The 60,642-nt window shown below is 39.6% G+C and overlaps 1 protein-coding gene and 1 pseudogene across 3 annotated transcripts; both read right to left on the bottom strand.

Annotated features, from left to right (window-relative positions):
- Positions 1-3,754: 3,754 nt before the first annotated feature.
- Positions 3,755-10,721, bottom strand: LOC122448904 (annotated as a pseudogene).
- Positions 10,722-22,043: 11,322 nt separating this feature from the next.
- LOC122448269 (dihydrodiol dehydrogenase 3-like) lies at positions 22,044-41,945 on the bottom strand. Of its 3 annotated transcripts, none has more exons than XM_043479462.1 (12): positions 41,902-41,931; positions 41,580-41,760; positions 40,519-41,348; positions 38,562-38,757; positions 36,056-36,223; positions 35,128-35,244; positions 33,728-33,805; positions 33,187-33,309; positions 29,939-30,048; positions 28,878-29,043; positions 24,063-24,145; positions 22,044-22,185 (listed from the first exon to the last, which is right to left on the bottom strand). In XM_043479462.1, exons 4-12 carry the CDS (start codon positions 38,643-38,645, stop codon positions 22,143-22,145), a joined length of 972 nt encoding a protein of 323 aa, XP_043335397.1. In that variant the 5' UTR covers positions 38,646-38,757; positions 40,519-41,348; positions 41,580-41,760; positions 41,902-41,931; the 3' UTR covers positions 22,044-22,142. The 3 variants fall into 3 exon arrangements, with proteins under 3 accessions (XP_043335397.1, XP_043335396.1, XP_043335398.1); XM_043479461.1 differs by having other exon boundaries at positions 41,151-41,348; XM_043479463.1 differs by lacking the exon at positions 41,580-41,760 and having other exon boundaries at positions 41,151-41,348; positions 41,902-41,945.
- Positions 41,946-60,642: the final 18,697 nt, after the last annotated feature.

Here is a 60,642-nt window from a genome sequence, read left to right as displayed (position 1 = left end):
GGAGAGACTAGAGATTTCTTCAAGGAAATTAGAGATACCAAGGGAATATTTAATGCAAAGATGGTCACAAGAAAGGAAAGAAATGGTATGGACCTAAGAGAAGCAGAAGATATTAAGAAGAAGTGGCAAGAATACACAGAAGAATATACAGAAAAGATCTTCACGACCCAGATAATCACTATGGTGTGATCACTCACCTAGAGCCAGACATCCTGGAATGCAAAGTCAAGTAAAACTTAGGAAGCATCACTACAAACAAAGCTAGTGGAGGTGATGGGATGCCAGTTGAGCTGTTTCAAATCCTAAAAGATGATGCTGTGAAAGTGCTGCACTCAATAAGCCAGCAAATTTGGAAAACTCAGCAGTGGCCACAGGACTGGAAAAGGTCAGTTTTCATTCTAATCCCAAAGAAAGGCAATGCCAAAGAATGTTCAAACTACTGCACAATTGCACCTCATCTCACACACTGGCAAATTAGTGTTCAAAATTCTCCAAGCCAGGCTTCAGCAGTACGTGAACGGTGAAATTCCAGATGTTCAAGGTGGATTTAGAAAAGGCAGAAAAACCAGAGATCAAATTGCCAACATCCATTGGATCATTGAAAAAGCAAGAGAGTTCAGAAAAACATCTATTTCTCCTTTATTGACTATGCAGAAGCCTTTGACTGTGTGGATCACAATAAACTGTGGAAAATTCTGAAAGAGATGGGAATACCAGAAAACCTGACCTGCCTCTTGAGAAATCTGTATGCAGGTCAGGAAGCAACAGTTAGAACTGGACATGGAACAACAAACTGGGAAAGGAGTACATTAAGGCTGTATATTGTCACCCTGCTTATTTAACTTATATGCAGAATACGTCATGAGAAATGCTGGGCTGGATGAAGCACAAGCTGGAATCAAGATTGCTGGGAGAAATATCAATAAGCTCAGATATGCAGATGACACCCCCCTTATGGCAAAAAGAGAAGAGGAACTAAAGAACCTCTTGATGAAAATGAAAGAGGAGAGTGAAAAAGTTGGCTTAAAGCTCAACATTCAGAAAACAGATCATGGCATCTGGTCTCATCGCTTAATGGCAAATAGATGGGGAAACAGTGGAAACAATGACAGACTTTATTTTTGGGGGCTCCAAAATCACTGCAGGTGGTGACTGCAGCCATGACATTAGAAGATGTTTACTCATTGGAAGGAAAGTTATGACCAACCTAGATAGCACATTAAAAAGCTGAGACATTACTTTGCCAACAAAGGTCTGTCTAGTCAAAACTATGGTTTTTCCAGTAGTCATGTATGGATGTGTGAGTTGGACTATAAAGAAAGCTGAATGCTGAAGAATTGATGCTTTTGAACTGTGGCATTGGAGAAGACTCTTGAGAGTCCCTTGGACTGCAAGGAGATCCAAACAGTCAATCCTAAAGGAAATCAGTCCTGAATATTCATTGGAAGGATGATGCTGAAGCTGAAACTCCAATACTTTGGCCACTGATGCAAAGAACTGACATTTGGAAAGACCCTGATGCTGGGAAAGATTGAAGGCAGGAGAAGAAGGGGCTGATAGAGGATGATATGGTTGGATGGCATCACTGACTCAATGGACATGAATTTGAGTAAACTCTGGGAGTTGGTTATGGACAGGGAGGCCTGACATGCTACAGTCCATGGGATCGCAAAGAGTCAGACATGACTGAGCAAAATGAACTGAACTAAACTGAAGCAAGAGAATTGATGTAATTTTCCTTTTGGACAAGTACAAGCCCAACCAGTTTTATAACCACTGTGTGCAATTGCATTGCAGTGTAATCAACACATTGTAGAAAATAAATATGCTTACATGCACTTGGGCACATGCACAAAAGTAAACTAATATATTACATTTTTGTAGGTTTGTTATTCTACAGCATAAGGAGATAAACAATTTATGTCAATATTATAAACTCCCAAGAGGGCAGACATGAGCTCTTCTTCTTTCAAACCAGTGCCATTATGGCTTAATACCTGAAGTTAACAAATATTTCAAGGTGATGGTGAGGAAGGTGACAAGAACAGTACTGTTGTTCAATTTCTTCCAAGCACTAAGAAATATTTTACCTGTGACTTCACTGGGTGAAAAATTATATATTAGATCTAGAAATAAATAGGGTGATTATAATATAAGCCACTTCAACAAGGGTTTTCATTTTGGCAAAGAAGGTTAACTCTCTTTGTCTATATAAAGTCATCATTTTTGAGATAGGTGGTGCTACTGTTTATGATAGCCAGGACATGGAAGCAACCTAGATGCCCATCAGCAGACAAATGGATAAGGGAGCAGTGGTACATATACACCATGGAATATTACTCAGCCATTAAAAAGAATTCATTTGAATCAGTTCTAATGAGATGGATGAAACTGGATCCCATTATACAGAGTGAAGTAAGCCAGAAAGATAAAGATCAATACAGTATACTAACACATATATATGGAATTTAGAAAGATGGTAACAATAACCCTATATGCAAAACAGAAAAAGAGACACAGAAATACAGAACAGACTTTTGGACTCTGTGGGAGAAGGTGAGGGTGGGATGATCTGAGAGAACAGCATCAAAACATGTATATTATCAAGTGTGAAACAGATCATCAGCCCAGGTTGGCTGCATGAGACAAGTGCTCGGGGCTGGTGCAATGGGAAGACCCAGAGGGATGGGGGGAGGGGAGAGGGAAGCGGGAGGGGGGATTGGGATGGGGAATACATGTAAATCCATGGCTGATTCATGTCAATGTATGGCAAAAACCACTACAATATTGTAAAGTAATTAGCCTCCAACTAATAAAAATAAATGGGAAAAAAATAAATAAAAAATAAACTAAAAAAAAATAAGTGGTGCTAAATCACTGGATAATTATTTTTTTTTAATTTTTTTTATTAGTTGGAGGCTAATTACTTCTTAAAATGAGTGGTATTAATTGCTAAAAATTACTGCCTGCTTCTTCATTGTCTGTTACTCTACCCTATTATTTTGTTATTCATTCAACCAATATTCACTAATTACTCAGGGAGAGAATAGTTTCTTAAAATTCCTTCCCTAGGACTCTACTGTTCTATGAGAAGCAGAAAGTACACAGCATAGGTTAGCAAACCATGTTCTATGTTAACGAGGGAGATGTGCCAAGAGAGAGACAGAGCAGGACCCAGAGGGAGGAAGTGTTGTGCTGGGCTGGGCCGCCTTTTTAGATGAAATGACAGAGAAGGTGTCCCGGCGGTGCCATCTGAGTTAAGACTGACATTGGTGAGAGAGGGAACACCCGGCTATCTGGAGGAAGAGCATTCTGGGTAGAGAGAACAGCTCGGGCAGAGGCCCTGAGAAGGGCCTGACACGTGGGGCAGCTCAGAGGCTGCTGGGCTGCACTGAGTCAGAGGGGCCGACGTGGAGGCAGAGACACGGGGGGCCGGTGCTGCTGCCTCTGTAGGCACTATGAGGACTTTGGCCTTTGCTCCAAGTGAGAAGGCAGGCCACCAGATGCCAAGAAGAGGGCTTCCTGATCAGACCTTTGTTTTTTTCCTAGATAATAGCAGTATCTTTATTTTATTCAATTTAAGTTTTATATTCTATTGGAGTATAGTTGATTAACAATGCTGTGTTAGTTTCAGGTGTATAGCAAAGTGAGTCAGTTATATATGTATATATATTCTCCCGGGGAGGAGGAAACTGATGGCGCAGGCAGACAGCAGGATGTAGCCAGGTTTTATTTTTTATTTTTATTTTTTTTGAAAATCTGCATGCTATTTTATTTCCACTAGAAAAATATTATCTATACAAAAGTTGGTCCAGTTTCTTCTCCTTTATCTCTGCCATTCAAATTTAAATGCTTTAATTTTATTCCAGTAAAAATCACATATCTGACATAATAAAATACTTCACAAAAGCCAGGTTTTAGACCAAGGAGTAAGACAAAGAAGAGCGAGGAGACCTGAAAGTACGTGCAAAGGATGTCAACGTGTTGATCGATTCTGGAATTCAGGAAGAATACGGACTGAGGGGCGTGGAGCAACAAGGGTATGAGGGCTTGAAGTAAAGAGAGGTTTTCCATCCGCTTCCCTAGAAGAAGAGGCAACAGAGGATTCTGCCCTTTGTGGACTAGAATAAATGGAATTCCCTCCTTACCCTGCTCTTACAGCGTCTACAGTGGAACTAGCTACTTACTCGCCATGGTCAAAATAGCGTATGTTTCTATTTAGGCCATCCAGACATTCCATGTCCTCTGGGGTCAACTGGAATTCAAAAACCTATCAGAAATGTGAGACGACCAATTCAGTTTCCCAGAGGCAAGTACTGCCACCCACCTCTACACGTCCCCTGCATGCAGATACAGACACACACATTTATGTAGGAATTTGTGTAGTTTTCATGAACCTGGGGTTCATCCCTGGCAAAAGTCACAGAAATTTGTCCATTCAGAGAGTTGAGGTTGGTGATTCAAGTCACCCTCAGAGACTTTGGGTGACTGTGGTGATAGCCAAGGAATTGTAGAGATTTCTGAGCCCAGATCTCATCTCCACAAACTCCATTTTTTTCAGCTGAAGAAATCAAGAGATGATTTATTCACGGCCATACTGTGGAGTAAAAACGAGGGTTGAGACTTAAACTTGACTCAAACCCTCTGTAGACTGTTCTTTCCAAACACTGTGCTTCCTGTCTTGTAGGTTTGGAGGACAGGAGAGTTAAATACAGCAAATATACGCATAGAGAACTTAGGGAGATAAACTCTACCCAAATATACATTGGGAACCTCCCAAACAACCCATCCCAGGGGACAGACAATGTGTCTCTGTCAGCCTCTTTCTGCCCACAATCCTACAGGTACCTGGAAGTTCTCCTTGATCCTCTTCTCACTGAAGCTCTTGGCCAGAGCCACCACACCCCGCTGCAGCTGGTAGCGCAGGGCTACCTGGGCTGGAGTTCGCCGGTGTTTTCAGCAATGGCATTGAGTACCGGATCCTGCAAGAGAACCAGATTTTGTTTTTTCACCCTGGGAAGGAGACAGAGATGCTCTGTTTCTGAAGTTGCACATCCTTTCTACCTGGGTTAGTTTAATCAGGCTAGGGGTGGTTAATCCGCTGGAATCTTCCTCATGACACTCTGGCTGTCTCAATAGCTCCTTTGCCTTTTTTGGTAAAGTCAAAGAAGAAAGACAAGAGAAAGTGAGGTGAGAAGTGAAAATCAGGTTTGTTTTTTTTTTCTTCATCTTTTAAACATTTTTTAGAAACTTAGCAAAATATGGAATAAGTCAAGAAGGCAAAACTGTTGTTCCACGTCAGACCCAATGACCACCATTGTAACAAATAGTCAAGAATTTTATAAGAATTTGTTATTTCAAAAGATGCACTTGACTGTCTCTGTTTTGTACTAAAGTGCTAAAAGGTACACATCTATATTCCTCTTCAAGAGATTAAGAAATTAAAACTTACAGAATTTGTTATTTATCTCATATCAGTCAACTACTAAGTGTCAGAATCATGACTTGGAAACTTTGTTAGTCTTTAAAGCCAAAACTTTTGAATTGGATGAACATTTTAATTAGTAATAATAATTTGTGCTTCCCAGGTGGCATTAGTGGTAAAGAATCCACCTGCCAATGCAGGAGACATAAGAGATGCAGGTTCGATCCCTGGGTCAGCAAGATCCCCTGGAAGAGGAAATAGCAACCCACTCCAGTATTTTTGCCTGGAGAATCCCACGGACAGATGAGCCTGCTGGGCCATAGTCTATAGAGTCGCAAAGAATCAGACACAACTGAAGTGACTTAGCACTCATGCAATAATTGCTTTTTATTCAATAATACTTTATTGAGTCCTCAAAATGTAGGCTAGGTAAAGGGTTTGTAAAGATGGATCATTCCTGCTAACTATCTTTAATTTCCCCCAGACAGTTGAGAGATGGCTCCAGAAGACACAGCATCTAGAATCAGAATACCTTTATAGAAATCATTACTATTTCTTCCTTAAGTCAGACCCCAAGGGAGAGTAGGCAACGAGGAGAATGTCCTTGGACTTGCAGAACTCTAGCAGTTTGCTCTGGTTGAGGTAAGAGTGACATTCCACCTGCAAATTGCCAAGCAGAAGTACTAGCGTGTGGGGTCAGCAGGATCACCATCCCCAAATGTACAAGGAACACACAGAGCTATATTCACAGTGTCGGAATTATTTAGAAATACCAGCAACAAGGGCCAGCACATGACCGTCATCCACAGCTGTGACCATGGTGCATAAGACCTAACAGTTTCCTGCCTAAAAATGCCTTGTGCTTTATCTATTCATCCTTCCTTCCCTCTCCAAGAAAGAACCCTTAGCAGCCAATTTTCTTTCCTTTCTCAAATCGGTAATCTCCAAAGTGGAGGTAAATCTCCCAAAGGACAAAAAATAAACATTTTTAGAACTTCTGTTTTTATTTTTATCTACAAGGAATAAAACACTAAGCCTTACTAATATCTAATATATGGATTGCCTTTAGACATGAGATGTCTAGAAGGAGATGAGATCATGTAGAAATGTAGGTCCTCTGCCAGGAAGAAGTGATGCCAGTTATTAATATTTTTACACTCATGGTTTCCTTCCCTATTCTCCAAGATAAGGAAGTGTATGTGTTGCTCATTAATGTGAGTTTATCTTAACAAATAGACTACTAACTTTTTTTAACTTTTAATTTTTTATGGGAGTAAAAGCTTCATTACATACTTTTACCATTTTACCCATTTTTAAGTCTACAGTTCAAAGGCATTAAGTACATTCATATCATTTGGGAGTGATTTCATACTATGTACCCACTATATTTAAAATGAATAAGCAACAAGTAATTATTCTGTGGCATAGGGAAATCTGTTCAACATTATGTAGCAACTTAATTGGGAAAAACATCAGCAAGGACTGATGCTGAAGCTGAAGCTTCAATACTTTGGCCACCTGATGTGAAGAACTGACTCGTTGGAAAAGACCCTGATGCTGGGAAAGATTGCGAGCAGGAGGAAAAGGGGGTGACAGAGGATGAGATGGTTGGATGGCATCACAGACTCAATGAGCATGATTTTGAGGAAACTCCAGGAGATAGCGAAGGACAAGGAAGTTGGGTGTGTTGCAGTCCATGGGGTCACAAAGAGTCAGGCATGACTGAGCCACTGAAAAACAACAACGGTTGATAAAATAATCCTAAATGGACTAGATACATGTATATGTGTAACTGAATCACTTTGCTGTACTCCTGAAACAAACACAGCATTTTTCATTGACTGTTCTCCAAGATAAAATAAAAACTTCAAAAAAGAATCCCAGTGGTTATCTCATGACAAAGAACTCAAAAGAGCCATTAAAAGATGAATTACTCATTCTCTCTGATGCATGAGTGTCCCAATATTTCTGACCTTTTATGAGAAGGGTCAATCATTTGCTAGCTCTGAATTTCTAGGGCCAACTACCGTAACACCTAGTAGATTATACTTCAATCTGACTCCTAGATGTTTCTTGTAAAATGACATGGGAACAGAAACAAATAAAAGAAATAAAAATAAATGGACATCATCTTTAGCAATATCTTCAGTAACTTAAAATACACTCTGTTCTCTTGGAGCAGCTGATGTCCCAAGGTCAGTGGAAAAGAGGGAAGTGCCATTTGGTGACTTTGTTCAAATGAGGGAAGAGTAAGCTAGTGAGGAGGGAGAAGAGATCGGGGGCAGATTGATGAGGGGATTACCTGGTTGCAGACGGGCTTATACTTGAGCCCCGGCTTATTCAGGATCTTCTCCAGCTGCTTGTGGTTAAAGTTGGACACCCTGATGGACTTGGTCAGCCCTGCGTCCTTACACGTCTCTGGGGCCTGGGGTGGGGGGATGATGAGGGGTAACTGGCTAGAGAAGCATACTAAATGATAGCATGAGTGGAGCTGGGTGAGGGAGAATACAAGATGCAGATTGCAATAAATAAGACAGGAGTTGGCCAATAGGAGGATGATGAGAAATAAGAGAATGAGAACTATTTTTAAAAATAGTTTTTTAATTGGCTAAGAAGATAGAAAAAGAAAAGGATGAAAGCAGCCCAGGCAGGGTTAAGAGAACCAGTATGATCTTTAGCTGATCACCTAGAAAAATCTGGTAAAACACTAGCAGAACAAGTGCTGGGAGAAAGGAGCTTGAGCCAGGCACAGCCTGGGAAACAGGAAGCTGCCATGCTCGCCTCCCAGACCACTGGCTTCCTATTTTCTCTTTGACCTCCTTTCCTATGATTGACATCAAACTCATTGGGCTCCAGCCCCACCAGTTCCTTGATGTTTTTTGAGCATGGTGAGCTTTCTCCTGGGCTTCCCAGGTGGCGTTAGTAGTAAAGTAAAGTAGTAAACCTGCCAATGCAAGACATGCAAGAGAACTGGGTTCGATCCCTGGGTTAGGAAGATCCCCTGGAGAAGGGCACAGCAACCCACTTCAGGATTCTTGCCTGGAGAATCCCATGACAGAGGAGCTTGGCAGGCTACAGTCCATAGGGTCACAGAGTCGGATACGACTGAAGTGACTTAGCACGCACACACAGACTTTCTCCTACCTTAAAATCTTTGCTTTGATTTTCTTTATGCCTACATCAGTCTTCCTCCAGATGATTGCTTAATAAATTTCATCTCCTGAAATTCTTTGGTCAAATGCCACCTTCTCAAAGAGGACTGCAATGTCCCTTCTGTTTTTCTTTTTCTAAACAAATTATTCAATTTATTTATTGGCTGTGCCAGTTCTTAGTTGTAGCATGTGGGATCTTTGGCAATGGCATGCGAACTCTTGGCTTCCCTGGTGGCTCAGATCATAAAGAATATGCCAGCTATGCAGAAGACCCAGGTTCAATTCCTGGGTCAGGAAGATTCCCCTGGAGAAAGGAATGGCAACCTACTCTGGTATTCTTGGGGCTTCCCTACTGTCTAAGATGGTAATGAATCTGCCTGAAATGTGGGAGACCCAGGTTCCATGCCTGGGTTGGATAAATCCCCTGGAGAAGGGAATGGCTATCCATTTCAGGGTTCTTGCCTGGAGAATTCCATGGACAGAGGAGCCTGGAGGGCTATAGTCCATGGAGTTGCAAAGAGTCAGACATGACTGAGAAACTAATACTTCCTGTGAATTCTTAATTGCAGCATGCAGGATCTAGTTCCCTGATGAGATTGAACCTAGGGTCCCTGCATTGGGAGCACTGTCCCATGTCCATTCTGTTTTTAATTGCCTATCTGTGCCCCCAAACAATCCTGGCATTCTTGGTTTCCTGAATCAGCTTCACTTTCCTATAACACTGCATCCCTCCCCTGCCCAGTAGAATCTACCACACTATGGGGCCAGAGATCTTAGTCTTGTCCACAGGTATAGCCTGAGTACATGGAAGTACCCAGGGCTAAGTACATCACAGGCACTCAGTAACTACTTACTAAATCTACACAGATGGAATGTGAAACTGAGATACAGGGACATTCATGGCCTTGTCCACATCTACACAAGGGGCAGAATTGGACCCCGTCCACCTCTCCCCAGTTCCTTGTGAGTGCTCTCTTCCTCAATGTGCAAAGACATGGCCTCTTTGAAGCTGCACTCACCTCCCACGTGGTACAGAGATCCATTGTGTCAAAGGCGATGTTTCCATGGGTGTCCTCTGGGATTGGGTCCTCCCCAGGCTGGAACATAGGAAAGAAGAAGAGGTTATATCAGGCTGTGTCTGGCTTCAGTCAAGCTGTTTGGAGCCTTTAGACCTTGAGACTAATGAAACAATCTAGCCTTATTCTTGAAAGGAAGAGGGAAATGTATTACCTTGAAAAGTACACTTCTAGAAATGTTTTTAACCCCTGAAGATTTAATAAATATTGCTTGTGTAAGGACAACTTGAGATACCCAAGACCCCATCATAGTGAGAGCTCAGAGTGGTGCCATGGCCAAATGGGCTCCTTGGTCCCGATCCTTGTGGGATAAGACTCTTCCGTCCCTGCTCTCCACCTGGAGGTGGTCGTATGAGAAAGGGACTTGTTAGCATGTCAGGGCTGAGTCTCATCCTCATTACATGTTCTGTGCCTTCCCTGGCTTCCACATCAGGATGTTCCCCAGACACAGTGGGCACGAGGTCGAAATTCAAGAGCACAGGGGCTAGAAAATTTAGACATTTGTCCACAAGATCGAGGCAAAGACATTGAAAGCAATAAACCCATCCAATACTTTGGGCACCAGATGCAAAAAGCCGACTCATTGGAAAAGACCCTGATCCTGGGAAAGATTGAGGGCACAAGAGGAGAAGGGGATGATGAAGGATGAGATAGTTGGGTGACATCACTGACTCAGTGGACATGAGCTTGAGCAAACTCCGGGAGACAGTGAAGGACAGGGAAGCCTGGCGTGCTGCTGTCCATGGGGTCACAAAGAGTTGGACGTGACTCAGCAACTGAACAATAACTAACCCTTCATTCTGGGACTGGAACAGTGAGCTGGAATGGGGGATAAGGACAGAAAAAAAAAAAAAAAAAACCAAAGAGAATGTCAAGTATTACGTATGATTCGTCCCACTTTCACAAACTATGTCTTTTTATTTCACTCCTAATGACATTAATAACCAAAGTAAAATAACTCTCACTAACCTTCAGAGCTGTTGGGGAATGAATAAGATAAAGATCCACATAGCTCAGTTGAAGTTTTCTCAGTGAGCTTTCCAGGCAGGTTTGGACCAATTCTGGCATAGTTAATAAAGCAGAAGTAGATGTTTTTCTGGAACTCTCTTGCTTTTTTAATGATTCAACAGATGTTGGCAATTTGATCTCTGGTTCGTCTGTCTTTTCTAAATCCAGCTTGAACATCTGGAAGTTTATGGTTCATGTACTGCTGAAGCCTGGCTTGGAGAATTTTGAGCATTACTTTGCTAGCATGTGAGATGAGTGCAATTGTATGGTACTGTGAACATTCTTTGGCATTGCCTTTCTTTGGGATTGGAATGAGAACTGACCTTTTCCAGTCCTGTGGCCACTTTGCTGTTTTAGAAACAGCAAGATTTGAGTTTTCCAAATTTGCTGGCATATTGAGTGCAGCACTTTCACAGCATCATGTTTCAGCATTTGAAATAGCTCAACTGGAATTCCATCACCTCCACTAGCTTTGTTCTCAGTGATGCTTCCTAAGGCCCACTTGACTTCACATTCCAGGATGTCTGGCTCTAGGTGTGTGATCACACCATCGTGGTTATCTGGGTCATGAAGATCTTTTTTGTATAGTTCTTCTGTGTATTCTTGCCACCTCTTCTTAATATCTCCTGTTTCTGTTAGGTCTATACCATTTCTGTCCTTTATTGAGCTCATCTTTGCGTGAAGTGTTCCCTTGGTATCTCTAATTTTCTTGAAGAGATCACTAGATCACCTGAAACTAACACATTTTAAATCAACTATACCCCAATTCCATGAATAGAGGTGCCTTGTGAGCTAGAGTTTGTGGGGTCAAAAATAGTCAGACGTGACTGAGCGACTGAAGAGCAGATACACCAATAAAATTTTTTTAAAACACTGAAAGTTATGCAAACTGTAGTCCACAAGTGAATTATTGGTGTTAGTTTCACACTGAGAAAGGGAGACTCCATGACATGAGAGAATTACTTTTTCCATCTAAAGATTTTGGTGTTTACCTATAAGTGGATGATATCTAGGATATATTCAAACTTGACCATGAAAAATTTTGGTAAGGTAGAACCAAATCTTTTACTTTTGGGGGAAGTAAAAGCTAAGACAGTTGCCCAGTAGACCCTGGGAAGGCATTTATGTGCCCAGCTGCCAGTGACTTTTGTGTGCAAACTTACATGTCGGTGCTGATTGGCAGTACACTCTTTTTAAGACTCTAAGTACAATTAAAGTCACACAGCAAACTATGTATTACAATCAAAGAGGAAATAGTCAAGCGCAGTTTTAAATATTAGAGAGAGTAAATAAAAGCATCTATGGTGTTGCACATGGCAAACACCAGCCCTTCTCAGACTGTGAGAACCGCTATGAGCCTGTCTTTCAGGAACAGGTCTGAGTCTGATCTGGAAAAGGAGAGTTTACCCAGACACTATATTCTGTTGGAGAGTACTGACTATTCTAATATGGATACAATCAGGCTATCATTTGCAGAGTTAAAACTAGGGATACTGGGCTTCCCTGGTGGCTCAGTGGTAAAGAATCTGCCTGCCAATGCAGGAGACATGAATTCAATCCCTGATCTGGGAAGATTCCACATGCCATGAAGCAACAAAGCCTGAGGACCACAACTACTGAGCCTGTGCTTTAGTGCCTGGGAGCCACAACTACTAAAGACCAAGTGTCCTAAAGCCCATGCTCTGCAGCAAGAGAAGTTACCACAATGAGAAGTCCAGGCGCCACAACTAGAGAGTAGCCCCCACTTGATGCAACTAGAGAAAAGCCCTAGCAGCAACAAAGACACAGCGAAGATAAAACTTAATTAAGAAAAGAAAGAAAACCTACAGATATCATGCTATGAATAAAGGGAATAAACAATGAGAAAAATGTTACTTCATTGGTTAACTTTTCACTCCTGACTACTAAGGGAGCAAGTCCTCTGAAAAGCCTTCACACATTGATTTTTCTCTTTCCTCTGTATTTTCAACAATGTGCTGTGTGTGGTAGGTGGGGGTATAGGGCTGCTGGATTCACTAAGACTCTGAGAAAATAAATGGAAGAATCAGTAACTCGACCCACATTGTATTTGCAAAAAGACTTTCTCCAAAACACATTTTTAAAACACTTTCAAAAGTCAGTGACAAAGAAAGAATTTTAAAGGCTGCCAGGGAACAACGGATGACACCTTCCAAGGAACCTCCATTAGACTATCAGCAGAATTCTCAACAGAAACTTAATGCCCGGGGAGGAGGGTAGAAGGATGGAAGTATCATTTTCAAGATACTAAAAGATAAAAGCTGTCAGTCAAGAATACCCTACCTAGCAAAATTATCATTCAGATATAAAGGCAAAATAAGGGTTTTTCTCAGACAAACAAAAGTTGAGGAAGTTCATCAAGTTTCATTAACTTTTCCTGCATTACATAAAATGTCAAAAGGACCTCTTCTATTAGAAACAAAAGGCAAAACTTTGAGTAGATAATGACAGACATAATCAGGAAGTTAAAGATTTATATCAAAGTAGGTTTTCAAAAAAAACATTTTATTATAGAGACTTCCCTGGGAGTCCACTGGTTAAGACTCCAATGTAGGAGGTGCAAGTTTGATCCCTGGTCCGGAAACTAAGGTCTCACATGCTGCCATGGGGTGCAGCCAAATAAATAAATAAATAGATAAAAACACTTTATTATAGCATAAATGTTAAAAGGAGAAGTATTAGATTTCCTCATTTGCCTCCGTTATTCTTAATTTTAGAAGCAACCCTGTGACTGCTTGTCATGGGGTTGATGGTAACTCTTGTGGTTCCAGATCTTAGGTTAAGGTTCAGGATTATTCAGTCTGAATGTCAGGTTTCTTAACATCAGTTCCAAACAGGCCAATATTACTATGACCTTTTAGTATTTTGCTGGGAGAATCTTAGCTGAATTTCTGAATGAATCCCATGGTTTTTCAAATCCATAGTATTTGGCACTGCAATTTCCATGGGTCCTTGTTGACAAAAACTATTTTTGGTGACTTTGATTCCAAAGAATAAAATATAGAAATTATTTTTGAACTAGGAATTTTGTCCTAGTTGGTTGACTTCTACAACTATAAGGCTCTTCTTTCAGTCTGCCTCAGGCATGGGTGACATTCAGAGACTGTACCATCTTAGATTTTATCTCTGAACCTTGCTACAGTCCAGTGAATATCTGTTCTTTATCTTTGTGGTACTATAGGTCAGCATGGATTAAAGTAGTTACTTCGCCGTGTGAGTTATGAAAGAATCTGGCACCTCCAACTGCTGTTCAGGCAGAAAATGACTAGATGAGGAAAGTGAAAGTTGCTCAATCATGTCCAACTCTTTGTGGCCCCAAATTCTCCAGGCCAGCATTCTGGAGTGGGTAGCCTTTCCCTTCTCCAGGGGATCTTCCCAACCCAGGGATCAAATCCAGGTCTTCCACACTGCAGGTGGATTCTTTACCAGCTGAGCCACAAGGGAAGCCCAAGAATACTGGAGTGGGTAGCCTATCCCTTCTCCAGCCTATCCCTTCTCTTCTAGATGAGGAGAACTGCCACAAATTTGTAGAGGTAGGCAAGTCAGTTTACAGACATGGAAGGTCCTTTGAAGTCAAATTCCACTTTCCTTAGGAGGGAAATACCCCTTTGAAAACCAGTTTATCCAAAACTATTCCACACCAGTTTATCCAAAACTATTCCACACAGTTTCATGTGGATCACCTGGAAGTCTGCTAACCTGCTTTGCTAAGACATAGGTGATGACCACAAAATAGCCTATTTGCCATTCTAGCTCACCTCCATAGATCTGAAAACTATTAGAAACACTGACAATTTGAGTGTTGAATTCTTTAACAGTGGTGTCATGAGATAATCACAAAATCTGATTCTTAGCAGACCCTCAAAAGAGTTCTTTAAAAAGCTAAAAGAAATAAACTGTTAGAGGGTTCAACAGAGTGGTATAACAAAAGGTGTGCTGGGCCCATAACACAGAAGTTGATGGATCAAAACCACCCTCTGCTCTCTGTTGAGGGCTTCCCTGGCGGTTCAGACAGTAAAAAAATCTGTCTGCAATGCAGGAGACCTGGGTTTGATCCCTGGATCAGAAGATTCCCTGGAGAAGGGAATGGCAACCCACTCCAGTATTCTTACCTGGAGAATCCCATGGACAGAGGAGCTGGGAGGGTTACAGTCCTTGGGGTGGCAAAGAGTCGGACCCCTGAGCAACTAACACTTTTGCTTTCAAACTGTTTGAAGGAATAAAAATTGGACCCTACATTGTTTATCTTAACACTAGACTATTTTTAGAGCAGTTGTTGGATTGACAGGGAAATCCTTCCTCTCCTCCCCTTCCCCCACAGCACTTTGCCCTATTACTAGCATTTTGCTTTGCTGTGCAACATTTGTTAAAACTGATGAGGTAAGATTGATACTTTACTATTAAGCAAGGACCATAGACTTCAAAACAATTCAAATTTTTAGTTGTACAGGAGCTCTGTGCATACTGAAAAATGCATATTGACATAAGAATCCACCGTTACTGTATACGTAATATAGAATAGTTTCACCACCCTGAACATTCTGTGTGCTCCAGTATCCATGTTTCCCTTTCTTTCCTCTTCTAAATCCCTGACAACATTGCTCTTTTTACTGTCTTTATATGTTGCTTTTTCCAGAATGTCATACAGTTGGAATCATAGATATAATATATGGCTTTTTAAGGTTGCTTTTTTCACATAGCAATATGCATTTAATTTTCCTCCATGGCTTTTCATATCCTGATAGTTTATTTCTTCTTCTCACTGAATAAGATTCTACTGATGGATAAAATTATGTCTCTGTATCCAATGAATCTCTATATTTATAACTTGGGTGGCTCAGTGGTAAAGAATTCGCCTGCCAAGCAGGAGACTCAGGTTCAGTCCCTGGGCCAGGAAGATTCCCTAGAGAAGGAAGTGGCAATCCATCCAATGTTCTTGCCTGGTAAATCCTGTGGACAGGGGAGCCTGGTGGGCTACAGTCAAGGAGTTGCAAAGAGTTGGACACAACTTAGTGACTAAGCAGCAATTATTAAAACTAGCATAACCATTCATGTGCAAGATTATGTGTGGACGTTAAGTTTTCAGCTTATTTGTGTAAATATCCAAAAGCACAATCGCTGGATCTCTTAGTAAGAGTATGTTTAGTTTTGTAAGAAACCCCAAACTATTGACCAAAAAGAACAATACCATTTTGCATTCCCAGGACTCATGAAGGAGAGATTCTATTGCAGCATTCAATGTTGTCACTGCTTTGAGTCTAGCCATTCTAATAGGTATGTAGGAGAACCTAATAGTTTTTTTTTTTTTTTTTTTAGTTTGCAAGTCCAAATGACAAAAGACATTGAATATTTTTCATATGCATATTTACCAGCTGAGTATCCTCTTTGGTAAAGTGTCCATGAATATTTCTTTTTGTATTTCCAGAGGATAAAAGTGAGACTCAAAAATTAAGGACCAGTCCCTGGTCATACAACTGCACACTCTAAAGTCACAATGGACAGAAAACTTTCTGGCTTCCAGTATAGAGACTTGTTCACTAGCCCCTCTTAAATACAAGTACTGAAGTTATATTTCCATTAAAATACAGTAACAAGGATCAAGAACTGAGACCTTGCCCTGTAAAATTGCAGCTTATTCCTACAAATGATAATATATTTTCTACTCAAGATAAGTTTCCAAGCAGTAACAAGAGTATGAGGCAAAACTCAGGTGCAGTGCTTCTCATCCAGCACTCAGCAGTAAAGGAAAGTTACATGGCTCAAAATAGCCTGGTTAAAACTCCCCTCCAGGTCCTCCCCCCCCCATTCTAGGCAAAACAAAGAACTCTCTCACCTGAAGGAAAAAAAATGGACTTTAAGGTTGATTACGCCCAACTCCCAGCCCATCCAGCCTCTGGTCGATCTCCAGAATTCCATGCCCAGACATTTAAGAGATAACTAGTCTGAACAACCTTGGAGAAGAACAGGCCCCCTTAAGACAGTAGCTTCCACATATATGCCTATATATACTTACTCTTTTCTTGTGTTAGGGCAGCAGCTCACTAATCTGACTGCTGCCCCTTCTCCCCTCATTAAAGGTGATCTGTTCCTGTAAAGTTCCAGTCTGGTTCTTTTTCCAAACCTCACCTTCTCTAACTCCCTTACCCTACAAGCAGATACCCCATAGGTGCATAGCAGTTCTCTCCTATCATTTTCCGTCACCTCATCATCAGAACCTTGTAGCTCAACTGTTTGTCTGGGTCATGTCTTCTTGGAAGTAGGCAATATTTCTTGAATTGATGAAATATTCAGGGAAACCACTCCCATTACAATCAACCTCAAAACAAAGAGGCTGACAGCCAGTGTTCTAGACAGCCGCGTTTTACCTCTTCTGCCAAGCTAAGAAAGAGATGGAAACTGGAGAGGATCCCAGAGTAATCTGTAGGTGACTGCATGATCTCAGGCCATGATCCAGAGTGAAGACTGAAAATTTTCTCCCTTGTCACAAGGAATGTTTCTAGACTGATTAGAAAAACCAAGGGAGCCCTCCAGAGTCATCAAAACTCAATGACTTGACAACCCACGTCGGTTTCCATTCACAGTCTGTCTAGTCTCTTTTGAATCCTCAACCCCAAACCACTTATTGTTACTTTCTTAAGTGCACAGATGCCAGATTCCATACAGGAGAGAAGTGATGGTCATTAAGTTCCAGACACTGGCATTTGCATCCATTACCTGTTGCTCCATAGACTACACAGGCTGCTTTCTTTTTCTTCTGCCTTCTTGGGTCATCAATAACAGGAAGGTAACACCCCAACCGCAATGACCGATTATTAGGAAACAAGCTGTAGGAAAAGCAATGTTAAGGCAGTGCCCACGGAGTCAGAACAGAATTGAAGCCAGGTAGCATGTACCTGAGTAAATTATTGTGTAGTAATAAAGATCATTAATTTCTTGCAAAACTTAAACTCATGTTTAATGAGTAGATATATAAATTCTAGATACATGTACCTTACTGCAAATTATTATAAGACAATGTCCAGCAATTAATCATGTGTTAGACTAGAAACCTCAACATACAAGTTGCTTTCTTATTTTTCCAATGATGAAGCCCCTTCTTGACCAAACATTATTTGAAACAGTTAGTTATCTCACACTACAATACACACACACACACACACACACACACACACACACACACACAATGTTTATTTAGTTAAATTTTTATTTTATAATGGAGTATAGCCAATTAACAATGTGATAATTTCAGGTGAACAGTGAAGGGACTCAGCCATACATATATGTGTCCATTTTCCTGCAAACTCCCCTCCCATCCAGGCTGCCACATAACATTGAGCAGAGTTGCCTGTGCTACGGAGGATCTTGTTTGTTATCCTTTTAAAATATAGCAGAGTGTACATGTCAATCCCAAACTCCCTGACTATCCCTCCCCCTCCACCACACTTTCTACCTGGTAATCATAAGATAGTTCTCTCAGTATGTGAATCAGTTTCTGTTTTTATAACAATTTAAAAGAATGATTAATGAACATTTTTTGAAATGTTAACCCTTAATAAGAAAGTAAAACTTACAATTGAAAGAAAATTTGCTTTGCTTTTTTTACCTTTTTTTTCCATGAGGAAAAAATCTTGTTTCTTCTTCATTGCTTCATAATAAGAACATTCAGTCCTGACAAGAATGCAATCCTGAAAAAGGTAACAACAACAAAAGAAGACACTCTGGCAAGGAGCTTAGTGGAGATTAATTATTAATAGTTTTTGCAGTGTGCAAACAGACTGGGGCGGGGAGGGGGTATATCTTTCACCCAGTATATAACTTTTAAAGAACTATCACAGTGTAACTCCCCCAAATGATAAATATTTTATTTAATTTATTATCTTTCTCAAATTATCCATAAAAGAAAAACTTGTAAAGGAAAAGTTAAATTATAGTAAATTTGAGAGGAGTTAGGGAAATTATGACACAGTGAGTCATACAGTGAAATTTTCTGAAGCCAATTAAAATTTAACATGTACAGTGTGGAGATTTCTTAAAAAACTGGAAATAGAACTGCCATATGACCTAGCAATCCCACTGCTGGGCATACACACTGAGGAAACCAGATCTGAAAGAGACACGTGCACCCCAGTGTTCATCGCAGCACTGTTTATAATAGCCAGGACATGGAAGCAACCTCGATGCCCATCAGCAGACGAATGGATAAGGAAGCTGTGGTACATATACACCATGGAATATTACTCAGCCATTAAAAAGAATTCATTTGAATCAGTTCTAATGAGATGGATGAAACTGGATCCCATTATACAGAGTGAAGTAAGCCAGAAAGATAAAGACCAATACAGTGTACTAACACATATATGGAATTTAGAAAGATGGTAATGATAACCCTATATGCAAAACAGGAAAAGAGACACAGATGTAGATGTACAGAGCAGACTTCTGAACTCTGTGGGAGAAGGCGAGGGTGGGATGTTTCAAGAGAACAGCATGGAAACATGTATATTATCTAGAGTGAAACAGATCACCAGCCCAGGTTGGATGCATGAGACAAGTGCTCAGGCCTGGTACACTGGGAAGACCCAGAGGGATCAGGTAGAGAAGGAGGTGGGAGGGGGGATCAGGATGAGGAATACATGTGACTCCACGGCTGATTCATGTCAATGTATGACAAAACCCACTACAATATTGTAAGGTAATTAGCCTCCAACTAATAAAAAATAAATGGGAAAAAAAAATTAACATGTACAGTGATGTCAGCAAAATGGTGAGCTGGAAAGTGCTGAATTCTCCCATGGAAAGGTAAGAAAAGAAACAAAAACTATGTGAAAAATCTCTTAGGAACTTTGGGAAAGAATCAAGCAAAGATCTTCAGAAACAAAGTGAACATGTAATTAAGAGAAATCTGGAAAAGAGTGGAAGGATAATTTCTTGCATGTTTCTTTAAAAATATTTTTTAGTTCTTTTAATTGGAGGATAATTGCTTTACAATGTTGTGTGAATCAGTTGTAAGTGTACATATATCCCTTCCCTCTTGAGCTTTCCTCCCACACCCTTATCCCACCCTCTAGGTCATCACAGAGCACTGAGCTGAGCTCCCTGTGCTACTCAGCAGCTTCCCACTAGCTATTTTACACGTGGTAGTGTATATATGTCAATGCTACTCTCAACTCATCCTGCCATCTCCTTCCCCCATGGTGTCCACAGGTGCATTCTCTAAGTCTGCGTCTCTATTCTATGATTTTCTTGTGTTTTAATTCACACTCATCTCTCCCCTGACTTGTACAGTGGAGTCTTGATCTGTAAAGGGCGGCAGTTCAGCTCTCTGCTGCCTCCCTCAAACCAGAGTGATCGCGGAAATCCTTATGTGCAATATTCCAACCTATGTAGGAGCTGCCTGGAGACTGGTGTCTGTTCCACTTAACTCTGAGCTTAATGTGAAGAGCATCTGGAATGGTTATTACAACTACAGAATTCTGCCATTAGAATTTTCTATTTTTAACTTTTGCCATTTTAATTATGATGCGCTTTGGCGCAGGCCTCTTTGATTTCATCTTTCTTGGGACCCTCTGTTCTTCCTACACCTGGATATCTTTTACCCTTCTCAGGTTTGGAGATCTTTCTACCATAATTTCATCAAATATGTTTGCTGCATCTGTCTTTTTTTCTCTTTCTAAGACCTCTATAATGCAAATGCTAGTGCACTTGATGTTATCCTAGAGATCCCTTAAGTTATTCTGATGAAAAAAATTTTTATTCTTTATTGCTGTTCTTATTGAGTGATTTCCACTATTTCTGTCTTCCAGGTTGCTAATGCATTCTCCTGTATCACCTAACCTCTTGCTGATTCCTCCTGGTGTATATTGCATTTGTTACTATGTTCTTCAGCTCTGATCAAGTCTTTTTAATATTTTCTAGTTCTTTGAAGTTCTCATTATATTTCTCTATTACACACATTCAGTAGGCACCTTTATTACTATTGTTTTGAGTTTTCTTCAGGTAAAGTATTTATCTCTCTTTCAATAGGTTAGTTTGGTTTTTTTTTTTTTTTTAATAATGAGCTTTTATTTTGGTCTTTCACTTGGGATGTGTGTGAGTGTTTCCTCTAATCTGTTTAGTCTTTTCTGTTTGTCTCTATGAGGTTAAGTAGTTATCTAGTCCAGAGTCTGGGCTTCCCTTGTAGCTCAGTAAGTAAAGAATCTGCCTGCAGTGCAGGAGACCCAGGTTCGATCCCTGGGTTGAGAAGATTCCCTGGAGAAGGAAATGCTGAACCACTCTAGTTTCATTGCCTGGAAAATCTCATGGACAGAGGAGCCTGGTGGGCTGCTGTCCATGGGGTCGCAAAGAGTTGGGCATGACTGAGCGACTAACATTTACTTACTTACTTAGTCCAAAGTCTAAAGGGGTGTCTCTTGTGTGGGACACCCCACCCAGGGTGTCTCTGCGTGGCCTGCCAGTGACCAGTGACTTTGGTGAGTGAGCAGGATGGGAGGCCATGTCTCCCCAAGGTGAGCTGGCAGCTGCTATTTCCATGGGAGATAGGACTGGAGTCAGGACGAGACAAGGATGAGCTGAGGCTTCTTCTGGGCTTAATGGTGACTGGTGACCTGTTGGGGACAGGACTGGGGCTGGAGACACACTTCTGAGTTGGCCCCACTTTCCCCAGTGCCTGTGATGGCTGATGGCCGTCTCCCCCTCCGTAGGCATCAGTGCCAAGCAAGAGCGGCTAGAGGGGGATGGCCTGGACTGAGGTGGTCCTGCAGGCTGGTCAGAGCAGTGCCAGTCAGCTGCCGCATGGACTTGAGAGCAGTCACGTGTGCATATGCTCTTGCAAAGTGGAGTCTTGGCTCCTTGCACCCTCTGGTAAAGCCCCACAAGGTTTCAAATGAGTCGAGGGGCTCATCTTCCGAGGGCCAGTCCTCAGACCTGGGGTGCCTAACATGGGTCTTATACCCCTTGATCTTTAAGGACAATCTCTGAGCCTGTTGGTACTTCTCCTCTTCTGTGTCACTGCTAGGGGTGTGGGTCCTGACTAGATTTCTTCTTCTACCTGCCAGTTATACTCAGTGAGGTTTTTCTTGACGGCCTCAGGTGTAGAAGAGCCACTACTCTTCTGCTACTTTTCAAATTTTTTGCAGCAAGAGTTACTCTATGTATAGTGGTATTTTTTTCTTTTTTTGTTGCTCAGCTTGGGGAATCTAATTACACAACCAGGGATCAAACCTATGCCCCCTGCAGTGGAAGCATGGATTCTTAACCACTGGACCACCAGGGAAGTCTCCAACTCTGCCTTTTAATCCCCTCCCAAGTATCCTTGTTTTGAAATCTTTATTATTTCACATACACAAAAAGCAAGAAACCTTAAACTAGAGACACAGCTTTTAATTAGCTCCACCAATCATAACATTCCTCTCCACACCCCAATAATCAGTAAATTCTGATAGGACCATGATGGATTGCTCACAATCAGTATTCTTCAGAAAATGGGTAGTCAGGGTGATCAGCAAGGCTGAAAGAGAAAGAGGGATGTTAATTTATTAATTCTGTATCACATGGCCAAGGAGAGTGTTTCTCTGTGGATATAGCCAGGATGGCCTAAACCTCAGTCTACAACCACATCCCACCTTCTACCCCAGGCATCCAGTCCACGTGTGAATGGTGCCTGCGTGCCCAATTCCCACAGTCATAAGCAATATAAACATCACAGTGATATTTACCTTGATTGGAATTACAGTTTATAAGAAGGTCTGAGAACTGCAGCTAAAACATTAAGGTCATTTCAGCCCCAGGTGGAACATTTGGTCCTGGGTGTGATGATGATGATCTCAGTAACAACTGTGCAGATCTTTTTAACACATCCATTCAACAAGTAAGTACTGAGCACCTCCCCCCCCCCCGCCAAAATAGAGGGCATTCCATTAAGACACTTCTGATCTTTTGAGATGTCATGGACACATAAGCAACAATACTGATAAACTGAGATGACTATTTTCTTAATTTATAACAGATTAAAACAGTGGTTAATTAATGATTAGTATTACTGCTACTTTCCTTTTTCCCTATGTTTTTACTTTTCTTCCTAAATTCATTCCTTTTCATTTATTTCATTAAAGAGTACATTCTGAGTGATTCCATATGCCAAGAGTTATGATTTCGACCTAAACCCACAAACATGAGTAAGTCCAGGCACTGACAGCCTGAGGAAGGTGAACAGAAAAGTATACTGAAAAGTTTTTGAGTACAGAGAAGTAAATTTCCATCTTTTTGTTTTATTTATAATATCTTTTTTTCAGAATCATGATATAGCTTTACAAACAGGAGACAAAGTTTTGACATCTTTCATTTAAAACTAAATCTTCCTTTTGCTAATAATTTGCATTACCTTCTCTCTAAACTCTCTTCTAATATCTCTCTGTTTGATTAGCCTTCTTTCTCTTCAATCCTGACATCCTCCTGCAGTAATTAGGCGGCTGGAATTTCATGTTAGTGACTAAGTCAAAGTCAAGGAGTTAGGGTTCCCTAGGGGATGATCCCTGATGAACAAAGGCAACACTGGAGTAAGTCTTGACTCAGGAAACCAGAGAGACCCAGAAGATCTTACCTGGGTGTGTCCTGCTAAGGACATGGCCATCACTCACTGGAGGGTCAGTTAAGCTCATGATCTCCTTGTAACTCAGTTTTGTGAGTTTATAAGGATGAGGACATGGGATTTGTAATAGGGGGAAAAGGTCAATGAAGAGATCTATTTGAAAGAAATGGATGGTGTCTTGGTAAAGAAAGGCCCATTAGGGAGAAAATTCACCAGACACTTAGGGAAGGGGGTGGAGGCCGGGCCATGTGACCTCTCAGTACTGATGCATTTTGCCTTTCATGAGACTTTCCTCCATAAAAAATATCAACAATATATTTTACAATTGTGTTAGGATAAACACAAATGTAGTCCAAGCTGGATTCATTATTACATAGTCATTATTAATCATTTCCTCCCAATTTTATAAAAAGTTTAAAGATAAAATATGTTCACAGGTCCCTAAAAGAATAGTGGGTTGCAGCCACTGTCCCCTTTGTGTCTACTGGATTCCTGGGCCCTGAGAGGAGGTACATCAGGCACAGGGATTAGGAGCACAAAGTAGTGAATTCACCACCACGTCAAATCTAGGGATTTTACTTATGGACTGTCCTGGGCCACAGTCACATTTCTGTTGGTCAGAGATGGAGCTCTGAAGGAAACCTTTGGTCTGAGGTCTGCAGGAAGCCCCAGTTTTACAGCTACCCTGGAAACCAGGACTATCTTCTGAGAATTAAGCTTTTAAAAAGCTTAGTTCCCCTGCTGACCTGCCTGCTACAGAAAGCAGTGTATGTGTGAAATATACGCAAGTCACTTACAAGACTAAATCATAATATCGTATGTTACTGTTGAGGCCATCAATTGCTTCCATGTCTTCCGGAGTCAATTCAAAGTCAAGAACCTGGAATAAAGGAAGAATCACAATGACTTCTCTCCCAAGGAGCTGGCCTCCCCCTGGGGACTGGAGGACTTTCCAGCTGGATGGAGACAAGAAGAGGAGACGGGGAAGCCATGTCTGTCTTCAGCTTCCAGGTGAGCAACCTGGGACCCTCTGCAGTGTTCTCACTTCTCCTTTCTATACCCTCTACTTTTCTGCTCCAGTTCTCAGACAGACACACACACAGAGGTTGCAAGGCATCAATCCCCTATCTTTCTACGTGAATTTCTTTCGACAGAAGACAAGCAAACAAAAATCAACTTTTTTTAAACAAAGGCACTGTTGGACAACCTGGACAAAATACGTGCACTTGACTGAACACTAGACTGTTTTTTTCCTTCTCAACATCCCCTAAAATATGGCAGAGCATAGACCTTAAACAAGTATGGAAACGAGGATCCCCCTGTGAAAACCTAATCAAGAATCTGATAACAAACTTATTCATTACCTATGAATAATCTAAAATATTGATTATGTATATGTCTCTGTGAGAAAGTTATGAAATGCATTTAAAATATTAAAGGACACTTAAATAATTAGAAATGAATATCATAGTCACAAAATGGAAATGTCAGAATTTTGTTAAGGATTTTTGCGTCTATGTTCATCAGTGATATTGGCCTGTAGTTTTCTTTTTTTGTGGCATCTTTGTCTGGTTTTGGAATTAGGGTGATGGTGGCCTCATAGAATGAGTTTGGAAGTTTACCTTCATCTGCAATTTTCTGGAAGAGTTTGAGTAAGATAGGTGTTAGCTCTTCTCTAAATTTTTGGTAGAATTCAGCTGTGAAGCCATCAGGTCCTGGGCTTTTGTTTGCTGGAAGATTTCTGATTACAGTTTCAATTTCCTTGCCTGTGATGGGTCTGTTAAGATCTTCTATTTCTTCCTGGTTCAGTTTTGGAAAGTTATACTTTTCTAAGAATTTGTCCATTTCATCCAAGTTGTCCATTTTATTGGCATAGAGCTGCTGGTAGTAGTCTCTTATGATCCTTTGTATTTCAGTGTTGTCTGTTGTGATCTCTCCATTTTCATTTCTAATTTTGTTAATTTGGTTCTTCTCTCTTTGTTTCTTAATGAGTCTTGCTAATGGTTTGTCAATTTTGTTTATTTTTTTAAAAAAACCAGCTTTTAGCTTTGTTGATTTTTGCTATGGTCTCTTTAGTTTCTTTTGCATTTATTTCTGCCCTAGTTTTTAAGATTTCTTTCCTTCTACTAACCCTGGGGTTCTTCATTTCTTCCTTCTCTAATTGCTTTAGGTGTAGAGTTAGGTTATTTATTTGGCTTTTTTCTTGTTTCTTGATGTAAGCCTGTAATGCTATGAACCTCCCCCTTAGCACTGCTTTTACAGTGTCCCATAGGTTTTGGGTTGTTGTGTTTTCATTTTCATTCATTTCTATGCATATTTTGATTTCTTTTTTGATTTCTTCTATGACTTGTTGGTTATTCAGAAGTGTGTTATTTAACCTCCATATGTTTGAATTTTTAACAATTTTTTTCCTGTAATTGAGATCTAATCTTACTGCACTGTGGTCAGAAAAGATGACTGGAATGATTTCAATTTTTTTTGAATTTTCCAAGACTACAAAGCCACAGTCATCAAGACAGTATGGTACTGGCACAAAGACAGAAATATAGATCAATGGAACAGAATAGAAAGCCCAGAGATAAATCCACGAACCTATGGACACCTTATCTTTGACAAAGGAGGCAAGGATATACAATGGAAAAAAGACAACCTCTTTAACAAGTGGTGCTGGGAAAACTGGTCAACCACTTGTAAAAGAATGAAACTAGAACACTTTCTAACACCATACACAAAAATAAACTCAAAATGGATTAAAGATCTAAATGTAAGACCAGAAACTATAAAACTCCTAGAGGAGAACATAGGCAAAACACTCTCCGACATAAATCACAGCAAGATCCTCTATGACCCACCTCCCAGAATATTGGAAATAAAAGCAAAAAAATAAACAAATGGGACCTAATGAAACTTAAAAGCTTTTGCACAACAAAGGAAACTATAAGCAAGGTGAAAAGACAGCCCTCAGATTGGGAGAAAATAATAGCAAATGAAGAAACAGACAAAGGATTAATCTCAAAAATATACAAGCAACTCCTGCAGCTCAATTCCAGAAAAATAAATGACCCAATCAAAAAATGGGCCAAAGAACTAAACAGACATTTCTCCAAAGAAGACATACAGATGGCTAACAAACACATGAAAAGATGCTCAACATCACTCATTATCAGAGAAATGCAAATCAAAACCACAATGAGGTACCATTACACACCAGTCAGGATGGCTGCTATCCAAAAGTCTACAAGCAATAAATGCTGGAGAGGGTGTGGAGAAAAGGGAACCCTCTTACACTGTTGGTGGGAATGCAATCTAGTACAGCCTCTATGGAGAACAGTGTGGAGATTCCTTAAAAAACTGGAAATAGAACTGCCAAATGACCTAGCAATCCCACTGCTGGGCATACACACTGAGGAAACCAGATCTGAAGGAGACACGTGCACCCCAATTTTCATCGAAGCACTGTTTATAATAGCCAGGACACAGAAGCAACCTAGATGCCCATCAGCAGATGAAAGGATAAGGAAGCTGTGGTACATATACACCATGGAATATTACTCAGCCATTAAAAAGAATTCATTTGAACCAGTCCTAATGAGATGGATGAAACTGGATCCCATTATACAGAGTGAAGTAAGCCAGAAAGATAACATTACAGCATACTAACACATATATATGGAATTTAGAAAGATGGTAATGATAACCCTATATGCAAAACAGAAAAAGAGACACAGAAATACAGAACAGACTTTTGAACTCTGTGGGAGAAGGCGAGGGTGGGATGTTTCAAGAGAACAGCATTGAAACATGTTTATCTAGGGTGAAACAGATCACCAGTCCAGGTTGGATGCATGAGACAAGTGCTCAGGCCTGGTGCACTGGGAAGACCCAGAGGAATCGGGTGGAGAGGGAGGTGGGAGGGGGGATCGGGTTGGGGAATACATGTAACTCCATGGCTGATTCATGTCAATGTATGACAAAACCCACTACAATATTGTAAAGTAATTAGCCTCCAACTAATAAAAATAAATGAAAAAAAAATCCTCAAAAAAAGAAAAGAGCAGTAAAGACATACTTAAAGGAAAAAAAAAATAATGTTAGTTAAAGCAAGATTATTTTCCACTATAATAAAGTAGTACAGAGAAGTAAATAGTTAAATAGAACAGAGAGAGGCCAGAAATGTACTTATGGACATTTGATACATGACAGAGTTGACAATGAAAATCTGTGGGAAAATACGGACAGATTTCTGTTTAACTATATGTATATACCTTTTCATGTCATATTCAAAAATCAGTTTAAGTGTATTACAGATCGAGATTTGAGTGGAAACAAAAAGCCAGTTTATCAGGGAACATTTCCCTTACCCTTGACTTAGTTTGACCTGTAACTTCCACTGGACAGTGGTATTTCCCAGAAGTGGTGAGTCAGATCTGAGCCCAGACGGGAAGAGGATTTTTCCCCACTCACTTACGGGGGTTAAAAACACTGTGATGAGATAAAGACCAAGTAGATTGACAACAGTCTAGCCAAATATATAAGAAAAAATATATAGAGAAGCATGCAGTCTCCTGTGACAATAGCCTCATCCACCTGCTAAAGAAGAACTGCTGAGCTGCTCTGCGCTGAACTACAAATGCCCAAAAGAGCTCAGCCAAGAAGACAACAGCTTAGCTCAGTGCAGGTTGATTGTGAAACCACAGAATCAACAGACGCATAAACGATCTCTGCCTTAAACCCCTAAATGGGGGAGATTTCCTGTACAGCTATGGCTAATGATATAATATAAAAATAAAAAGACGTACAATCTAATAAAAATGTACAAAATCATGTACCTTTGTACATGTACATGTACAAAGGCAGAAACTGAAATGCATGAAAATGGAACTACATTAATATTCAGAGAAATGTAAAATAAAACCATGATGAATTGGTTCAGGATGACTGCTCTCATTCGCGAGTTCCCAAATTCACACGTTGTTAGCCTTACCCCCCCCCCCCACTGTGATGGTGCTAGAAATGGAGCTTTTGAGGGGTGATTAGATCATGATAGTGGAATTTTTACGAATGAGAGTTGAACAGTATCATATTCATATAAGAGACTTGAGAGAGCTCTGTTGCCCCCTCCACCATGTGAGGATACAAGGAGAAGTCTGTGACCTGGAGGAGAGCCCTCACCTGATCACCCGGGTACCCTGACTCCAGTCTTTCAGCTTTAGAACTGTGAGGAATAAATTTCAATTTTTTTTCTAAGCCACTCAATCTGTAGTATTTTGTTAGAGCAGCCTAAACAGTTTAAGAAAATCACCTAATGCAATTTTGTCAATTAAAAACAAAGAAAATAAGATGTCATTTACCCGAGGTGACAGAATAAGTTGCAGACGTAATGTTGGATCTAAAATCTCTATTTTCTGTCCAACCTTAACCCTCTCCAGCCATGTCACCTCTCCTGTTGCCACATCAGGAGGAGAAAACCACTGGAAGTACACACAAGGCATTCATGCACAGGAAAGAACAGGTAACTCATTTTGACTTAAAAATAGTCTGACAGCTGGACAAAAATGACCCTTGTGAAGGATATTCCTTAGGAGCCCTCTGCCCACAGCCCCACTCATCACCTGCATGTTCTCTTTGATCCGCTTCCTGTTGTAACTCTTGGCTAGAACCACAACCCCACGTTGTATCTGGTAGCGAAGGGCAACCAGAGCTGGTGTTTGCTTGTGCTTTTTGGCAATGGCACAAAGAACTGGGTCCTCCAAAAGAATAGGGTAGTTCGGGTTTACCCTGGAAAGAAATTAAGAAATCCTGAGGAGCTGAGAGTGAGTACTCAGTTTCTAAGAGGCTTCTCAAACAGAACAAGTAGGTCCACTCTAGACCAGTGCTTCTCAAAGTGTGGTCCAGAGACCAGCAGCATCAGTTTCACCTGGAGGCTTGTTAGAAATACAAATCCCATGGCTTAACTGCAGACAAACTGAATCAGAAACTTGACTCTGTCACCTCCCAATCTGTGTTTACAAGGCTCTCCTGGTCACCTGGGTGTATGCTGAGTTGAGATCAATGCTTCCACAGCTGTGGTTTTGTTCTTGTACATCTCAGGGGTTGTTTTTCCTCTCCAATCATAGCCCCAAAGTAAGTATAAGAGCATAAAAGGAGAAGGAAAAGACTGGGATACTTTTTAGTTTAACTGTCTCAATATTGATAAAAATTGAGTAGTCTCATAGTAACTATTCTTTTCATCACTATTTACAGTGTGCAGTACTTACACAGATGTTTACAAAAATGGTTCAAATTGTAATTTTTTTTTGATCATCATTGACCTGGGAGGTTTATTACCCTGACTTTAGACATAAGGTAAGGGAAGCTCAGAGAGTCTTTTACTAGCAATGTGTTCATTAATTAATAAGTAAGTAAATCATGACTTAAGCTTATGTCTTAGATCTCAACTGGGGGATTATATATAGATTTTAATGCAGTCACTTGTTATTGATTAATCTACAACAAGACACATATAATGTGAAAAATAATTGGCTGAGTGATGAGAAGACAAAAGAGAAGGCTCTTGCATTTCCTCTCTCTACCCCCTGCCAGTTGAGAGCACCGAGTACAACATAACAAAATATATTCCATGAAAAATTGAATTTTAGGTAAACTCTCTGTTGTCTTCATTAGCGTTCCTTACCAATTTTTCAATCGTTGGGATCCCAGAGCACCATAGGCAACAAGAACGATATCATGTGACTTGCAGAACTCCAACAGTTTGTTCTGATTGAGGTAAGGGTGACATTCCACCTATAGAATGTCAACATGGAAGAGTGTCAGGTTATATAGGAAGGTGATATCAACATGACAGAGAAAGGCAAAATGTTTAAAACATCTAAAGAAAAAATAAACTATGGAACACTAAATTGGAACTGAAAATATCAATATCAAGTAATTTTTTTAAGAAATACATATTATATCTCTATTCTCAAAAACAGAAAAAGTAATAACATTCCTGAGAACAAACAACTCTAGGGACCAGAACTCAGTTACTAAATACACTACCAGGGGACATACCTAACTCCAGATCTGGGACAAGAAAACAACTGTTTGAGTCTTGGACATCAAGTCTTGCAAAATGCAAGAATTTGCTCCTACATGTCTGCAGGACAAAAGAACCAGATTGATGGGTTCCCATGGTACCATCTGAGTAGATTTTAACACCAAAGGGAATCATGAATGAGAGCAAATGTAGCACACAGACTCAACAAAAATCCCTGAGAGAGAAAAAGAGCAAAAATGTTTCCCTCTACGGATGATTATTATGAAAACTCCTTTCTCAGAAACTGACAATTAAAGGGAAGAAGGGAAGTTTTCGCCTTGCCTTATAGGAATAGGTGTATTTTATCCTGACTTAATGAGGGAATTCTATTTTTACAATAAAATGTCAGGTAAGAAGATTAAAAAGTGCTTACATTGCAAATATTGAAAACTGTCCCAATGAAATAATTAATTCAGGTGAACATTACTGATGGATTTTCAACCATTATATGAAAATTTTGGGGAAAATGAATTTCCTCTGATGACAATTATTATCTAGTAGATGACTAGGTAATTTCAACATGGGAAATACACATTTCCAAATTAAAAATATAGCTGCCAGTAACTTTACTAGGAGAACAAAAATGCCATCATCACAGTGGGACAGCTGATGATCATGTGCTTCCTACTGGGTGCCAATTGAGGGGCACAGCATGCAAAGGACATAGTCCCAAAATGTATAAATTTATGAGCATGAGTAAGGGGTTCAGATCTATCTGTTTACAGGAATTGAGAAGCAAATTAATAATACAAGATGATAGTCTGATAAATCTATTATATTTGTTGAAAAACTGTTTGGATATCATGGTTAAAAAATATAATTGAATGACCATGACAGGTTAAAAGAGCTTGATATACATGACTCAAAGTGACATGTGAGCCACAATGAGATCAGTTCCACCTAATATTACACATGTAAATATATGTATATATACACACACCCACATACACATCTGCCAATGTGGCAAAATGTGAAACATTTTGCATACAAGAGGGAAAATATGGGTGTCCTTGATCGTACCCTTAACTTTTCTAATATCTGAAAATTTTCACAATGAAAACTTGGAGGCAAAATTAATGCTAAAGTCACAATAGTTTTAAAGCATTTTTAATTTAGAATAGTGATTATACATATATGCTGTGCTGTGCTTAGCTGTTCAGTCATGTCCAACTCCTTGCGACCCCATGAACTGTAACTTGCCAGGATCCTCTGTCCATGGGGATTCTCCAGACAAGAGTACTGGAGTGGGTTGCCATGCCCTCTTCCAGGGGTTCTTCCCAACCCAGGGGTCAAACCTAGGTCTCCCGCACTGCAGGCAGATTCTGTACTATCTGAGCCACTAGGGAAGCCCAAGAATATTGGATTGGGTAGCCTACCCCTTCTCCAGGGGATCTTTCCTACCCAGGAATCAAACCAGTGTCTCCTGCTTTGCAGGAGGATTCTTTACCAACTAGCTACTAGGGAGCTAGTATATATATATATATATATTTCCTGAGTTTTATTATAAATATATATTATATATTTATAATATATATATATATTTCCTGAGTTTTACAAGCTACATTTTCTGTAGAAGACTCTTACTCCTTGACTTCAGGTTGTACCTTATAGACATTGTTGTTGTTGTTTAGTCATTAAGTCATGTTTGATTATTTAGTGGCCCCATGGACTTCCCAGGCAAGAATACTGGAGTGGGTTGCCATTTCCTTCTCCAGGGCATATTACCAACCCAGGGATTGAACCACAGTCTCCTGCACTGGCAGGCAGATTCTTTACAGTGCACCACCAGGGGAGCTTGTGGACATTACGTTATATGAAATACAACAGTTGCAGAAAGACAGATGTTAATACCTAAATTGGTCAAACTCACAGAGTTAAAGAGTAATGTGATGGTCACCACGGGGAGGTGGGGGGTGGGGAGTAGGGAGAAATCAGTATTTCCTATTCATAGGTACAAATTCTCAATTATACAAGATGAATAAATTCTAGAGACTTACTGTACAGCCTTGTCCCTATGCTTAAAATTATTATATTATACAATACAATACAATGAGCTTAAAGTACATTGTATTGTGCAGTGTTATATACTTAAAATGTTTTTAAATGAATCATATTAACTTATAGCAATAAAGTAAAAATATAACAAAAATATAACAGTACAGCATCAAACAAAGAAAAAAGTATTTAAACAGTTAATTTTATGATAGACATCTATGGGAGAAAAAGATCAAGACTGAGTAAATCAGAGGGTGTGCTCTAATTCCTGACTATTTCATCTACTGTTAGTATTGCTGTAAGATGCTGATTTCACTCTATAACCTGAATGATTTTCATAACCTCCAGTAAATTTTTCTGTACTATGCTTCCTGTTGAAGACCCATTAGCACAGAGACACCAAGACTAAGGATTTGGGTATCCAAACCCCACACAAACTCTTAACACTTGTCTCAGCTTATTTATCTCTATTTACTTCCTATTCTATGTTTTAATGGTCTTTCTTCTGTACACAGTTCCCTCTGAGGCACTTTTACCATCTGATTTCTGGAGATCCTTTCAGCTCAGGGAAACACCTCCTCCCTCTAAGTTCTGGGGGACTAGTCTAACCCCCTTCACCTCCAGTACCTTCCCTCAGTGCTTACCACAGTTTAGCAGGAAGCCATCCCCAGATTTTCCACCCAGACTTTATCAGACAGAGATACCTTTTTGGGTTCTATTCACACCATCCAGACAGAGGCTCTGATCTCTAGAATCATCTGTCCACAAAGGTTGGATGAACAGGAGGGGAGGACAGACAGACATCAGGCCAAGAAGGAAGTTCTGAAGAGCAGGAGGGAGAGGAGCCTCACCTGGTTGCAGACGGGCTTGTACTTGAGCCCTGGCTTGTTCAGGATCTTCTCCAGCTGCTTGTGGTTGAAGTTGGACACCCCGATGGACTTAGCCAGCCCTGCATCTTTACATGTCTCCAGGGCCTGGGGAGCGGGGGTGGTGAGCAGTCATTTGAAATGAGTGATAGATCAAGAATAAATGCTCAAAAAAAAAAAATCTGTAAAAAGTGTCTCATGTCAAGAATTGACATTGATTTTAAGAAAGAAAAAATGAGAAGAAGGTCATGACACAAGAAGAAGAATTAACCATCTCCTCCTTAGAAAACCCTGGAGAATACATATCACATGGAAGGAAATAGATGCCTGGCTTCACCATCCCAGATTCTGTCCTTCCCTGTGAACATTTCAGCAATGGTTTTCTCCCCACAACCCCAACATCCTAGTCCTTAGATTCATGAACTGCTGAGTCTGATAGTCCACAGCCCATTCTCACAGGTGGAAGAAAGAAAGGAGGTTCCCAGTCTCCTGGCTCCTCCCCTGGTTTTCTCCTTCCTGGACTCACCTCCCATGTGCGGCAGAAATCTACAGAGTCATATATCACTTTTCCGTTTTCATCTTTTGGAAAAAGCTCCTCTCCTGGCTGGAATAGAAGCAGTAATTTTAGAGATGTCACAAAATAATTTCTCCATTTAGTCAGCCTGCCAGGCACATCTGGGACCAGGACATTAACCTCCATAAGATAGGTTTACAACATTCCAGATCTCTTACACTTACCATATGTTTTAATAAATAGAATTTTCCTAGGTCCTAAAGGGGACTCATTGTTACTGATGTAAAGAATGGCAATGTTACATGGCTTTATTTCCAGAATAAAAATTGCAATCTTGACTTAGATGTGATAGAATTTCTTTTCTCTCTGAGCATCTGATAGCCCCTAGGACAGACACATGAACCAACAAGACTCTCCTTAGGTTGATATGGGATGTGAAAGATCCAGACATGCTCTCAAATGTTCATGACCATGAGCCTTAAATAAATCAAGGTTAATTTACCACTGATGGAAAATATTGATATAAAAATAAAGCCAACCAAGAGTAATGGAAAGTTAAGTGGTAGGGGGAGAAAGGAAACCTTTCTGAAGAGTACTGCAAATCCTTAAATCTTCCATACCTGGGCCTTGCCATCTACATAAACCAATAAACTCTTCTGCATAGGATGACTTGGCTTGAGTTGATTTCTGTAACTTAAAATCAACCTAGAACTCTGGGACAATCTAGAAGGATAGGTTGGGGAGGGAGGTGGGAGGGGGGTTCAGGATGGGAGGGACACATGTATACCTTTGGCCTATTCATGTTTATGTATGGCAAAACCATCACAATATTGTAAAGTAATTAACCTCCAATTAAAATAAATAAATAATTTTTAAAAAAGCAGTTCTAAGTAATACAGTTCTTAATGGCTAAGTGCAGTCCACAGACCTCATCATGAAGACAGACAACAGTGTAGACAAGGTCTCCTAAGTCCCATTAAAGGTTTAGACTCACCTAGAGAGAGCACCATCAAAACTGCTCAACTTGAAAGGGTGAAAGATGAGATAAACTCATCTTGTTCAAGTGTAAGGCAGTGTCATGCTCACCACGGCTGCACCAAACTCTGTGTTCTTAAAATCCCCAAGGGACTCAAGAGTCATACTCAGTACTGTGTGCAGAACTCACCTATTTCTATTCCCTCAATTTTTTGAGCAAAGAACATGAGATTGTTGAGCTTTTTTCTCTGGGAGGAATGACAAATTAAAAATTAAAAAAAAACTCAATAAAAAGATAATCATAAATGATTATTTGGGAATTCTACTCTAGTGAAGAGTATATCCCACTATGAAAAATCTGAAGTCAACCATCCATGCAGGTTGATAGACATTCTGACACAAGAATGAAAATAGTTGTAATCATACAAACTGCCAACCTTCAGAGCCAGTGGAAAATGAATAATGTAGAGATCGACATAGTCCAGTTGAAGATTTTTCAGTGACTTTTCCAAGGCTGGTCGGACCAACTCTGGTTGAAGGAAAGTGGACCAAAGCTGCAGAGATTAAAGAAAGGGAGCCGCATGAAATTAACATTGTAGGTAACTTTGTTTTTATGCTTTCATCTAAAAATCAAAGATTTTTCCTGATTAGAAATGGACGATCACAGAGGAAAACCACCCTGTTTCTTTTTCAGTTCCATTTTTTATCTAACCAACCCATGTAAACTTTGTTATTTGATTGAATTTATCACTAGTACATAATTCACAATGGAAGAAAATGATCCAAGAAATAAAAAGTATCAAATAGCTAATATATCCATCATCTGAATTATGTTTAATAAAGTTTAATAAAAGCAGTTCACAAAGTCAATCTAATTCTATTAAAGAATCAATCCTCTTAGGAGTAATTAGAATCTTTTTGTTTATGTAACTGTAGGAAGTGTTTTGAACATATTATTATGTGCAGAACATAATTCAAGACATTTGGTTAGATCTCACGTAATAAAAAACAGTGCCTCCTATTTCCACCTCTTAGATGGAAGTAAGAACTGAGATTTAGAATTTGAAGAAAATTTAGAAAGTTCCCTAGATGATAAGGAAAGCTATAATCTAATTATTTCTGTCTGATTCATTAGCCCATACTAAATCACACTGCTCTGGTCTAGGCTCAGAAAAATAAAGTGACTTTAATTTAAAATTAAAATTTGAACCAATGATGAGAAAGCCATCATCACTCTCACTTTCTTTTTGGATACCAGATTTAATACACAAATATGTGTGAAAAAAAGTTGTACTAATAAGCAGTGTTCAATTATTACCTGCACACCATGACTTGCATACATGTGCACACACAAACACACAGCACCTTTGAAGTGTAGAATATGTCTTCTCTCTTCACAGTGCCATCTGCAATCTTGCTCCGAATGGCTTGTCCAACTTGCTCTTCATTTTGGTACAAATGAGCACAGTCAATATGGCGGAACCCAACCTCTATAGCCAATTGGGTGACCTCCAGAGCTTCACTCTTAGGAACCTACATAAGCAACAAAGGTGGTAGTTGAATATTCACATGATAAAGAAACTGCTGATGCACAAGCTTTGATTTTTCCCAAGAAAAAGAAACAAACAAAAGCTTTAATGTTTCTTTGTGCTTTTGGTTAGTTCTGCATGTGTGGTGTTGAACCCATGATAGTTTACCTGAAATTTCCTATAAAGTTATTAAATGAATACCCAGGAAGTCTTCAATCCCAGGTGATCAGTGGTTGATCAAAGGCATCAGAGGACCCCAAAGGCCACCTCCAGGTTCAGTGATGTGCTGGAGGAACTCATTAAAGCGAAAAAAATTGAGTGTGTTAGTTGTTCAGTTGTGTCCGACTCTTTGTGACTTCATGGACTGTAGTCCGCTAGGCTCCTCTGTCCATGGAACTCTCCAGGCAAGGAAGATCCCCTTCTACAGGGGATCTTCCTGACACAGGGATCAAACCTGTGTCTCCTGAATTGCAAGTGATTCTTTACCATCTGAGCCATGGATATGATTTATACAGTGAGATATTTTAAGCAAAGTCAATAAGGGTAAAGGTTCATGATACAAAGCACCAAGAAACAAGGTGAAATCTTCTAAGAGTGCTCTACCAATATAGTCATGCAGAATACACAAAATAAAAACTATACCTATTCAAAGTGTACTAAGTGATTTTTTTAATGCCTGTCCTGGTGGCTCAGATGGGAAAGAATCTGCCTGCAATGCAGGAGATGTGGGTTTGATCTCTGGGTCAGGAACATCCCTTAGAGAAGGGGATGGCAACCCACTCCAGTATTTGTGTCTGGAAAATCCTAGGAGAGAGGAGCCTAGCAGGTTATAGTCCTTGGGTTCACAAAGAGTTGGACACAACTGATGGACTACCACTTATGCTTTCTTTCCCTGTATGATGAATATCACAACCAAGCTAGTTAACAGTTCCATTACCTCACATAATTAACTTTTGTAAGTGTTTGTGAGACCTTTAAGGTCTACCCTCCTGGCAAATCTCAAGAATATAACCCATTATTATTAACAGTAGCCACTGTGCTGTACATCATGTCTCCAGATTTATTTATCTTACAATTGAAGGCCTTTGCCATTTGACCAGCATCTTTCCATTTTCCCCAACTTTATCCCCAGCTCTTGGTCACTGTGATTCTACTCTCTGCTTCTATGAGTTCAACTTTTTTTTATAGATCATACTCATAGAGAGATCATGCAGTGTTTGTTCTTTATGTCTGACTTATTTCACTCAGCTTAATGTTATCTAAGTTCATCCATGTTGTTGCAAATGATGGATAATTTCTTTTATAAGCCTGAATAATATTTTGCTTCTTTTTATGTGACTTGTAATCTTTTCTTTTTCAAGGGGGTGCTTGTCTAACTTCCATCTGTTGGGTCTAGTTCTGGCTTTCCTTAAATGCAGGGGCATTCAGGGATGTGCTGAGGAATGAACTAGTAAGCTTCAGTAATAGCTGAACCCTTCCCTCTCCTCATCCTAGTTTGCACTACAAAGTCCTGACTTCTGTCTTCAAAATTTCTCTGAATATTTCCTTCTGTTTCATACATAAAAGAAGTGATATTCAAAGTTTAAGGGCCAGTCCCTTGTCATACAACTATTCAATACATACTCTAAAGACAAGATGGGTAGCAAATTTTCTGGATTCCAGTCTAGTAAATTATCCTCTTTGTACCTCTTACACTCAAGCACTGAAGACCATAGTTAGATAAAAATATATAACAAAAGCCTTTGAAACCTTTCCCTGTAAGACTATAGCTTGTCTCCTCAAATGGCACTGAACTTTCCATTAGAAGTTTCCACACAGAAACAGAAGTACAGGGCAAAACACAGTTGAAGTGTTTCTTCCCTGTGACCTAGTAGGTATTCCACAGTAGAAAAGCAATTTTCTCCCATTTGTTTTCAGTCACCTCATCTTCAGGAGCTTTTACCTCGAATACTTCTCTGGATCATGTCTTTTTGGAAGGAGGAAACGGTTCTATAATTAATGAAATATACAGAGAAACCTGGCCATTACAATCACCCTCAAAGCAAAGCAGCTCACAGTCAGTGTTCTTGACTGCTGAGTCTCACCTCTTCTGCCAAGCTGGGAAAGAGAAGGAAACTGGAGGGGAACCCAGAGAAATCTGCAGGTGATCACAGCCTCAGACCCTGATGCAGAGTGGAGACTGGATGCTCTCTTCCCTTTCACAGGGCGTGGTTCTAGCCTGGTTAGTAGAACCACATGATCCTCCCAGAGTCACACAGGAACTCAGTGCTTGACAACCCAAGTTCCTTCCACTCATGTCACATCCACTACAATTTATGTCAACCCACAACCACTACTCTTACCTCCTCAGGTGCATAGGTTCCAAATCCCAGGATAGGAATGAAGTGGCCATCATTAAGCTTCACCCTCTGGTATTTGGGATCCATTGCCTATTGTTCCTCTGAGTAAGCAGACTCTGATATTTTTCTTCTGCCTTCACAGGTTATAATTAATAGAAAGGTAATGCCCCAGCTACACTGTCCAATGTTAGCAGATACACTGTAGGAGGAGCATGATTAAACCAATAGCCATGGAGTAAGAAATAAACAAAGGGTGTTAATTTAACTTGTTTGCTCTTATATCAGAATAATAGTCACATTATACAATGATATAAATCATTAATTTCTTGGAAAATTTTACCTTATTTTTTATAAATAAATTTTTAATTCTGGATCCACTTACATTATTGTAAATTATTTCATGGGATTTGCTGAATAATTATTAACCACAAAGACAGAAATATAGATCAATGGAACAGAATAGAAAGCCCAGAGATAAATCCATGAACCTATGGACACCTTATCTTCGACAAAGGAGGCAAGAATATACAATGGAAAAAAGACAACCTCTTTAACAAGTGGTGCTGGGAAAATTGGTCAACCACTTGTAAAAGAATGAAACTAGAACACTTTCTAACACCATACACAAAAATAAACTCAAAATGGATTAAAGATCTAAATGTAAGACCAGAAACTCTAAAACTCCTAGAGGAGAACATAGGCAAAACACTCTCCGACATAAATCACAGTAGACTAGAAATCACATGCACCAATTTTTTAAATATTCTAATTATGAAGCCCAATCTTGAGCAAATGTCAATTGAAACAATTATCTATATTACAGTGCATACACACACATACTTATACACACAATCACAGAATTTAAAGTAATGACTAAAAAAAAAAATAAAGTAATGACTATTAAGGATTTCTCAAAATGTTAACATTTAATAAAGAATGAAAACATCAAATGAATATAAATTTGCCTTTTTATATATCCTACCAGCAAAATTATTTTGCTTATGGATGGGGGTGAAATCCTGAAAATAATGTGAAAATCATACATTCTGGCAAAGGTCTTATTAGAGGTTAGTTATTAATGGCTTTTACTGTGTGCGATATGTTAACAGACTCTCTGTTCAAATTTTTTAGCTAGTTTTGTTGTTCAGTTGCTCAGTCATATCTGACTCTCTGACCCCATGGACTGTAGCATGTCAGGCTTCCCTGTCCTTCACCATCTCCCGGAGCTTGCTCAAACTCATGTCCATTGAGTTATTGATGTCATTCAACCATCTCTTCCTTTGTCATTCTGTTCTCCTCCTGCCTTCAATATTTCCCAGCATCAGGGTCTTTTCTAATGAGTCGGCTAGTTAGAGAACTTTTAAAATTGCCATGACATAAATGATATTTTATATAATTTATTATCTTGCTCAACATTATTCATAAAAGGAAAACCTGTAAACAAGTTAAATTATAATATGTCTGGTAGAGTGAGGGAAATCATCAAACATTGCTACAATGGAATGTTGTGAAGCCAATTAAAATTTAACATGGAAAGTAAAGTTAGTTAAAGAGTGAGCTATGAACTGCTGGATTTTCACATGAAAGCATAAAGAAAATTAAAGAAACTAGTTATAAACTAGCTATACAACCTCATAGGAGCCCTGGGAAACAGTCATAGGAACACCTTAGAGTGACAAATGAACCAGCTTCCCAGGTGTGGAGTAGTAAAGAATCTGCCTGCAATGCAGGAGACACAGGTTCAATCCCTGGGTCAGGAAGATATCCTGGAGAAGGAAATGAAAACCCATTCCAGTATTCTTGCCAATTCCATGGACAGTGGAACCTGGCGGGCTAGTCCATAGGGTCTCAAAAGAGTCAGACACAACTTAATGACTAAACAACAACAACAGCAAATGAACACCCAATTAAGAAAAATTCAGGACAGAATGGCAGGAAATTTCATCATGCATGTACTCACCTGTACCCTCCTTCTGCTTAGGGAAATGCAGTCTCCCAGTTGCCTCCCTCAAACCAGAATGATCACAGAAAACCTTATCTGCAATGTTCCAACCTACTTGCGGGCTGCCTGGAAACTGGTGTCTGTTTCACTCAATATTCTAAGCTTAAACTGAAGAGCAGCTAGAGTATCTCATTACAGCTGCAGGGGAACTATACATATGTGGGGCCAGGGACAGAGGATAAGAGTGGAGACATAGACTAGACCATGTAAAACTCTGAGTAAAACTGGAGTGTGCATTTGGGGGATAGTAGGGCATTTCAAAAACAATCATAAATTCAGGAGAATAAAAAAGGTTCACATATGCCAGGCAAGATTATGACTCAGAAATGAACCAAGTTGTCATCAGTTTTCCTTCGGGCTGATCCCAGGACTAGGAGTATGCCAAGCAAACTAGTGAAGGACTGTCAGGACATGAAACAAATCTACCAGCAGTGAGTGCATGCCTGTTGTTTCAAGTACCCAACTATGAACACACGCAGGAACACATACACACACACGACAGAAAGAGAGAAAGGAAGGAAGGAGAAAGAAAGAAAAAAAGAAAGAGGAAACCATGGTCCAGGAAAGGAAGAAGATAAATTGGCACTGACTCTTCCTGAACAATCACAGGAGCCACTGTTAGCGAACAGTGAGTGTCACACGCTGTCCTGGGGAGGAGCTCCAGGTGGGCAAGAGGACGCTGAGCTCAGCTCCCCCAGGAGCACATCAGGTTCACATCTTCTGAAAACACATGACACCAGCAGGAAGCCTCGTCCACTCCAAGGCTGTACAGAACCATCCCCATGGAGCTGGGTGGGAAGGGAAGAGAAGCCGTCAGATCAGGACTGAGCCCCGGGAGGGCCCCAGACGAGGACTGGGGACAGGGGCTCAGAGGTCCTCCCTAGAGAGACCCATGCACACCACGCACTGGACACCGCAGCCCTGGGACGACCCCAGGAGGTCGCAGCCCCACAGCTGCTGTGAGCCCAGGGGGACCCGCAAGAGGCCCGGGGACCTGACTCCTCTCCTGAGACACATACCCGCTCCTGCTCCTGGAACAGGCTGAGGGGGCAGCAGGACACTGCCCAGGACTCGGGCTGGTTTACTGGGCAGCCCATGTGCCCCAAGCCCACAGATGCCCCCTAAGTGCCTCTGGATCCAGTTCACCTCCCCGTGATGTCCATGCTGGGCAGAGTGGGCAGTGCCCATACAAGGACACACCTGCAAGACACGGATGGATAACTAGTTTCGTAGAAATGGAGAAAGTTAAACAAATTGAAAAGGCAGAGGAATTTGTTTCAGATGAAAGAATAAGAAAATAACACCTGCAAAATCAGCTAATAAAACAGATATATTGCTTACCAAAGTAATTTACCAGAATTCGAAGTGTCAGTAATACAAATGCTAGCTGAACTAGGGAAAAGAGTAAATGAACACAGTGAGACTGTTAACAAGTAACTAAAAAATATTTTAAAAAATAACCAGTCAAAACTGAATAACGCAATAACTCAGATTAAAAAAACACTCTAGAAGGAATTAATAGCAGACTAGGTGTTACAGAAAAATTCATAAGTGACCTGGAAGAGAGATTTATGTGAATCATGCATTAGCATTAATAACAGCAAAAAGAGAAACAAACTTTAAAAAGGAGAACCATTTAAAAAGCCTCTTGGACAACATCAAGTGTACTAACATCCTCATGATAAGAGTCTTAGAAGAGAGAGAGAGAGAAAGGGGCAGAAAAGGCATTTGATGAAATTATGGCTAAAAATATCCTGAACCCGAAGAAGGGAAAAGCTATCCAGGTGCAAGATGCACAGAGAGCCCCAAGTAAGATAAAACCAAAGAGGCCCAGACCAAGACACATCAAAATTAAAAAGACAGACGTTAAAGATAAAGAGAGGATTCTAAAGGCAGCAAGGGAAAAATGATGAGTCACATACAAGGAAAAAGACATCAGGCTGTTGGCTGATTATTCTGCAGAAATTAGGCACAACAGTGTGGCATGATATTTCTAAAGTGCTGAAAGGGAAAATCCTACAACCTAGGATACTAGGAAATAGATCCAATAATGTATAATAACCCTAAACGAAGTATAATCTATAAAATAATGAATCACTCAGTTGCACATCTGAAATAATATAATATTTTGTCAACTATATTCCAGTGAAAAAGACAAGAAGATTTGCTTCCCTGATCATTAAAATCATACATGCTGCTAAGTCACTTCAGTCATGTCCGACTCTATGCGACCCCATAGACGGCAGCCCACCAGGCTCCCGCAGCCCACCAGGCTCCCCCGTCCCTGGGATTCTCCAGGCAAGAACAATGGAGTGGGTTGCCATTTCCTTCTCCAATGCACGAAAGTGAAAAGTGAAAGTGAAGTAGCTCAGTCTTGTCCGACTCTTCGCGACCCCATGGACTGCAGCCCACCAGGCTCCTCCGTCCATGGGATTTTCCAGGCAAGAGTACTGGAGTGGGGTGCCATTGTCTTCTCCAAAATCATACATACAAATTACAGAATTTAGGGGAAGAAAGGAGAGGTTAGAGAATAAATATAACCTACAATTATCCTGTTGTGCTTGTGCTTAGTCACTCAGTTGTGTCCAGCTCTTTGCGACCCCATGGACAGTAGCCCACCAGGCTTCTCTGTTTTGGGGATTCTCCAGGCAAGAATACTGGAGTGGGTTGCCATACCCTTCTCCAGGGTATCTTCCCAACCCAGGGATAAAAACCTAGGTCTCCTGCATTGCAGACATATTCCTTACCATCTGAGCCTCAAGGTAAGCCCAATTAGCCTGTTAGAAAATTTTAACATTTGATACATTTTTTTGTCGTGATTTTCCTTTACAAATGTGTGAATTTGTATTTTATTTATAAATCAGATAATCTCCAACATGCAAATTGTATGCTTTCCTTTTGACTTAAGTATCTTCTGAAGCTATCAAATATTATTTTCAAAATTCAGTATTATATTTTGCTTGTTTTGAGTAGTGTATGGTCTTAATTTACTTCATTCCTTCATCGTTTAGGTTTGCTTTAGCATTTAGATTAATTCTTGCATATTTTGCCACTCATTCATAGATTCATACAGCAAAACTTTATTGAAAATATTTTATGTGCCAGACACTTTTATCCACAAGTAATGAAAACAGGAAATAAAATTTTTAAATGACTTGAGTCGATAGTCTAGTGGAGGATAAATACTATGGATAAAATCAGAAATATGTAGCTGTTAGGAGTGGGAGAGTTCCCCTTGAGAGATAACCCTGCAGTTTCTCACATTTCTGGGCACCTGATAAGTGGAGGCTCTGACCACGCTTCATCTCACACTAAGTTTTCAAGACATTTGTACAGTGAACATCCTTGCAATACAGAGACAGTGGTTCCCTGCAGAGACATGGAGGGCATGTTTGCTGTGCAGTCATGTAAATAAAACCTATCCCTCTTGAGAAAAGGAGGGATGCTGAGAGAATACTGTCATTGACCCAGGATCCCTAGACTCAAGGTTTTTTCCCTGTCACTCAACTCACTGAATATTCAGGCATCACTTGGGACTTTCACTTCAACTTTAGAAATGGGAACCCAAAGAACTAGCAAAACACACCTTTCTGTGGAGAACATTTCCATAATATACTCTATACATGAACTCATTACCTTGTAAACCTTAATGCTATACAATGTTCTATGCCAATTATGGCTCAACAAAGCTGGAAAATGATACTCTTATTTGGCTACAGCATTTGTTATGAGTAAAAAACATTCTTTCCTTTACCAGCATCTGTGAAACCAGGGCAAGCTGATTTGTTAGCTCACAAATTAGGTTGAAATCTTATATTCTTCATGTTTCTTGAGAGAACACAATATGACTGAGCCAAAGATTAGAACAGGACAAAGTTTAGAAAATAGCATTACATCGGGGAATGTTAACTTCCTTACAAAGAGAGAATTGGGGGGGAGGAGCCAAGATGGCGGAGGAATAGGACGGGGAGACCACTTTCTCTCCTACAAATTCATCGAAAGAATAACTGAATGCAGAACAAACTTCACAAAACAACTTCTGATCGCAAGCTGAGGTCATCAGGTGCCCAGAAAAGCAACCCATTGTCTTCGAGGGGAGGTAGGACAAAATATAAAAGATAAGAAGAGAGACAAAAGAGCTAAGGACGGAGATCCTTCCTGGGAAGGGAGTCTAGTTTCCAAACACCAGGAGACCCTCGCACCGGCGGGTCTGGGGGAAGTTTTTGAATCTCGGAGGGCAACCTGACTGGGAGGGGAAGAATAAATAAAACCCACAGATTACGTGCCTAAAAGCAACTCTCAGCAGAAAAGTACCCCAGATGCCTGCATCCGCCACCAGCAAGTGGGGGCAGAACGGAGAGGAGCGGGCGGCGTTGCTTAGGGTAAGGACCGGGCCTGAGTGCCCTGAGGACAATCGGAGGGAGCTTTTGTGAGTTACCAACTTAAACTGTGGGATAGCAAGAGAGAGAGATAATTAACCGGCCGAACACACTGCCGGCCTTTCGCAGAACAAAGGGACCGAGCAAGTCCAGAGAAGAGCTCACAGGCTGCGGACCGGCCCAGCCCTGCCGGAGGCTGGAACGAGGAGCTATCTGAAACTGAACCGAACCCACACTGACCGCAACAGCTCCAGAGAAATTCTTAGATATATTTTTACTTTTTTTTTTTTAATAAAAAATTTTTTTTTCTTTTTTCTTTTTTCTCTTTCATTTTCTTTTAAAATTCCCCATTACACCCCCCCCCCCATTACTCCTTAACTTTCATTTTCATAGATTTTTACGATTTTTTTAATTAGGAAAAAAATTTTTTTTTTCTTTTCTTGTGTTTTTTTTTTCATTTTTTCCTTTTTCTCTTCTATTTTCTATTTTTCTTTTTCTCTTATTTCCTTTTAAAGTCTACTCTACATTTTCATTACACTATAACCTTACAAAAAAAAAAAAAGAGAGAAGCCCTATTTTTAAACTGAACTTCATATATATTTCTAAAAATGTGTGTGTGTGTGTGTGTGTGTGTTTTGGTTTTTGTTTTTAATATAGTATTTTTAAGAGTCTAACCTCTACTCTAGATTTTTAATCTTTGTTTTTCAGTATATGATATAAACTGTGGACATTTAAGAATCCAATGTTCAGTTCCCATTTTTATTCAGGAGTGTGTTGATTACTCTCTCCCACTTTTGACTCTCTGTTTTCTACCTCAGAACACCTCTATATCCCCCTTTCCTTTTCTCTTCTCAATCCAATTCTGTGAATCTTTGTGGGTGTCTGGGCTATGGAGAACACTCTGGGAACAGACAACTGCGTAGATCTGTCTCTCTCCTCTTGAATCCCCCCTTTTCTCCTCCTGCTCATCTCTATCTCCCTCCTTCCTCTCCTCTTCTTCATGTAACTCTGTGAACCTCTCTGGGTGTCCCTCACGGGGGAGAATCTTTTGCCATTAACCTAGAAGTTTTATTATCAGTGCTGTATAGTAGGAGAAGTCTTGAGACTACTGGAAGAATAAAACTGAAATCCAGAGGCAGGAGACTTAAGCCCAAAACCTGAGAACACCAGAAAACTCCTGACTACCTGGAACTTTAAGTAATAAGAGACCGTCCAAAAGCCTCCATACCTACACTGAAACCAACCACCACCCAAGAGCCAATAAGTTTTAGAGCAAGACATACCACGCAAATTCTCCAGCAACGCAGGAACATAGGCCTGAACGCCAACATACAGGCTGCCCAAGGTTACACCTAACGCATAGCCACATCTCAAAACTCATTACTGGGCACTCCATTGCACTCCAGAGAGAAGAAATCAAGTTCCACGCACCAGAACACCGACGCAAGCTTTCCTAAACAGGAAACCTTGACAAGCCAATCGTCCAACCCCACCCACTGGGTAAAACCTCCACAATAAAAAGGAATCACAGACCTCCAGAATACAGAAAGCCCACTCCAGACACAGCAATATAAACAAGATGAAAAGGCAGAGAAATACCCAACAGGTAAAGGAACATGAAAAATGCTCACCAAGTCAAACAAAAGAGGAGGAGATAGGGAATCTACCTGAAAAAGAATTTAGAATAATGATAATAAAAATGATCCAAAATCTTGAAAACAAAATGGAGTTACAGATAAATAGCCTGGAGACAAAGATTTAAAAGATGCAAGAAATGTTTAATAAAGACCTAGGAGAAATAAAAAAGAGTCAATTAAAAATGAATAATGCAATAAATGAGATCAAAAACACTCTGGAGGGAACCAAGAGTAGAATAACGGAGACAGAAGATAGGATAAGTGAGGTAGAAGATAAAACGGTGGAAATAAATGAAGCAGAGAGGAAAAAAGAAAAAAGGATCAAAAGAAATGAGGACAACCTCAGGGACCTCTGGGACAATGTGAAACGCCCCAACATTCGAATCATAGGAGTTCCAGAAGAAGAAGACAAAAAGAAAGGCCATGAGAAAATACTCGAGGAGATAATAGCTGAAAACTTCCCTAAAATGGGGAAGGAAATAGCCACCCAAGTCCAAGAAACCCAGAGAGTCCCAAACAGGATAAACCCAAGGCGAAACACCCCAAGACACATATTAATCAAATTAACAAAGATCAAACACAAAGAACAAATATTAAAAGCAGCAAGGGAGAAACAACAAATAACACACAAAGGGATTCCCATAAGGATAACAGCTGATCTATCAATAGAAACCCTCCAGGCCAGAAGGGAATGGCAGGACGTACTGAAAGTAATGAAAGAGAATAACCTACAACCTAGATTACTGTACCCAGCAAGGATCTCATTCAGATATGAAGGAGAATTCAAAAGCTTTACAGACAAGCAAAAGCTGAGAGAATTCAGCACCACCAAACCAGCTCTTCAACAAATGCTAAAGGATCTTCTCTAGACAGGAAATGCAGAAAGGTTGTATAAACGTGAACCCAAAACAACAAAGTAAATGGGAACAGGACCACACCTATCAATAATTACCTTAAATGTAAATGGGTTGAATGCCCCAACCAAAAGACAAAGATTGGCTGAATGGATACAAAAACAAGACCCCTATATATGTTGTCTACAAGAGACCCACCTCAAAACAAGAGACACATACAGACTAAAAGTGAAGGGCTGGAAAAAAATATTTCATGCAAACGGAGACCAAAAGAAAGCAGGAGTCGCAATACTCATATCAGATAAAATAGACTTTCAAATAAAGGATGTGAAAAGAGACAAAGAAGGACACTACATAATGATCAAAGGATCAATCCAAGAAGAAGATATAACAATTATAAATATATATGCACCCAACATAGGAGCACCGCAATAAGTACGTCAAATGCTAACGAGTATGAAAGGGGAAATTAATAGTAACACAATAATAGTGGGAGACTTTAATACCCAACTCACAACTATGGATAGATCAACTAAACAGAAAATTAACAAGGAAACACAAACCTTAAATGACACAATGGACCAGCTAGACCTAATTGATATTTATAGGACATTTCACCCCAAAACAATCAACTTCACCTTTTTCTCAAGTGCACACGGAACCTTCTCCAGAATAGATCACATCCTGGGCCATAAATCTGGTCTTGGAAAATTAAAAAAAATTGAAATTATTCCAGTCATCTTTTCTGACCACAGTGCAGTAAGATTAGATCTCAATTACAGGAAAAAAAATTGTTAAAAATTCAAACATATGGAGGCTAAATAACACACTTCTGAATAACCAACAAGTCATAGAAGAAATCAAAAAAGAAATCAAAATATGCATAGAAATGAATGAAAATGAAAACACAACACCCCACAACCTATGGGACACTGTAAAACCAGGGCTAAGGGAAATGTTCATAGCATTACAGGCTTACATCAAGAAACAAGAAAAAAACCAAATAAATAACCTAACTCTACACCTAAAGCAATTAGAGAAGGAAGAAATGAAGAACCCCAGGGTTAGTAGAAGGAAAGAAATCTTAAAAACTAGGGCAGAAATAAATGCAAAAGAAACTAGAGAGAGACCATAGCAAAAATCAACAAAGCTAAAAGCTGGTTTTTTGAAAAAATAAACAAAATTGACAAACCATTAGCAAGACTCATTAAGAAACAAAGAGAGAAGAACCAAATTAACAAAATTAGAAATGAAAATGGAGAGATCACAACAGACAACACTGAAATACAAAGGATCATAAGAGACTACTACCAGCAACTCTATGCCAATAAAATGGACAACTTGGATGAAATGGACAAATTCTTAGAAAAGTATAACTTTCCAAAACTGAACCAGGAAGAAATAGAAGATCTTAACAGACCCATCACAAGCAAGGAAATCGAAACTGTAATCAAAAATCTTCCAGCAAACAAAAGCCCAGGACCTGATGGCTTCACAGCTGAATTCTACCAAAAATTTAGAGAAGAGCTAACACCTATCTTACTCAAACTCTTCCAGAAAATTGCAGAAGAAGGTAAAACTTCCAAACTCATTCTATGAGGCCACCATCACCCTAATTCCAAAACCTGAAAAGATGCCACAAAAAAAGAAAACTACAGGCCAATATCACTGATGAACATAGATGCAAAAATCCTTAACAAAATTCTAGCAAACAGAATCCAACAACATATTAAAAAAATCATACACCATGACCAAGTGGGCTTTATCCCAGGAATGCAAGGATTCTTTAATATCCGCAAATCAATCAATGTAATACACCACATTAACAAATTGAAAGATAAAAACCATATGATTATCTCAATAGATGCAGAGAAAGCCTTTGACAAAATTCAACACTCATTTATGATTAAAACTCTCCAAAAAGCAGGAATAGAAGGAACATACCTCAACATAATAAAAGCTATATATGACAAACCCACAGCAAGAATCACCCTCAATGGTGAAAAATTGAAAGCATTTCCCCTGAAATCAGGAACAAGACAAGGGTGCCCACTCTCACCACTACTATTCAACATAGTGTTGGAAGTTTTGGCCACAGCATTCAGAGCAGCAAAAGAAGTAAAAGGAATCCAGACAGGAAAGGAAGAAGTGAAACTCTCGGTGTTTGCAGATGACATGATCCTCTACATAGAAAACCCTAAAGACTCTACCAGAAAATTACTAGAACTAATCAATGAATATAGTAAAGTTGCAGGATATAAAATTAACACACAGAAATCCCTTGCATTCCTATATACTAACAATGAAAAAACAGAAAGAGAAATTAAGGAAACAATACCATTCACCATTGCAACAAAAAGAATAAAATACTTAGGAGTATATCTACCTAAAGAAACAAAAGACCTATACATAGAAAACTATAAAACACTGATGAAAGAAATCAAAGAGGACACAAACAGATGGAGAAACATACCGTGTTCATGGATTGGAAGAATCAATATTGTCAAAATGGCTATTCTACCCAAAGCAATCTATAGATTCAATGCAATCCCTATCAAGCTACCAACGGTATTTTTCCACAGAACTAGAACAAATAATTTCACAATTTGTATGGAAATACAAAAACCCTCTAATAGCCAAAGTAATCTTGAGAAAGAAGAATGGAACTGGAGGAATCAACCTGCCTGACTTCAGACTCTACTACAAAGCCACAGTCATCAAGACAGTATGGTACTGGCACAAAGACAGAAATATAGATCAATGGAACAGAATAGAAAGCCCTGAGAGATAAATCCACGAACCTATGGACACCTATCTTTGACAAAGGAGGCAAGGATATACAATGAAAAAAGACAACCTCTTTAACAAGTGGTGCTGGGAAAACTGGTCAACCACTTGTAAAAGAATGAAACTAGAACACTTTCTAACACCATACACAAAAATAAACTCAAAATGGATTAAAGATCTAAATGTAAGACCAGAAACTATAAAACTCCTAGAGGAGAACATAGGCAAAACACTCTCCGACATAAATCAGAGCAGGATCCTCTATGACCCACCTCCCAGAATATTGGAAATAAAAGCAAAACTAAACAAATGGGACCTAATGAAACTTAAAAGCTTTTGCACTACAAAGGAAACTATAAGTAAGGTGAAAAGACAACCCTCAGATTGGGAGAAAATAATAGCAAATGAAGAAACAGACAAAGGATTAATCTCAAAAATATACAAGCAACTCCTGCAGCTCAATTCCAGAAAAATAAATGACCCAATCAAAAAATGGGCCAATGAACTAAACAGACATTTCTCCAAAGAAGACATATTGATGGCTAACAAACACATGAAAAGATGCTCAACATCACTCATTATTAGAGAAATGCAAATCAAAACCACAATGAGGTACCATTACACGCCAGTCAGGATGGCTGCTATCCAAAAGTCTACAAGCAATAAATGCTGGAGAGGGTGTGGAGAAAAGGGAACCCTCTTAACACTGTTGGTGGGAATGCAAACTAGTACAGCCGCTATGGAGAACAGTGTGGAGATTTCTTAAAAAACTGGAAATAGAACTGCCATATGACCCAGCAATCCCACTTCTGGGCATACACACTGAGGAAACCAGATCTGAAAGAGACACGTGCACCCCAATGTTCATTGCAGCACTGTTTATAATAGCCAGGACATGGAAGCAACCTAGATGCCCATCAAGCAGAATGAGATGGATAAGGAAGCTGTGTACATATACACCATGGAATATTACTCAGCCATTAAAAAGAATTCATTTGAATCAGTTCTAATGAGATGGATGAAACTGGAGCCCCTTATACAGAGTGAAGTAAGCCAGAAAGATAAAGAACATTACAGCATACTAACACATATATATGGAATTAGAAAGATGGTAACGATAACCCTATATGCAAAACAGAAAAAGAGACACAGATGTACAGAACAGACTTTTGGACTCTGTGGGAGAAGGTGAGGGTGGGATGTTTCGAGAGAACAGCATGTATATTATCTATAGTGAAACAGATCACCAGTCCAGGTTGGATGCATGAGACAAGTGCTCGGGCCTGGTGCACTGGGAAGACCCAGAGGAATCGGGTGGAGAGGAGGTGGGAGCAGGGATCGGGTTGGGGAATACATGTAACTCCATGGCTGATCCATGTCAATGTAAGACAAAACCCACTGCAATGTTGTGAAGTAATTAGCCTCCAACTAATAAAAATAAATGAAAAAAAAAAAAAAGAAAAAAAAAACAAAGAGAGAATTGGGCAGCTCCAAACAGCTACCAGCAACATTGTAATGGCTCTTGAGTGTGTCTGGATATTAAAATTCCACAACATTCTGACCAGACACCTGCCATTTGAATGAGTGACCTCAGTGATACAGAGGCAGGGGAGTCGAATACTCAGAGGACTGACCAGAGAAGAAAAGTCATCAGCTGAAATCCAAACAACATCCAGGTCAGAGAGCACAAGACTGTGTGACACCAACTAGTGCATTCTTCACCCTACTCACATCCATCTGTGGTCTCTATAATTGAGATCATGGGACAAATTCTGACTGTACTTCATAGGAGGGAGACACTAGGATGACCTAGTTCTGTGTAACTTCCTCGCCAGACATGGTGACTCTCCATAGGGTCATTAAATACTGGCGCAGGTGGTCTGTTGGGGGAAGATTGGAGTTGTACCTGGCATGACGCACATATGTGTCAAACACGAAGCCCATCTTGCTCAACTTGCAGTGTCAATCCAGGTGTGCTGCTGGAACAGGTGTGCTCATCTTAACCATGAGGTGCCCTTGGGAAAACTTGGAAAATCAGAGCTCGAGCCACCTCGCTTCTGCCCATTTTCCATAAAGTTGACATGTAAGGCAAGAAGATTTCTGCCAATTTTCCCTTTGCCCCTTCTCAAAATTATCCACCTTACCCACACTGTTATCAGATAAGGGGGGAAGCAAGAAGTAGAAAAGAAGGGGAAATCTGTAACCATCTATATAATACAGTGCCTCTTCAGGTTTACAAAAATAACAGAAACAATCACCTTCCATGTGGCCTTGGACAAGTCAATAACCTCTGTAGTTTCTTTATCTGTAAAATGAGATAATAGTTGAACTTACTTCATAGGGTGTTTGAGTCATTGAGACTGCTGCCTGGAAAACAGCAATCACTCAAACTATTGGGTAATATAATTGAAGCTGTTGCTCCATCAACACAACATTTCTGCTCCAGTGTGTCTGTGATTAAAATTATTTTTGTTTCTTTTTTTTTTTTTTTCCGCTTCACAGATTAAGGCATGAGCAGAGCAGTTTTCCATGCTTTATGAAGGGACAGCAGTTCTAATTTTAATTAATTTCTGAAGACACAGAAAACCAAAATATCTGTTTCTCATTTTCTGTAGAATATACAGTTTCTGTGGCAAATAAATGCTGAGATATAGAAAAGAAAACATAGTTGTTCATACTTCTTGGAATTGATCTTTCTTGGAAAATGATAGCTGAAGAACATACTCTATTCTTGATACAGAACCAAGACTTGGGAGTACCCCATCATCAGGGATCCATGAGGTCAGGGTTCTTCCCTGTAAGAGAGAACTAAAGATGTTTTAGAGATAAGGAACAAAGACTTGATTAGAAGCAATTTCAAAAGTTTGTGACCAAATAATAAGATAAATGACCCTGAACATTTGAGCAATGGTCTTTGATATCTGTTTCTACTGTGAATGCCAAAATTTGCATATGAAATTTTCCAGGGAATATCTGAGAGAGACTCTCTGTGGTCTGGAGAATAAGAAAAAGGTCTTCTAATGTGGAGGTCTTTTCTCCCAGCACAGATCCAAGCTGTCCTCCATTCACAATGGGCCATGATGGTAAGCTTTTTTTGTTTCTGTATTGTATCAACAATTAAACATTGAGACCTCAAAGCAGTAACCCTCTCTTTTCCATCTGGAGCTGAGCTGACCTCCATGCAGGCAGCTGGACCTGAATGCACAAAGGACTTGTGACAATGGCTGTCTCTGTGGAGCTAGTCCCTGATGATGCGGGTACTCCCAAGCCTTGGTTCTGTATGTAGACTAGAGTATGTTCTTCAGCTACAATTTTCAAAGAAAGATCAATTCGAAGAGGAACGAATAACTGTGTTTTCTTTTTATTCATCTGAATTTGTAGGTGGAAACCATGAACACTATATTGAGAAGACTTTCCTAGTTATCAGAACAATAGGTGTCCTTACTCCAGGACTTGAAGAAATTTTTCTGATTGAAGATGGAGTGGATGAACACCCAGCAGATGTTAGAATGCATGTTACCTGAGAAGAGCTCCTTGAATGCTGGCTTGCAACTCTGAGCATTTCCTATACCTTATTATCAACCCCTTCTAGCTCAGTTGGTAAAGAATCCTCCTGCAAGGCAAGAGACCCCAGTTTGATTCCTGGGTCAGGAAGATCTGCTGAAGAAGGGGTAGGCTACCCACTCCAGTATTCTTGGGTTTCCCTTGTGGCTCAGCCGGTAAAGAATCTGCCCGCAACGTGGGAGACCTGGGTTCGATCCCTGGGTTGGGAATATCCCCTGGAGAAGGGAAAGGCTACCCACTCCAATATTCTGGCCTGGAGAATTTCATGGACTGTATAGTCTATGGGGACACAAGGAGTCAGACACAACTGAGCAACGTTCACTTTCTATAACAAACATGATGTTTATTGATGTAACAATTTATTCCTGTTGCGATCTGATCACAATTATTCTGTGACTGTGATTGGCCTTCAAGTTCCCTCAAACACTGAGATCCAGTAAGTGCGAGAATACAAAGATGAAGAAGAACAGGTGGTGGTTCTGAGCCATGGAGGGGAGGGAATGGAAACAGGATTGGGGGAATGTGACCAAAGCACCTGGACCACCATCACCTGGAGTTTACCATCATTCTCTCCCCACAGTTACTATGGTTTGGGATGCACCGTGTAGAAAACTGGAGTCAAAGAGAAACAGAAGTGGCTACTGGAGGGTGTGGAGAGAATATACCAGAGTGCTTGGTGTGCTGTTTGTGGAACAATGTGTTTCCATTCTTGTGTGTCAGCTGTTCAAATTTCTACCATGTCTAAGTCTGCCAGTTCAAGATATAAATCCAAATGCTCTTAGGAAACACTTCGAATTCAGTAGGGAAGAGAAATGGTAGTAGTCAAGACAAACTCAGAGTGAGGAAATAGAGAAAACTTTAAATTTTGCACCACTAGGAGGGATAATCAAAAGATTAATTTTGGAAATATTAAGCTTTGATGAGCAAAGATCACCAGGTGACCTTGGCAACTGAGCCAAGCAATTTGAGCGAAAGTTTTAGGGTGTTTCCAGGAAGTTCCACTCCATTCAACTCTCTCAGAAATATAATTTGCAAAGATTTTCTATCTCATTCTGTGGATTGACTTCTCATAATTTCCTTTGATATGAAAAAATATTTGAATTTTGACAAATGCTAATTTATCTAGTTTTTCCTTTGGTGACATACCCAAGAAGTCATAGCCAAATCCAATGTCATGAAACCATTCCTCAATGTTTTCTTCTAAGGGCTTCATACCTGTATCTTGCAAGTTTGGGTCTTAGACGCATTTTGAGGTTTCTATGTGTATGTGTGTCTGTGTGGTTTAAGGTAGAGAAGTCTAACTTTATTCTTTTGTAGATTGATGCGTAGTTTTATCAGCATTGTTTGTTGAAAAAACTGCACTTTTCCCATAAATGGTCTTAGACAACCTTGTCAAACAACATTAATTTGTGTTAATTTTTGTATTCTGTTCTATTTCACTGGTCTTTCTATATGACTTTACCCCATTATTCATGTTATTTTGATGATAATAGCTTTGCTGTAAATTATGAAATCTGTAATTGTGAGAAATCTAAATGTGCTCTCTTTTTATTTTTTCTTTTCCAAGACTTGCTGGGGTATATACAAAGTTCTATCAAATGTATAGATCACTTTGGTTAGTATTGTCATTTTAATATTCATGAACATGGTTAACTTGCTAATATTTGTGTCTTTATTTTCTTCAAACAAAATTTTGAAATGACACATTTCTTTTCTCTTTTGGTTATTTCTGAGTATTTTTGATACTCTGTGAAATTTTGATTTTCAGTGAAATTGGTCTTTAAATTTTCTTCCCAGACTGTTCATCCTTCATATATAGAATGGAAATGATTTTTCTGTGTTGACATTTTATCCTACACTTTTGCTGTAATTGTTCTTTAGCTCTAAGCAGTTTTTTTTTTTAAATTTTACCTTTATGGATTTCTACACACATGATTATGTCATCTCAGAACAGAGATAATTTTAGTTATTTTGAAGTATAGTATTTCTTTTTTGTTTGTCTTCTTATTTTAGTTGAAACTACCAATTCTATGTTGACTGGAAGAGGCACATGCAAGTAAAATTTCATATTATTCATCATAACAATAAATACTTTTCAGAGTGAAGAAAGAGGACAAGAGGAAGTCAGGGAGGAAAGAGGAGTCTTGAACTATACACAAGCATTCTCTTGTGCCACACGTAAACAATTACTTTTATTTCTCCTCAATCACGCCCTTGAAGAGACTCATCAGTGTACATAGAACAGCAAATATTTGCTCATCAAATGGTATGTTGGTGTGGATTTTTTTAAGAAATAAAATTTTGAGGCCAGTATTATTTGTCTCTAAGAGGTGGTCTCATTTAGTGGTTTTCAGTGGTGTGAGTGGGCTGATACTGTGTTGGCAGTTGTTGAAGAAGAAAGTGGAATCAAGAGGTGAGGTTCCTTGTTAGGGGAGATGTCTGCCTGCCTCTGAAATCAGAGAAACAGTCCCCAGAGAAGGGAAAACCTATGATGCCGCAGATGGAGGTGGGCTCATTTGAACCACATCCACATTAGCTACTGTTGCTGCTCCAACAAATGATCAAAAACTTTGTGGCCTGAAACAATACGTTACATTTCTGGAGTTCAGAAATTCAACATCTTGTTCAGTGGGCTAGCAGGTCTGCATGTCTTCTTGAGTTCTTAGGGGAAAACCTACTTGGTTGCCTTTTCCAGCTCCTAGAGAACTCCTTCATCCATTGCCTTGGGGACTATTTCACCATCTTCAAAGCCATCTGCATAGCCTCTTTGGCTTAGTTGGGTTAAAGCTCAACATTCAGAAAACTAAGATCATGGTATCCGGTCCTATCATTTCATGGCAAATAGATAGGGAAACAGTGTAAACAGTGTCAGACTTTTTTGGGAGGGCTCCAAAATCATTGCAGACGGTGACTGCAGCGATGCTATTAAAAGACACTTGCTCCTTGGAAGGAAAGTTGTGGCCAACCTTGACAACATATTAAAAAGCAGAGACATAACTTTGCCAACAAAGGTCCATCTAGTTAAGGCTATGGTTTTTCCAGTAGTCATGTAAGGATGTGAAAGTTGGACTATAAAGAAAGCTGAGCGCCGAACAATTGATGCTTTTGAACTGTGGTGTTGGAGAAGACTCTTGAGAGTCCCTTGGACTGCAAGGAGATCTAACCAGTCCATCCTAAAGGAGATGAGTCCTGAGTGTTCATTGGAAGAACTGATGTAGAAGCTGAAACTACAATCCTTTGGCCACCTGATGCAAAGAGCTGACTCATTTGAAAAGACCCTGATGCTGGGAAAGATTGATGGTGGGAGGAGAAGGTGTCGACAGAGGATGAGATTTTTCGATGGCATCACCAACTCAATGGTCATGAGTTCGGGTAAACTCTGGAAGTTGGTGATGGACAGGGAAGCCTGGTGTGCTGCAGTGTATGGGGTCGCAAAGAGTTGGACATGACTGAGCGCATGAACTGAACTGAACTGATAGCCTCTTTGAGTCTCTCATCTGAAGCTCCTATATTCCTACCTCCTCTCTGACTATAACCCTCCCAGGTCCCATGTATGAGAGATTCATGATGACACTAGGCTTACCCAGGTAATCCAGGAACATTCCAATTCCTTTATCTTAATTACTTTACAGATAATTTCTTTATCTATATAAGATAAAGATAATTAACTCTTTTTTTAAAATTTATTTATTTATTTTTATTAGTTGGAGGCTAATTACTTTACAATATTGTAGTGGGTTTTGTCATACATTGACATTAATCTTTATCTTAAAGTCCTTCTAACCTGTCAGTTCAGGTAGCTGTTCTGCTCAACACCTGTATTATTTTCCATTTCTCTGAGACTAAACTCCTTTCTAAAGCCTAATGACACAGGCCCCCTGGCCCCACTGGTCCTCTGGCCTTATCTTCAATTCCTATCTCTCCACCTCACTGAACTCCACCCACATCAGCTGACTTTCTGGCCCTTAAATGTTGCGTAACACTCTTTCTTCCTGAACTTAGCATTTTCTGTTCCAGGGAAATGAAGGGAGCCAGTATCTCTGTTTCAAGGCTGTTTCTTGTACAAATGAAAGGTTGTGTGGGATGAAGGGTAGTTGGTGCCTAACAGATGTACAGAAATGTGAGAGATTATGCAGAATTATCTCCAAGAAACACTTACCCATCTCTAACAGCTAAGTACTCCTGATTTCATTCATAGTCTCATCCTCCACTAGACTATCAACTAAAGACATTTCTTATTTTAATTATTGATGTTTATTGATAAAACAATGTCCTACTAAAGAATGTTCAATAAAGTTTGCTGACTAAATAAATGACAAAACATGTAAGAACTAACTAAAATACTGAGCAAAAATAATATATATATATATATATATGTATACATATGTCTGAATCATATTGCTGTACAGCAGAAATTAACACAACATTTTAAGTCAACTATACTTCAATAAATTTTTTAAAATAATAAATAACTTCTAATAGTTTTGGGGTTTTGTTTTTTAATATTTATTTGGCTGCACTGGGTCTTCATTGGGGCACACAGGATCTTCAGTTGCAGCTTGTGAGAGAGTTGAATTACAATGTTTTGTTAATTTCTGCTGTGCAGCAAAGTGATTCAGTTATACATACAAATATATATATATATATTCTTTTTCATATTCTTTTCCTTTATATTTACCATAGGATATTGAATATATAATAGCTCCCTATGTGATTATAATAGCTCCTCCAACAGTAGAATAGTACAACAACTTTGTTGTTTATCCATTCTATATATACCAATTTGCATCCGCTCACCCCAAACTCCCAATCCAACCCTCTCATACCCCCTTCCCCCTTGGAAACCACCAGGTGATACTTGACAGCTTACAGAAATACTTATGTTAAGTAAAAAATAAGTATACAACCTGTATATTGAAGATGATTTCAAATTGTAAATAAGTAAACACACACATTTTTATAGGTAAGTCATCAAAGTATGAAATGAAATGTATTTATTTCATGACAAAAAATTTTAAGCATAAAAAGTTCTTCTCTGCCCTTTGACTTCATCTCTCCCTCACTGTGAGTTGTGTGTCTGCATTATGCATGGACCAGACCTCCCCCATCAGTGGGAACACCTGCTCAACCATGAAAAGCAACTTTCTCCCAGCATCTGTGAGACAGCTCCTTAAAAGGTAAATTCCTTCTTGACCTTGTAAGGGCTCACATGATCCACCATATTGATGCTTAGATCTGGATTATGTGTACTGTTAATAATGTCTTTTCATGCAGAGCCCTCTGTCTCAAAACCTTCCATACCTGTGCCTGACTTCTAGAGGACAGAACAGTTCTCAGAGCTTCCTGGGTTACAGTTTTCAAATTTGACTCAAATAAAATTTTCCATTTCTTTCTTAGGTCGACTGATGCATTTTTCCACACAGGAAAACACACCAAACTTATTAAATGGGTTAGTCAGAGGTTATCTTTATTTTCTATCATTTCCCTTTTATTGTCCAAATATTTTGTTATCAGGAAAAATGAATATCCTTATTTGAAATCTTTATTATTTCACAAAATGTTTTTTTTTTTAATAAAAGCAAGCTTTCAGAAGTTCAGACACTTCTTTCAAACACCTCCACCAAGTACAGAAATGCTCTTCACAGCCCTAGAAGCCAGAAATTCTAGTAGAATGCATGGTAGATATCTCATAGCTAATATTCTTCAGAATATGGGTACTCAGGGTGATCGATTACACTGGAAGAGAAAGAGGAGTACTAATTTATTAAATCAGTCATGTTGTCATAGCGAGTATTACTCTGTGATGTGGTCATGATGGGCTAAAACTTGAAATCTATGAAACACGTCCCTCCTTCTCCCCCAGCAAGCACACATGCAGGTGTCTGCTCCATGTGCACACGGCACCTGCACATCCAGTCCCAACACTCACGTGTAATATTCACTCCACAGTGACAGGTAGTTTGACTCAGGTTACAATTTGTATGATAGCACAAGACCTATGGCTAACTGTGGAGGTCATTTCAGTCCTGGGTGTAACTTTTGACCCAAAATGATGAGAATAATCACAGTTAAAGAATTAGTTGCTCTTTTTCATACATCCATCAAAAAAAATATCAAGCATCACCCAAAAATACAGGGTGCATCCATTAAAGAATTTCCAATTTATTGAAGAGATGCCAAGTACACCTAAATAATCATAACTACCAAATATGATTACTGCTTTCTTAATTTATAATTTATAAGAACACTTCTTATTCATTTGTTAGTATTACTGCTATTTTCTGTTTTTTCTCATGTTCTGATTTTTCTTTCTAAATTTGTCCTTTTCAGCTCAATTCATTAAAAAGTGTATTCTGAGCAAATCCATGTGCCAGGAGCTGTGCTGTTGACATAAAGTCACAAAGATAAATAAGTCTAGGCATTCAAGACTAATGAAGGAGAGCATAGATTTGTACTTAAAATCTTTTGAGTACAGAAAAGTAGCTTTACACATTTTATTCATTTATCATGTGTTTTCTTAGAATTATGATATAGCTTTACAAACAAGAAGGGGAGTTTTGAGATCTTTCATTTGAAACTGTCTTCATTTTATCACTAATTTGTGTTCCCTTCTCTCTAAACTCCCTTGCAGCTTCTCTCTGATTAGTCTTCTATCTCTTCAATCCTGGCATCCTTCTGCAGTAATTAGCTGGAATTCTGCATTAGTAAATAAGTCAAAGTCCAGGAGGTGGAGGCTCCCCAGGGGATGGACCAGTGATGGACAAAGGCCACACTGGGCTGAGTCTTGACTCAGGAAACCAGAGACCTGGATGATCTTACCTGGGTGTGCCCTGCTAAGGACACAGCAGTCACTCACTAGAA

Source organism: Cervus canadensis, chromosome 10 (assembly GCF_019320065.1).
Source record: "Cervus canadensis isolate Bull #8, Minnesota chromosome 10, ASM1932006v1, whole genome shotgun sequence".
Lineage (NCBI taxonomy): Eukaryota > Metazoa > Chordata > Mammalia > Artiodactyla > Cervidae > Cervus > Cervus canadensis.
The sequence above is the reverse complement of the archived record's forward strand: the minus strand, read 5'-3'. Positions and strand labels throughout refer to the sequence as shown.

What these genes read in the sequence shown, in the direction of transcription:
- LOC122448269 (XM_043479463.1), bottom strand. Translation starts at nt 38,645, where the DNA reads ATGGATCCCAAATACCAGAGGGTGAAGCTTAATGATGGCCACTTCATT. An exon ending in ACATATTCTACACTTCAAAG is followed by an intron (nt 35,245 to 36,055) that starts GTGCTGTGTGTT and finishes TAATCTCTGCAG; the next exon opens with CTTTGGTCCACTTTCCTTCA. An exon ending in TCCCAACGATTGAAAAATTG is followed by an intron (nt 29,044 to 29,938) that starts GTAAGGAACGCT and finishes ATTTCTTTCCAG; the next exon opens with GGTAAACCCGAACTACCCTA.